The sequence below is a fragment of the Triturus cristatus genome, chromosome 3_1 (genome assembly GCF_964204655.1).
Source record: "Triturus cristatus chromosome 3_1, aTriCri1.1, whole genome shotgun sequence".
Taxonomy (NCBI): Eukaryota; Metazoa; Chordata; class Amphibia; order Caudata; family Salamandridae; genus Triturus; species Triturus cristatus.
Genome location: NC_140583.1, coordinates 586,842,350 through 586,914,438, shown reverse-complemented (window position 1 = coordinate 586,914,438; position 72,089 = coordinate 586,842,350).

The following is a 72,089-nucleotide window of genomic DNA, read 5'->3' as shown; positions in this document are numbered from 1 at the left end:
CCTCAAGGATGTCCTGTGGCTTCTGGTAGTGCACCACATCCAGTTTAAGCCCCTATGCATCATTCATAGGGCAATAAACAGTAGAGGTCCTCCACATCTCTGGTCACTAGTCTCTCTGTATGAGCCCAGCAGGTCTCTGAGATCAGCTTCTACCAACTACTCAAGGTTCTTAGGATTTGGAGATTGCGCTGGCATGGTCGATCCACTTGGTTTCTGGCATCCAAGCTTTGGAACTCCCGCCCCCTCAAAATTTGGAGGAAGAACTCCCACAAATCTTTAAAGACCTGGCTATTAAGGGAGCAACCTCACCCCTGGGCTGTTCTACGGTGGCTGAGAAAGAGCTGGGAGTCCCACAGGTAGCCATGCATTCTAAAAATACTGCAGAAAAGAATAGCGTAGAATAGAATAGAATAGAATAGAAAAGAATAGAATGAATAGAATAGAATAGAATTACAACTGGGACCGTAGAAAAAGCTAGCAGCACTGCCTAGAGGACTAAGAATGAGGGATTACCGATGGGACCAGAGAAGCAGCATTGTCTAGTGGACTACGAATGAGGAATTACCACTGGGACCAGAGACACAGCTGCAGCTCTGCCAAGAGGATTAGGAATGGACAAGTACCATTGGGAACAGAAACTTGGCTACAGCACTGCCTAGAGGATTTAGAATAGAGGAGTTACCGACGAGACCAGAGAAGCAGATAGCAGCACTGTGTAGAGGACTTGGAATGAGGAATTTCCACTGGGACCAGAAAAGCAGCTAGCAAAACCGTCTAGAGAACTTAGAATGAGGAATTACCAGCAGGTCCAGAGTAGCAGCTAGCAGCACTGTCGGGAGACTTAGAATGAGGAATTATCGATGGGGCCACAGTTGCAGATAACAGCACTGTCTGGAATACTTAGAATGAGGAATTACCAATGGGACCAGAGAAACAACTAGCAACACTGCTTAGAAGACTTAGAATGATGAATTGCCAACAGGACCACCGAAGCAGCTGGCAGCACTGCATAGAGGACTAAGAATGGGGAATTATCACCGGGAACAGGGAGGCACCTGCAGCACTGTCTAGAGGATTTAGAATGAGGAATCACCATTGGGACCAAATGAAGCATCTGCACCACTGTCTATAGGACTACAATGATGAATTACCACTTGGACTATAGAAATAGCTAGCAGCACTGTCTGGAGGAAGGACTAAGAATGAGGAATTACCACTGGGTACAGAAAGGCAGCTACAGCCCTTGCTAGAGGACTGAGAAAGGGGAATTGCCACTGTGACCAGAGACAGAGCCACAGCACGGCCTAGAGGAGCTAGAATTAGGAATTACCAATGGGGCCAGAGTAGCATCCTGGGACCTGTTTTGTGGCATCACTCCTCATAAGACAGGCTAGCTTGAATCCAGTGGCAACCACGTCTGGGCATATCCAGAGCACTTAGGGCGAGAAAGCAAAAGACACACAGACGATGGATGGAATGCAGAGCAAATCAAACATTCTCATGTGGAACAGGGTCAAGACTGATTTGCATATGGCTGGGTTTATACTGGAAATGCATAGGGAACAAAAAAAACAATAGATTGAGGCCTAGATCTCTGCATTTGGGTGAATGTTTGACATTGTTCAACATTCTGTCCATCACATATTCTTTTTTCACTTTTAGAAAGTGAAAATGTTCTTGTTTAGCCATGCTGTGCCTCTGTTTGTCTGTAGAATCTATGTCTAGGTTAGGGTGACAGTTGGGCTCTTGTGCATGCACTCTAGACATTCACAAAGAGAGAGCTGAGCTGTGCCTTGGATATCCTGATGGACCATCACCAGGCTGATGGGCCTTGCTGAGCTAGAGTGGTGGGAGGAGTTGTCACTGACAACTGAATAGGGCTGTACATATTCTCACACCAAGCTGTCTCCGCCCCCCTATAGAGGGTCAGGAGCCAGGTCATTGAAAGGCAGGGTCCTTTGCACTACAAAGGCTTTCCTTTGAAGTTTGCCTACTTCAAAGGCAGAAAGGGGTATACGTTTTGGAACTCTAACACTATCAAATCAGAACACTTTTGGACTAAAGGACATTCTGCGAGAAAGAAGAGCTGGATGCTGTAGGAGGGACTGACACTCTGCCAGTTGCTTTGTTGTGCTGGCCTTTTGCCTGCTGCTTCTGTCCCGGGAGTAAAGGGATTAGGATTTGCTTTCTACATGCTGCTTCCAAGGTTCACAATACTGGAGTGGGAATTGTATATTTATTATTTTTTCAGTTTAATAGTTTTTTTTAGTATTGTTTGCATATCTATTATTGTTATTATGTGTTTATGTATATCATTGTATATTTATATATATATATATATAATTTTATGTCATCTGTAACATATTTTTTGTAAAACGTATTTTTATATATTGTTTACTATTTTATCGATAATTAAATTAGAAAAATGTTCATTTTTTGCAGTTTGCTACATGAATGAATTAATTTTATATGTGTATTATATACTCTAAAAAGCAACATAAGGGAAGAACTTGTACAAACTCATTGGAGGCTGCCATACCACTTTAGCCGGTTAACATTCTGGATTTTTTATAGATACACTCATTGCACTTTATTATATTACACTTGTTTTTATTCATTTTATATGAATAAGATGATGGGGAGATTTTAACACATTTTAGGTAGCACTTGGCACTTATTTCTATGGAACTGAATTTTACATTATTTTTATCCAGTCTATGAGATATCTATCATAATTAGTAATATGTCATACTGGGGGATTGATCCCAGTATTGTTTACATGTTAATATAGTCACTTTATGCCTCTCAGCAAAATAGGCCTTCTTTCGTTTAGGATTTTTTTTTTTTAAATATTGAAGAGCATTTGATATCTGTTGCTTCTTTTATTATGATTACATATATTAATTATGTGTTTAACAACCAAAGTTTTCTATAGGCTAATTTTAACCTAAATTATCCAATAAATTATTTAAGAGGATTTTATAGGGGGTTCTTTTAACTGAGAGAGTTGACATTTCATGTCATATATGTATTTATTACTATAGTATTTCTTTTAAATGTGACCTGGACTGAGATGTATTCCTTCATTGAATTGAGAAATATGTGCTCTTGTTCCATTGCCGTTCACTCATCACGTGATAAAATGTAGCACTTAAAATGGTCTGTTAGCACTATCAGCGCTGTCATGTGATCAAGGTCCGCTTCGGACTGAAACGCGTAATGGCCGTCATCTCAATACAATATTAAAAGCACAATATTTTGGGTCTGTGTCTGCTTTGCCAAATGAAAAAATTCTTTGTGGCAAAGAAGCAGCTATATATATAGAAAGAAGTGTAATGCTTTGAAACGCGTCAGGCGGTAAGAGGCGGCAAGAATCTTGGAATGCATTTGCCGGTTTGGGAGAAATAAAAAGTTTTGGAAACCGTTTGTTTGTGAAGTGCGCCTTTGCCTCTGAGCAACTTTGATGGAAAAAAATATACACGGTGGCTTCGACCGTGAAGGGCTGCACCACCACGCAACTGCAGTGTGGGGTCGGAGGAGCTGAAAACCTTGCAGTTTCTCATCGACACGAACAAACTTCATTAAATAAAACCGGAATGCTGCCCAGGGCCCACTGAGGGCTGAATAATGGCATTTAAAATGATGGGATTTAAAAGGACCCACTGAGGGGACGATGCTTACTATAAGTACCATAATGCACTGCTAACCCACTGATTAAGGGAGTTTTACTATAGACCAATCAGTGAGTACGAGAGAATATTAAAAGAAATGTGTTAACAGCGCTGTAAATCCATCTGCCTCGCCTTTGAGAAAGAAGTGTAATGCTTTGAAACGCGTCAGGCGGTAAGAGGCGGCAAGAATCTTGGAATGCATTTGCCGGTTTGGGAGAAATAAAAAGTTTTGGAAACCGTTTGTTTGTGAAGTGCGCCTTTGCCTCTGAGCAACTTTTATGGAAAAAATATACACGGTGGCTTCGACCGTGAAGGGCTGCACCACCACGCAACTGCAGTGTGGGGTCGGAGGAGCTGAAAACCTTGCAGTTTCTCATCGACACGAACAAACTTCATTAAATAAAACCGGAATGCTGCCCAGGGCCCACTGAGGGCTGAATAATGGCATTTAAAATGATGGGATTTAAAAGGACCCACTGAGGGGACGATGCTTACTATAAGTACCATAATGCACTGCTAACCCACTGATTAAGGGAGTTCTACTATAGACCAATCAGTGAGTACGAGAGAACATTAAAAGAAATGTGTTAACAGCGCTGTAACTCCATCTGCCTCGCCTTTGAGAAAGAAGTGTAATGCTTTGAAACGCGTCAGGCGGTAAGAGGCGGCAAGAATCTTGGAATGCATTTGCCGGTTTGGGAGAAATAAAAAGTTTTGGAAACCGTTTGTTTGTGAAGTGCGCCTTTGCCTCTGAGCAACTTTGATGGAAAAAAAAAAAAATATATATATATATATATATATTCACTGAAAACACCAGAGGTTTCACACACGTTATAGTTAGCTGGTCATTTTACTCGTAAAAAACCAATGAAATTCCCCATTTATAGTTAGTTCAGTTAACTATAACTCGCGCGCCCGCAATCCACTGCTGATGACGTCACATATTACATCACTCATGACATGGTCAGTGACATCACTCATGACATCACTGATGACATCTCAAATGACATTACTGATGACATCACTGATGACGTCATCCATTGAGTATGTGTTTTTGAAAAATTCAATATGTTTAATATATATAGGAAAAGGCCTGTTTAAGAATGAGTGGGTGTACAAGTGTGTAAATGGATGATTTTCTGTGGGGCATAACATGATTCTTTAAGTTAGTCATTAAATGTATCTTACTGCTGACTAGTGACTAAACTGTGTAAATGTGTGTATGTGTCTGTATGTTGGTGTATAAGTGGCTGCATGGTTTTGAGAACAGCTATATGAGTCTCTATATGGGTAATTGATTGGTTGTCTGAGTATCTGTATGGGTTCATGAGTGTTTGTGTGGGTAGTGTGTGTGTCACTCTATGCATAGATGTGTGAGTGGGTGATTCTATGGGTTCATGGTTTTAAGACTGCATCTGTGATGGACTGTATGGTTGAGTGAGTGTTTGTTTGGGTGTGTTATGGATTGAATGTATATCTCAGTAGTACATTTGTAACTTACTACATATGTGAAAGGCAGTATATGTGCTTGTAAGAGTATATAAGTGAGTAGATATCAGAGTGTGTGATTGTGAAAGTGACTGTATGGATGAGAGTGTGCTTGTATCAATGATTCTATAAGAGTGTAAGAATGTGATACTAATTTTATGAGTAAGTGAACTTGAGTGTGTTTCACTGCATAGGTGAGAAAATGGGAGTGTGATTATTTGCATGACTGAGTAGGTGTAACAGTAGGTCTATGGATACTTGTTAGTGTGTGAGTTTCTATATAAGTGTTTAAATGTATATTATAGTTTTGTACGGAGTGACTGTAAGTATGAGTGACTGTACAGGTGAGCAAGTGGAGGTATATGAAGACCAAAGAGTTAATAAGTGGGTATGTAATGATTGCTATTGCAGTATATATGGTTTTGAGAATGGAACTCTCAAATTTTTAGTTAGTGTATTAATGGTTATATTAGGGTGTGTGAAGATGTGGTAATTTTTCACATGGATGACGTCATCAGTGATGTCATCAGTGATGTCATTTGAGATGTCATCAGTGATGTCATGAGTGATGTCACTGACCATGTCATGAGTGATGTAATATGTGACGTCATCAGCAGTGGATTGCGGGCGCGCGAGTTATAGTTAGCTGAACTAACTATAACGGGGGAATTTCATTGGTTTTTTATGAGTAAAATGACCAGCTAACTATAACGTGTGTGAAACCTCTGGTTTTTTCAGTGAATTTGCAAGGTTTTTTAAATGCTAAATCCTAACTATAACGTGTGTGAAACCTATGTTTTTTCAGTGAATTTGCAAGGTTTTTTAAATGCTAATTCCTAACTATAACGTGTGTGAAACCTATGGTTTTTTCATTGAATTACAAAGGTTTTTTGAATGCTAATTTTTGTATTTTTTAATTATATTTTTTAAATATTTATTTTTCAAAAATTTCCCTATGTATACATTTATATATTATCTGTATCCTTTAATTTGGTGTGGCTCATTTTTTTTTTTAACTTTCAATTAGGATAAAGTTGAACAGCATAGTTTATATCTTCTATTAAGTTATGTCCACTTTTTTTCTTTTTATATAAATTCTTAGGGTGCGCACTCAGAGCGCGCACCTAGTACGATTGCGTACGTTTTTCATGAATTCCAGCGTACGTTATTTACGTACGCATACATACGTTTTAGTGCGCGCTCGGAGCGCGCACCCAGTACGCATGCGTACGTACGCATGTGTGCGTGCGTCGTACGTGATCCACGCGGTACACTTCCGTATACGCGTAGAGTACGCGTGTTGACGTTCGCACATATGCGCGTGCTGTGTATGCGCGTTACGTACGCGCATAGTACGTAAGCGCATGCGCGCATACGCGTTCGCGCATGCGTAATTTCACCGTGCGCGCTCGGAGCTTGCTCAGTGCGCGCACCTCGGGTTATGTTAATAATAAAACAACACTTTTAATTGGTTTTCATTACTTTCAGTTTCAGATTGTTTCAATACCACACCCAATCCCCTCCTGGCAAGTCATGTGATGAAGAAACATCACTTTTCATTGGTTCAAAGTACTTTTAGTTACAGATTCTTCCAAAATCACACCCACCCCCCTCATTGTTAGTTCTGATTCCCTAGGAGAAGGAGCTAATCTGTTTTTGAGATACAATGGCAGAGCAGCAGCCATCTTCTGAGAGTGAACAGGACACTCTTGAGAGACAGAGGCAGAGGAAGCAGAAAGACTCCTTCATATGGCAGTTTTTCACTTTTCCAGAGGGACAAAAAATGGTGAATGCACCAAAGGTCACCTGCAAACTGTGTCAGCGCGTCTTGTCACGTGGGAATGCTAACAAGAAGTACTCTTTTAGAATTCATACTATGATGAGGCACGTTGAGGCAATGCATCCAGTGACTTTTCGTCGAACTTCTGGAGCAAACCCTCCACCTGCTCAGCCGACGACATCTGCAGCAGCTCAGCCGAGCACATCTTCGGCAGCTCAGGCGAGCACGTCTTCTGCAATGGTGCCTTCACCTTCTAACACACCTCTGGATATTCGTCCTTGTTTTGGGAGGATGAGTACACGGTGCATGGATTGTGGTACTCTTATTACTATGGGTGAGAACAGTATTGATCTCATTCAGAGGAAATTTGAGGAGCACCCTTGCACTAGGCCATAGTTTTCTTTTTTTTTTTTTGGTTTTTCTCTTCCTCTGTCCCTACATTAACTCAAGGGCTCTTTTTAGAGCCACCTAAAATCAAAACACAAACACTTGTTTTTTAGAATCTATTTCTCTTTTTTTTTTTTTTAGGGTGCGCGCACTCAGCGTGCACCCAATGTTTTTTTTTTTAAAAAAAACAATTTTTTTTCACCTTTAGTAAACCTTCAGGGACTCCCTGACAAAGAGAGGGGAGTGGCAAAGTAATTAAAAAAGAGATGGTGTACATTTCACAGATGAAGGGAAGAGAATCTTCCTATTAAACTTTAAACTCTGCATCAGTATTTATGTATAGGTACCCAAAAAAGATAATAGCTAATTTTAGTGCTGCATTAGAATATTGCCTGTATTTACAAGGAGAGGAAAAGACACACAAAGAGGCTTATCCTCTCCTTGTAAATATGGAAAAGCACCCTGCACCACTAGTTCGTCAAGAAAATTGACGTAGTGGTGGCGCAGGTGGCTTGTAAATGTGCCCCAGAGATGTTAAGGAAATTAAGGGTAAAACAGACAAACAGAGAGTGACAGATACAGACACAGAGAGCAAACAACTGAGAAGGAGTAAGGCAGTTAAAAAGACTAAGACATATGCATACAGAAAAAGAAACATGGATGAAAAATTAGTGATGGAGGTAGTAAAGGTAGGGGAGTAGTAGAGAAGGAGTGAGGGAGTTACAAAAGAGTAGTAAAGCAGGAAGAGAGAGTGAGAAGAGAAATGAGAAAAGTAGAGTAAGGAGAGGTGAAGAAAAGTAAGCATGAAACGAAACCAGTGACACATACAGATATGTTAAACTTACCTGACCATCAAAATAAATTATTTAGAATTAAATGTTTTTATTTAATTGCAAAGATAACTGAATTACATCTTCTACATTTTCTTTCTAGTTCTGAAAAAAACAAAAAAAGTATTAATATTCAACAATACACTTTATTAAACAGTACATGTTTTTTCATATTTAGCAAAACAATGTTTTGCCCTTTTTTGCTGTTTTCAGAAGGTTTTGATTTTCACTGAAAATAGTGAAATCAATTGTATTCATCATTTAACAGCGGGCAAAAAAAAAAACAATCTGAAAGTTTGTTTTAAAAAGCCCCAAATGTATCCTCACTAAAACATACCTTAATAGAAATGTCAAAAATACCTTTTAAGAACAATAACAATTTTCAAGAAATTATGTCTGTAAACCTTGTTACAAAAGAACATTTTCCAAAATAATATCTGTCAAAGAAGTCCACAAATGTTTGTTTTACCTTTCCTTGAGGCCAAATGGTAAGTTTAAAATCTCTTTTGAGCGAAATATCCAATTTTAAGCCTTTTAAATTTTAATAATGCTTTCTTCCGATGATGATGTTAGTATTTAAAATTTGGGTTTCAGAAAAATTAGGTAAGAATTGGGTAAATCATAAGGCAAACGTTGCTTGAAAATCAATTGAGAATCATTACACAGTGTCCATCCTTTTTCACATTTAAGATAAACTGTGTAATGACCAGAAGTTATAGAAGGACCATCATGAAAAATTATTGCAACTGCTACAAAAGTTTTTCCAGATATAGATATTTGGTTGCCAACAAACTTCTTTAGTAAAGTTTCCAATTTTGTTCCATCAGCTCTACAACGTTGTACCATTAAAATTACATGCTGTCCATATTTCTTTAAAAATAACGTTGACAACATTTCAGATTTACATTTAGAACATTCCATGTTGTGATTAGCATCTTTAACTAATTTACTAAAAGTCACTGTTTTACTCTCTGGTAATGGTAAATATATGAACCTTTCAGAATCAACATTAGTATTGCTTGTGTTCATACAGTTATCACAACAATGTTCCCATTTATAAGAGACACCAAATAAATGTTCTACTTCTACCCCCTCATCTTCTAGTACCATCAGGATATACATCAAGAATTCCTGTGCATCTTGCTGGACATTTTGTGTAAACTGTGTACGTCCAGAACATACATCTAAAAGATTTCTAACATCAGAAGCACTTTCTATGTTTGTTTTATCATTACTCAGCTTCTCATAAAGGAGACTCAGCAAAGAACAGAATCTTTTTTCATGATTTAGTATTATCTGCTCTTGCAAAAAATCAAGATAAAATACAACATTCAGCACTACATTTGCGTAGCAGTTGACACCAGAGCTATTTTCAAAATGACAACCAACAACCTCTTCCACACTGTCCTTTTTCTTTTTGCTTGCAGTCACATCACTATCTTTTTGTTTTCTCTTCTGTACATCCTCATTACAGATATTCTCAAATCTCCTTTTCTGACAAACAACATGTTTTTCAAACACAGGATACTGACCTAAATGAGGAGCATAGCTTCTTCTTAATCTATTATACTCCTTTACACAGTTTGCATCAGCACTAACTTTTGAGTCATCAAAGTCTATCATGAATAACCCAGATATTTTTTTCACACGTGACAAAGCAACATATGTCATACCTTCTTTAAACACAGTAGATCCAATATTTACAAAAGCACTATCAACAGTTAATCCTTGAGATTTGTGAATAGTTACAGCATATGCTAGAGAAAACGGAAACTGCTTCCTACGTACATATAAGTCTTTCACAAGCAAGAAACGAACTGAACAACGACAAATGTCTTTAACCTCTTGTATCTGATCAAATTTTATTTTTAAACATTCAATTCCAACTGGTAATTAACAAAACCCACAACTCTTCCCATAGCTCCATTCACTAAACCTTTCTCTACATCCAAATTACGTCTTAAAATTACTCTACAGTTCATACACACATAAAGATTCTTTTCCAAACCAGCTGTTTTTTAAATGTTTTTCTCCAGAGAATCCAATGTAGTACCCAATTTGCCTGTCAATATAATAGTTATTCGTTCATGTTCTATTTTATCCACAGCTTCCAGTTTTATGATCTCTTCATTTTCCAATTTTAAAAGTTATTGATTGAATACAGAGCATTCATGTAGTGTTGGCATTAAGCAGATTACAGTATTTTTTTCCGCAATTTTCTTGTATATTTTCTCTGGAACTATTTCTTCTGTTAGAAACAAATTACATAGCAATCGACTCTGTAATGCTTTTCTGCCATGTTCTGTGAGTAGTCCAATTCTTATATCTTTCAGAATACTTCCATAGTCCTCATCATTGGCTTGCCTCATATTGGTAATGAGTTCCTTATACTCAAAATATGTCCAAATATTTACATTGCCTATACTGTGGAGAAGTGTGGCTCAGGGGTTAGAGGCAGCAGACCCGGAAGCTGAGATCGGTCCTGGACCAGGGTTCAATTCCCCGCCTCGGCGGGTCTTGGGCTAAAAATTCCACGGACTCGATAATTCTTGCCCCGGTGCCTCCTCGACTCACGGGTTCACACTCTGCGACTCTGGGCAATAGCTTGCTTAATCTCCACAATGGCCCCTCGTGGCGGGATGCCTGACTTTCACCTTGTGGATACCCTGCTATCTCACAGGGGAATACCAGGACGGGTTCCCTAAGCAAGCGCCGGGAAACCCACTGCGGGTAGCTGTGCGCTATATAAGCTCAACTACATTTACATTTACATTTATACTTCCTAACGACTTTTTCGTGTCTTCATGTGTAAGAGTATGGAATACCGGTTGTCCTTTAACTGGAGTAAGTTGCAAAAGATCTCCAAAAACTATGACGTGTTTTCCTCCAAATAACACGTCAAAGTCTGTCTTCAGAATTTGCTGCATTCTTAAATGCACAAAGGCAAGCATTAAGTTTAATACCATGCTAACTTCATCAATAATGAGTACTTTCATTTTCTTCAATACTCTTGAAACTTCCAAGCATGCTTCTCCTGCTAGTTTGTGGTACTGTATTTTGTTCTCGTGCTCTACTGGTAACATTAGCAAACAATGTAAGGTAACTCCTTTGATGTTATACGCTGCTAACCCAGTTGGAGCAGTAACAACACAAGACAAAATGGATTCCAGAGTATTAAATACTGGTTGTCCTTTAACTGGAGTGAGCTGCAGTAGATCCCCAAAAACTATAACATGTTTTCCTCCAAATAACACGTCATAGTCTGTCTTTAGAAGTTGCTGCATTCTTAAATGCACAAAGGCAAGCATTAAATTTGATACCATGCTTACCTCATCAATAATGAGAACTTTCATTTTCTTCAACACTCTTGAAACTTCAAAACATGCTTCTCCTGTTAGCTTGTGGTATTCTATTTTGTTCTCATGCTCTACTAGTAACATTAGCAAACAATGTAAGGTAATTCCTTTTATGTTATATGCTGCTAACTCAGTTGGAGCAGTAACAACACAAGACAAAGTTGAATCCGTTTTTTTCTGTAAGTAGCTTCAATTACTTTAATTAAGAAACTTTTTCCAGTTCCTGCTTGTCCACTTACATACATTCTCATTGGTTCAAAAGATGTGCATGAGCACTCTTTATTTTCATGTAGTAATCCGTGATCAATTTTTTGTCTGACTTCTTCATGAATTTGTTTTTGTTCTTCATTGAGTTGCTCCTCCAAATATGTTAAGTCTACTAAATCTTCCTGAGCTTGATTCATAGCTGTTTCCACTTCGTTCATAGCTATTGCTGCTTCATTTTCGATGATCGGTTGTCCTAGAGGATCTTGACTGAATGTCCCAGAACTTTGACTGTCTTGAGAACTGTCTCTAGCTACTTCAGCTGCAGTTGTTGCTTCTTGTTCAATTTCTTCATTTAACATTTGAACATAAGTTGTGAAAGTACTGCATTCTATGCTGTCTTTGCTAGCATTGAAGGAATCTTCATAGCTCTGAAATTCTCCAAGTAGTTCGTCCTCTGAACGCCATGGTTTAAACAGCTGCAAAAGTGCCAAGTAGTAAAATTCCTTTTTATCAGGAGTGTCGCAACTCAGCTTCCGGTGATTTATCAAACTTCCTTTTGTTTGCTTCACCAAACATCCTTCCTCACCACTGACTTTATATTTTCCATTGTTGATATCTTCTGTGGCATTCCGTTTAAAAATAAAGTTCTGCAGCACTTCATAGAGACACAGGTTCTCAAGGTGATGACTTCTTTGTGGATAATATGTGTCCAACATGTTTGTTCTTAAAATGTCTGTACTTTCTGGTTCGAACTCTGCTAAATATTCAATTTCTCGAATAGATTTCAGTACCCGATTTCGCATTCCTGCAAGACCTAAACTTGCCCAAATTATTCTTCTGGATTTTGAGTACAGACTTGCAGATGATATTCGTAGGCATTCGTAGGATCCAATTTCTCGATGCGATAACATCTTTAAACTGAAACTGTATAGCTTTTTACTGGCAGTCTTCTCGTGAGAAATCTCTTCCCACATTTCCTTCAATTCCGTTTTCTCAGATTTAGTGATGTAAGATGTGACATAGCGAGCAACAGCAATAGAATTGTCAGCCACATACTGTATATCCATGTTAGCATTCCACATGGATAAAATGACTGGGTTGTAGTCATTTATATATTTTGACTCTTCTTTTCTTCTTAGATTGTAGGTATTTTTAGGTGATTTTCTTGTAATAGTATGTCGCACAGCTGACATAAAACTGTTTACTCTTCCTTTTGAAAGAACAGGTCGTGGAAATCCAAATCGACATTTTGTGTAGAATTTATCTTTACTCTTGTACTTTCGTCGACAGTATTTTCCACACCGATGACTTTGGAAACGTAAAACTTGCTCTTTTAAATTTTTCTCTTCTGTGCTTTTAGGTATAGCACATGTTGCATATCCTTCGATGAAACTTAAAACTGCATCATCAGAATCTGATCCAAATTTTGGGGCATCCTTGATCCACAACAGCATACGAATATGGGGAGCACCTCTGGCTTGGTACTCTTTTAACCAAAAGAAATCCACAACTTCTCCAAGAGGTGGATTTTTTTTATTGCAGATGAAGGACATCATAGCCTCAAATCTATGACTGAAATATCTGCAAACATTAACCGGATCCAATGAGCACAATTCTCTTGCTGTCTTGTATTGGATGTTTTCAATATTTGAATTTGCCTCTCGAAGAAAATCCAGAAGATCATCCCAAGCGTATTCAGCACAGCTTTGGGTAAGGAACCATGTAGGAGTTCCTAAATTCCGTAACATACACTTCAATTCTCCATGGCGTCGGTACCAATATTCATTAGTCCCACGCTGACAAGCCATCAAATTGATCAATTGAGATTCCAAATGATCATCTCGCTGTTGCACTTTGTTCATAAAATCCTTTGCAGTCACATTACGTAGATGTACTCCAGTTTTCAAAATGTGATTTACTACATAAGATAGTGCTGACAAGTCACTTTCAAATAAAAGATGGAACAAATAAGGAATACTTTGACGAAATCTAGGATCTTCTGCATATAATTTTGTAGTCCGATACTCAGAAGCAGGAATCTGTACTGAACGTTCATCATATCGTCCTCCTTCTCCTGTAGGAAACAGCTGTGTAAAACAACGAGCTTCCAAGCTCTCTTCCCATACACTCACGGGAGTTCCTTGTGCTTTTTTCATCTGAAACAGATCAATAGCGTTTCCCATAACTTCTTTAGAATGAAGAGGATGTATGCTGAAATGTTCATAAATGTCTTCTTCTTTTGACTTATCCACTTTTTCAAGTTGCCCAGTTGGTATTCCTGTGTCTTCTAGTATTTCTTCTTCATCTTCATCTATATAAATGGCTTCATACCATTTATTTATTTTTTTCAAATACGAATTTGCTCTTTGTACTTTTCGTACATCCACCAGCTCCTGTCAAATTTTCCTATTCTTTGTAGGTACACCATTAACCAGAATAACTAATGGTTCAGTTTCCAAAGTATCTGCATCAATTGTTTCCATATTTTTTTTCAAATCCAATGGCAAATAGACAACTCTTCCTTTTAAACCTCTTTGTAAATCCGAAGGAGGTAATTTACCAGTTTTTGGCTCCATACGCACTATGGTCTGAAATGGATGGACACATTGAATGAGTATAGACTCATGCGTATTTAAATCAGAAAGTTCTGGAGGAATATCAACCAATTCTAAATTATTATTACAGCTCTAGCTGGCATTCTATTTTCTTCTAACTTGTTATAACAGTATTTACAAATACGCTGATCTTCACCCAAATCAAAACAATTTTCCAGAAATATATATGTTGCAAAATCTTTCCACTTATAATTATCTTCATTTTCACTTTTTTTATAGAGATCAACATTCCTTGTTTGAATTTTATAATGGCTTCTCCGGCAACAAATACAAGTAATATTTGGTCTTTCATTAGAGATAATAGTACATTTTGTCATTTCATCTTCAAAATTTTTACTAACAGTGAGTTCTACATTCTCTTCCACATTTTCATCAATCACTGTGTCATTTTCTACATTTTCTTGCTCTGGACCAAAGTAACAAAACTGAATTTCATCAGTAACCTTCACTACATCTGATACAGATCCACGGAACAGAGCATTATTCAACTCATTTAACTTTAGTGCTGGACTTTTAGCAAAATACAATGTTCTCACAAACTTTCTCATTTCAGTATAATGAACAGCCAGCATCCTAAAATGGTGAAAAACACTTTGACACACTTTCCTAGATAGACAAGCCAGAGAATGTCCTTGCAAACCAGTATTCTCTCTCACTCTGCATGGATCTAGTCTTTGAAGCACCTTAATCTTCTGTTTAACACTCTTTTTACTATATTCTCTTAGAAAGTCACGTAATTTATCAATAGATTCCTGACGCACAGTACAAATACTACTACAATTCCAAGTGTACACTGACGCTTTAGGACGTCTCCCCATAACCTCATCAGCCATCACTTGTTCCTCATTTCTTGGAACCATTTTCTCCTTTTCGATTACACACCCATCCTTAACTTCATATGCTCTACCATTGGTGTCAACTGCATGCAACAAACTATTACTTTGAAGATAACTCTCTTCATTAAAAAATGGTTCAGTACTTGAACTATGCTACCATTCTCCTAAGAACACTTTACAAAAGTTTTTTTTTTTACTTCTCTTTTCCTTTTGCTTTGTGACTTCATTGCATTGACTAATTTATCTAATCTACGCATCCTGTTCAAAATTAAAATGAATAGTTTTTTTATTTCTAATGCCTTGGTAACAATACTTTCAATTAATTTCTTTTTCTTATAAAATTTAGTTTTTTTCTTATATTTTTTCACATCCTTCAGCAAATTTAACATCACTCTTCTCTGAAACATTTTTCGACGAATGTTTTTAAAATCTATTTTCCGTGTTAAGTCACTCTTCCTAACGTCTGAGTCTATATTAGCATTTTGTTTTTGCTGTCGACTCTGTTGTAGTTTTGTACTTGAAACACTGTTTGAATTTATTTTTCGATCATTTTTTTTTTGGGAAGATATTTTTAAAAAATTCTTTAGTTTGCTTACCAGAAGACTTTTTCTGTTTTCCAACACACGCTTCGCCTCCTATTTTTTTTTTTACCAGTCGTCTTCAAATATAGTTGTTGTTTCTTTCCTTTTCTTTTTCTTGACTTTATAGGCATCTTTATATTTTTTCACTGTTGCTCAGCAATACCTGCAAAAAACTAAAAAAAAATACCTTTATGTAATTTTAATTCATTTCAATTTTTTTTTTCAACTTTTCAAATCCTATCACATGAGCTGATCCTTTCCTACGAGTCCAAGTCTTACAAAATAGGAGAAACATGACTTAAATCTCTGACAATAATTCCTGTGTGCACACAGACTCATGGTGTGATTCTAGGCAGAAAACGATATTTGATTGGCAATTTGAAAGCACATGTACTTCTGTTGAGGAGCAAATGATAATTTCTGTGACAGCCTGACACATTTTTCTTACATTTTAGAGAAGTAGAAAAGAGCACATGTCCTTACAGCTATTTGACACCATGACCATGTGTTACAGGGTGAGTGATTAGACTACAGCAAAGGAAATCAGCCTTGATGACATTGAATGTGTTTGCTATGTGTTTGCATTTGCCTCACATTTTTGAGATACTGATTTCTGCTGAGTGCTAATCAATACATTTGAAGAAAACAAGGTGGCCCTTTCCTGAATATGCAAGTTTTAATGAGCCTTGGTGACATTGAATCTGTTTGCGTTACACACTACTATCTAAAACACCACACACAGCTGACTATTATACATGGGAGTGTACGAGAAGCTGCTGCGTGTGTGCAAAGAGTGTGTTTCTGGAAACTGTGTATTGTCAGCTGCAAGAGAGATCTGCATGGAGACTTCCACAACTGCATGAAGAGTGCAGACATGTGTATAAGACTACATGTGTGGTAAGGGCTAATTAGACTTTTCAACATGTAGGAACCACCCCAGCCATTGCAAGAATTGATGAAAAATCTACCATGCTATTTTCAAATGTGTTTGCATTTGTCTCACATTTTTGAGATACGGATTTCTGCTGAGTGCTAACCAACACATTTGAAGAAAACAAGCTGGCCCTTTCCTGAATGTGCAACTTTTACAGAACACAAATTGGAACGCTGACAGCAATTCCTGTGTGCACACAGAGTCATGGTGTGATTCTAGGCAGAAAGCGATATTTCCTTTGGCAATTTGAAAACACATATCGTACTGTGGTAGGGCAAGTGATAATTACTGTGACAGCCTGACACATTTTTCTTATAGTTTACACAGACAGAAAGGAGCACATGTTCTAACAGCTCCTTGAGACCATGACCATGTGTTACAGGGTGAGTGATTAGACTAGAGCAAAGGAAATGAGCCTTGGTGACATTGAATCTGTTTGTGTTACACACTACTATCTAAAACACCACACACAGCTGACTATTATGCATGGGAGTGTACGAGAAGCTGCTGCGTGTGTGCAAAGAGTGTGTTTCTGGGAACTGTGTATTGTCAGCTGCAAGAGAGATCTGCATGGAGACTTCCACAACTGCATGAAGAGTGCAGACATGTGTATAAGACTACATGTGTGGTAAGGGTTAATTAGACTTTTCAACATGTAGGAACCACCTCAGCCATTGCAAGAATTGATGAAAAATCTACCATGCTATTTTCACATGTGTTATTGCATTTGCCTCACATTTTTGAGATACTGATTTCTGCTGAGTGCTAATCAACACATTTGAAGAAAACAAGCTGGCCCTTTCCTTTATATGCAAGTTTTGCAGAACAACAGCAACACAAATTGGAACGCTGACAACAATTCCTGTGTGCACACAGAGTCATGGTGTGATTCTAGGCAGAAAGCGATATTTCCTTTGGCAATTTGAAAGCACATTTAGTACTGTGGTAGAGCAAGTGATAATTACTGTGACAGCCTGACACATTTTTCTTATAGTTTACACAGACAAAAAGGAGCACATGTCCTCACAGCTCCTTGAGACCATGACCATGTGTTACAGGGTGAGTGATTAGACTAGAGCAAAGGAAATGAGCCTTGGTGACATTGAATCTGTTTGTGTTACACACTACTATCTAAAACACCACACACAGCTGACTATTATACATGGGAGTGTACGAGAAGCTGCTGCGTGTGTGCAAAGAGTGTGTTTCTGGAAACTGTGTATTGTCAGCTGCAAGAGAGATCTGCATGGAGACTTCCACAACTGCATGAAGAGTGCAGATATGTGTATAAGGCTACATGTGTGGTTAGGGTTAATTAGACTTTTCAACATGTAGGAACCACCTCAGCCATTGCAAGAATTGATGAAAAATCTACCATGCTATTTTCAAATGTGTTTGCATTTGCCTCACATTTTTGAGATACTGATTTCTGCTGAGTGCTAATCAACACATTTGAAGAAAACAAGCTGGCCCTTTCCTGAATATGCAAGTTTTACAGAACAACAGCAACCCAAATTGGAACGCTGACAACAATTCCTGTGTGCACACAGAGTCATGGTGTGATTCTAGGCAGAAAGCGATATTTCCTTTGGCAATTTGAATGCACATTTAGTACTGTGGTAGAGCAAGTGATAATTACTATGACAGCCTGACACATTTTTCTTATAGTTTACACAGACAGAAAGGAGCACATGTTCTAACAGCTCCTTGAGACCATGACCATGTGTTACAGGGTGAGTGATTAGACTAGAGCAAAGGAAATGAGCCTTGGTGACATTGAATCTGTTTGCGTTACACACTACTATCTAAAACACCACACACAGCTGACTATTATACATGGGAGTGTACGAGAAGCTGCTGCGTGTGTGCAAAGAGTGTGTTTCTGGAAACTGTGTATTGTCAGCTGCAAGAGAGATCTGCATGGAGACTTCCACAACTGCATGAAGAGTGCAGACATGTGTATAAGACTACATGTGTGGTAAGGGCTAATTAGACTTTTCAACATGTAGGAACCACCCCAGCCATTGCAAGAATTGATGAAAAATCTACCATGCTATTTTCAAATGTGTTTGCATTTGTCTCACATTTTTGAGATACTGATTTCTGCTGAGTGCTAACCAACACATTTGAAGAAAACAAGCTGGCCCTTTCCTGAATGTGCAACTTTTACAGAACAACAGCAACACAAATTGGAACGCTGACAACAATTCCTGTGTGCACACAGAGTCATGGTGTGATTCTAGGCAGAAAGCGATATTTCCTTTGGCAATTTGAAAGCACATTTAGTACTGTGGTAGAGCAAGTGATTACTGTGACAGCCTGACACATTTTTCTTATAGTTTACACAGACAAAAAGGAGCACATGTCCTAACAGCTCCTTGAGGCCATGACCATGTGTTACAAAAAACAAGCTGCCCCTTTCCTGCGAGTGCAAGGGTAATAGAGCAAGACCAACACAAATCAAATCTCTGATAACATTTCCTGTGTGCTCACTGTCTCATGGTGTGATTCTATGTAGAAAATAGTATTCCTGGGTGATACCAGTACACGTTAACTTATAGTGAAGACATACTCCATAATATATAACATGTTCAAGCCGCTTAAATATCTTCCTTAACATAAAATGAAAAACACAACTTTTAAAGTAGTAGGAAAATGTACCATACTATTTTCAAATGTGTTTGCATTTGCTTCTCATTTGTGAGTAACTGATTTCTGCTGAATGCTAACCATCACACTTTAAGTTAACAAACTACCCCTTTTCTGCGAGTGCAAGGCTAACAGAACAAAAGCAACACAAATTAAATCTCTAACAACAAATCCTGTGTGCAGACAAACTCATGATGTGATTCTAGGCACAAAAAAGTATTCCTCAGTGATAGCAGTACACCTTAACTTACAGTGAAGACATACTCCATAATATCTTACAAGTTCAAAACAGTTAAATATCTCCTAAACCACAAAATGTAAAACTCAACTTTAAAAGAAAAATGACATTTCTATTATTTATATCAAAATACACCACATACTTCCCCTCTCAAACTCATAACTCACCTTTAAAATTATTTAGTTGAGAAATAAATGTGGCACTCAAACAGCAGATTATCAGAGCCAGAATCTCAGAGCTGTACACCTCTCTCCTCTCAGCAGAACCAGGAAATGGCAATGTTTCCCTCTCTTTTTTCACACATATACATGTTCATTTCAAATCACAGTCCTTCCCACATTTTTTCAAATGGAATCACACATTTCTATTGGTTGCAACTTTCAACCCCTTTTCCAAATCATCCCTTCCCCCAACATGACTTCTGCCTGCTACCATAGCAACAGGTCATGGAACACTGGTGTGAGCAGAGAGGTCAGTAGTTCACCACACAATGTTTCAAATCCAAAGAGCAAGAGTGCTTGACTTTTCAAACCTAACAGCAAATCCAAAGTAATGTTCTGTGGGAACACATTTTTCTGAACCAATACAAAACATGCTTCTAAAAATTTACACATACAGCCTAGTTTTAACTGTAAAATGATTTGAAACAGCCAATGAGTTCTTTTTATTAAAAAAAAATATGTATGCCTCCATTTTACAACTGTCTTTCATTTCATATTGCCATTCTACTGAAAGACACCTCCTGAGTGCATCCACATCTCCTTGAAAGATGTTCACAGTGTGGATTGTAGGTCACAGCTATGTCTTCTGGAGTGAAAAGTATGCAGAAAAAAGAGGTATGGTGAGAGATCTTGCTTTGCCAAATGTAGACATTAAATGGATTGGTCAGAGAGGGTTAAAGTGGCACCAATTAATGCCTTTGGTGAAAACCTTTCTACATCTCCCACAGCCTAACCTTATTATTGTGCACCGTGGTGGAAATGACCTAGGCACTTTAACTGGGGTAGGTCTGGAAATGCTTGTTAAGGACACCTTTGTGCAATTGATGTCACTTTGTCCACAAACTACCTTTGTATATTCTAACATATGCCAAAGGCAAAAGTGGAACTGGTCCAACCAACATTGTCCGCAGTTTGACAAAGCAAGAAAGCACGTCAATAAGTCTGTTTCTGCTTTCCTCAGAGACTATGGTATGGGTTCTACATACCACAACAACTTGCGTTACAACATGCAAGACATTTATAGAGGAGACGGTGTACATTTCAATGAGGAAGGGAACAGAGTCTTCCTCTTGAACTTTAGACTCTGCATCGGTACTTACTTGTAGGTACCAAAAAACACTCAATAAACACAAGGGCTCTTTTTAGAGCCACCTAATATCTAAACACTTAAACTTGATTTTTAATTCTATTTTTTTTAATGTTTTTTTTCGGGTGCGCGCTGGGTGCGCGCACCTCGCGATGTTTTAAAAAAAAATTAAAATCTATTTTTTTTGCCCTTCGTGGTCCTACTGTGACCCCCTTACAATGGCTAGGGGGTCAAGAACTCCCTACCCTGCCCCCTATTCATGGTCTCCACCTTTCCTTTTCAGTGCGACAGACAAAATGGAGGCCGACACTTCCTGATTTCGACCGATTCGAATGTTTACTGACATCTAACAACCAATCAGAATTACGCTCGCGCACGGCAAGGTGCGCGCACAGGGCTTGCTCAGTGCACGCACGGTACGCGCGTATAGATATTGATATGCTTTTAAATGCTATTTTCTCAGGAAATACTGAACAGATTTACACCAGGCCTGCAAAAGGCACTTCCTTGACCTTATGGCTACCTCTCTGCCTATTTTCAACTAATTCTGTTCAGCCGTTCGGGCTGTAGCTGTGTCTAAAGGTCCTATGGGAAAATGCATGGGGAAAACGCGTTTTGGGACCCCCCCTTTTTCTCGGCCCCCGCTTGACGAATCACCCCGAGACTTTCAGGGTAGGAGCTGAACGGAGCGCCCCATTAGTTTTGAAAATTTCGCGAGGATTCGTCAACCGGCGCCAAAGTTATTCTAAATAGAATTTTGAGATTCCTATGGAAACACGGTCCTAACTATAACTATCTACTGGCGACCGCCAGTAGATAATATATATATATATATATATATATATATATATATATATATATATATATATATATATATATATATATATATATGTTCCAAAAACGAAGTACCACTCGCGCTCTCGGGCGGCATATGCAAGGAAAAAGCGGACTCAGATCCAAAAGTTAAGGGGGTTTATTACATCATAGACCCGCCGTGACGCGTTTCGCCACTTTCGTGGCTTGTTCACACAACGCTGTACATGCAAATGACACCATTACATACTGTTCGAAAATCATGGAAAATGAAAGAGGCTATCGCTGTGGATGTTAAAACAAGGAAGCAACAAGAGCGCCATCTTAACATGTACTTTACGTTATAGCATTCTTATGTGATTTCCTCCTCACGTAAAAAGTGGTGCGCTAGGGAAAGTCCCATTAAACAGAAATAGTAAATGAAAAATATTCAAATTTAACAGCACCATTTTGAACATTTAACGAAAATAATCGTTATGTGTCGTTATTTTAGAATTTGGCCCCTACGATGATTGTGGACAGCAATTAATACACTAATAAAGCAGTCATGTAAGTCACAATGAATATCATCGTATCGTAAAATACATACAGGCGATTGTTCATTTGTCAAATAAAGTTTTTGTTCTAAGTCGGAGGAAAAAATGTCTGGTTGCCGGGTTACAACGTTAACATTGTTTGTCTAATGCGAGTTAAGAATCATGTTATAGACGATACTCGCTTCCTTGGTATATTGTAAGCCTCCAATTATCAAAGTGTTAATTCCCCTTGTTAGTGGGTAAAATCGAGTCTATACACATTATATGAACAGGTAGCTCAATTCTTTATCTCCTGTTTTCTCATGATGGACTTCTAATCCTACAATAATACCCTGATTAGTGGGTAAATATGATTTATGTTATTCTCGATTATTAATTAATTAATGCAAGGTGTCATGTGTTACCCTTATTTCACCTTCCTGTGTTTAAACTATAAAATCATATTGATTTATCTTACACAAAGGAGCGTCGGATGATCTGATGAGGAAAGGGGGGGAGGGGGGGGGAAAAAGGAAGGAAAAAAGGGGGGCGGGGGGAAAAAGGGAGGGGGGGGAAAGAGGGGGGGGAAGGGGGGGGGGGGTGGCAGAAGATTTGTAGATCTCAAAACTGGGTCAGCCAAAACACCCTTTCTCTTCTCTTCCTGTTAAGAAGATAACACATAAAAAAGAGAAAGAGAATATATAAGAATATACATCTTATAGCAGTCATTAATATAACATATTCATTCATTATACAGATGTATTGCCATTTCTTCATCAAGATTATGGCCATTAGGAAACAGAGTGCACATACTTATAATGTGCTTTGATTCACGCTGTCTCAATCTTAACACCCTGTTTCCTCCTCTCATTTTGGGTGTGATTTGTTCAATGGCATAATATGTAAGTTTAGAACAATCAGAGAAATGGTGACTTGAGAAATGACGGGCAATGGGATATTGTTTATCCTTATTTGTGATAGCCCGCATATGTTCTAGCACACGTTTTTTTGCCATATGAACGGTGCTGCCAACATACCGAAGTTTACACGGACACTCCAAAACATAGATCACAAAATTACTCGTACACGTCAAAAACTGTGAGATACTGATCATGGTGTTAGTACTGGTGTTCATGTATTCTTTGACCATTTTGCTGTTCCTGCAGGCTTTACAATGGCCACATGGAAAAAAGCCCGGTAGATCAATACCTCTCACTTCAGGGTTGAAATTGAGATCACTATGTACAAGAGTGTCCCTGAAACTGCGTCCCTTCCTGTATGTGATCATAGGTTGTGTTGGTAAATTACTACCTATAATGGTGTCATTCCTCAGGATTTCCAGTGACGTTGTACGATCTTGCGGACTTCGGTAGAATGACCATTAAATGTCATGATCAATCTAGTTTTGTCTTCTTCTTCCTGGGTAGCAATTTCTGGGGTCAACAGAGTGCTGGATCTCTCGACTGACTTTATTCTCTCTGCAGCTTTTCTGAGAACCCATGATGGATATCCTCTTGCTTTAAACCTCTCCATCATTACTCTTTCTTCTTTCTGATAGTCTGATAATAAGCTACAGTTTCTTTTTGCTCTGAGTAGTTCTCCATATGGAATGCTCCACTTTAAATTATCGGGGTGACTACTCAGAGCATGGAGCAAAGTATTGCCGGCAGTACTCTTGCGATATAAAATTGTATGTACTTTGTTGTTTTTCACCTGCACACATGTATCTAGGTACTCGACTTTCTCTTTACTGATGGTACTAGTTAGTGTGATGTTTTTGTTGTTCTGGTTTAGTTTATCAATGAACATTACAGCCTCTCTCTCTTCACCTTGCCACACTACAAAAATGTCATCGATATATCTAAGCCACATAATGACTTTGGTGTGGAATTCTTGTAGATCTGGTCTCACTAGGATCTCTTCCTCCCATGCCCCCATGAACAAATTCGCGAAACTAGGCGCGAAACATGTGCCCATCGCGGTACCGTGTTCCTGTTTATAAATCATATCATTAAACAGAAAATAATTGTTCATGAGACAAAATCTGATCATGTTCAGGATCATACCTGTGTGTTCTAGTAGGTCAATGCTTCTGCGTTTCAAAAATCCTGCGCAGGATTGGATCCCTTGCTCGTGGTCTATTATGGTGTATAATGAATTAACGTCTAAAGTTATTAGAACGTAATTCTCTTGCCACACTAGTTTTGAGATTTTGTTGAGAAAGTCTTTTGTGTCTCTTACGTAAGATGGAAGTGTAAAAACAAATTCACGTAAGAAATGATCTGCGTATCTTGAGATGTTTTCAAGGGAACTGCCTTTGGATGAGATAATCGGTCTGCCTGGGGGATTGTCCCTATTTTTATGTATCTTTGGTAGCAGATACATTACCGGTAAAATGGGACAGTCTTTTTTTAGGAAACAAAATTCCTCCCACTCTAGCAGGCCTTTATCTTTCCATTCCTTAAGTAATTCCCACCCTTTGTTGATGCTGTCATTGTATTCCACCCGTGTCACATTGATATATGTCTTACCATCCTTAAGTTGTCTTAATGCCTCATTAATGTACATGTCTTTGGGCAAAATCACAATATTGCCCCCTTTGTCGGCAGGTCTTATTATAATGCTCTCGTCACAAGCTAGGTCTTTGATAGCTTCTTTCTGGGTTGCAGTAAGATTGTATTTAAACTTTTTCATTTTCTTTGCCCAATTGTTTTTCCTGAACTTTAACATGTCGGCACTCACTAACTCCTGAAAGGTATCAATGTTATCATGTCCCATTTTAGGGATAAAAGTGGATTGGGGTTTAAAATTACTACATGCCGCTTTGTCATGTTGTATTTCCAATTCATTCAAGATGAGTAGGGAGTCTTGGCTCATGCCTGATTCATCTGAATTGTTTTGGAGCTCATGCAGGATTATCATTGTATCTATGTCACCAATTGTCAATGGCTCTTCCTGCGTGTTGTGTGTTATATGATGGGTTTCTCTACTTACTGTTGGTTTTAATTTGTGCCATTTTTTTAATTTCATTTTTCTGCAGAATTTGAAAACATCAATTTTACTTTCGGTATAGTTCATTGGTACTGAAGGACAGAAGGATAGTCCTAGACACAAGGTTCTTTTAACTTTTTGGCTGATGGTTTTGGTACTTAAGTTTACGATAGTTTGATTTACCATTGTATCGTCCATCATTAGTTCTTTTTGGAGCGAGTTTGTCTTCTTCCCATGTACTCCGTAGTTTTCTCTCCTCTTCCTTCTTTGTCCGGTCCTTTTCCTCCTCTTCCTCTGGTACCCCTTCCTCTTCCTCTGCCCCTTCCTCTCGGTTGCGGTGAATCTTCCATCCGATTGTCTTTCGTCACCGACCTTGTTGTCTGCCGGTTCTGTTTCATCAACCGGTATTCGTCTAAAAAAGTGGGTTTTGGGTAGGTTATTCTTTCAGTACTTGAAGTTGAACTTTCTGATGTTCTTATCATGGATTCATCCGTGTTGGTATCACTGAGGTCTATAGCTTCCTCCACTTGTGAATCATGTTGTATATTGATGTTCGTTTCTGCTGTATTTCTATTATCATACAGATGATCATACTTTTTACTGTATGTCAAGACTCTGCCAGCCTCGTAGTCTCCACAGTCTCTATGTAATTTGCGCTGTTTTCTCTTTTTAATGTCATCTTCCATAGTTCTTAGACGTTTTTTCATTTCTTCTAAGAATTTGACAATTAAATCTTGGTCTTCATGTACATCCAATTTCTTCTATCTCTTGTTTAATTTTTTCTCTGTCCGACCATGCGTATTTCACTAGTATTTCTAGCATATTCTTTGAACTGCAGGCTGAATTCATGGACCATTCCTCCAGCATTTTGGGGTCTGGAGAGTCATATGACGGGGTTATATAGATTCTTAACCCTCTAGGTATCATAGATTTCTCAATGTAATCCTGGAGTGATGTCGCCTCCCACCACTTAGAGATTTCTTGTTTATGGAGTTTTTCCAATCTTTTCAGTGTGTTATGGATTGTATTTTCGCTTGCTGCTTTTGCCTGTACATTTTTGGCCACACCAGGTGCCCTCGCAAAAAGTGCTTGTGCTGCCTCTCTGCGTTCCCTTTCCTCATCCATCCGACTTCGGAAAGTGCAAGATATTTAAATTAAAATGTTCGTGGTTTTTGGAAATATGTCCGCACAACTAAGCATATGCTCGCCCCCTTGTTAATACAAGGTTCCCCCAGGCCAAGGGAAAATATCTATCTTTAGATATAGATATTTCGTGCCACAGAAATCGTCACTTATCACTCCAGAGTTAACACAATTCTGATCATAAATTATGACTTCTGAAAAACTCCTCAATGCTCTATGGTTCATAAACCCCGCGAAAATATAAAACTGAACACGTATCTCTCTTACCTGCACGGTGTACCCCGGTCCTCGTGGGATAGCGTGAGGTCTCTCTAGTTCAGCGGCGCGGCTTGTGACGTTTTTCTTGTGATCACCGGATCCATTGGTCGATCAAAAGGACACTCAAATTCAATTAAAGCCGAGATCCTCCTTAGGAGGCTTTAATTGGCTTTAATATATATATATATATATATATATATATATATATATATATATATATATATATATATATATATATATCGTGCAAACTCCGCTCTCATTCTTCTGCCACCTGTGTTAGTGACGGAGCACGGACCACGTTTTTAGTGCAAATGGAAGTCTTTATTAAACTCCTCCATCACCAGCTATCATGATGCGTTTCGAGCCCCAAGGCCCTTGATCACATGATGCGCTCTCAGGTAACACGTAAGTTTAAATACATTTTTTTCTGTTTTTTCTTAAAGTGACAGTGCAATGGGTAGTTTTATATAGTTGACATAGTAGACAGACTTTTGGCATTTTAAAGTGCCAGTTGTGTGTAAACATCATGTAATTAGCAGCATATATTTGTATAAATACATAAATATTTGCAATTGATTACACATTAAGGTTAAAACAGTTCTAAATGTTTAAAAACATTATTGGAAAAAACATATGTTTAACGGCTTGCGAGACCCCAGCAGTAGTGCTAAGTCAGACTCTACCATATTATACAATTTATTTTAAAGTTCCAGGTGTCGGTGTGCCTTTTCCGGGGTTATGCATCAAACAAATCATGCAATGCCCGACTAACCTGTCAGCATATTTTGGGATGTGTTTGTTTTGCCATACCGGAGCTAGCAATTTGCAAATACCTTTTGTACTAATGTGAGCTGGGCCATGAGCCATAGTGACCACTGGCAAAACATAGGCATTGGGTAACAACCATCGCTGTTGTTCAGACAGATCAGTCCAACAGTCATTCTCATTCAATAGGCCTGTTTGCTCTTCCCAGAGAGCCTTTTCCTCTCTAGTCGCCTCTGCCTGTATTTCCTTCACATTCTCAATAGTGTCCTCGTGCATCCCTTTCTCCAGTACCCAGTTTGAGGGGCCAGCTACATACATACGAGCAGAGACATCTTTAGCTGTCATCTTTGCAGTCTGGTCAGCAAATGCATTACCCCTTCCTATGTCATCAGTTACTTTCTTGTGGTCGCTACATTTGATCACAGCTATCTTTGAAGGAAGAGTCAATGCTTCTAACAGCCTGCTGACCAGATGACCATGCTGTATCTTAGTACCGTGAGAAGTAAAAAATCCCCTCTCAGCCCATAGTCACCCAAAATTATGGGCCACGCCAAAGGCGTACTGGCTGTCAGAGTAGATGTTGACGGCCATCCCTGTACTTAGTTCACAAGCTCTGATCAGTGCTACTAACTCAGCAGCCTGGGATGATTGGTAAGGTATCCTCTCACTCTCCACTACTGTCTGTAACGTTGTGATGGCGTAGGCAGCAGTTGTGCTACCATCAGGGAGTTTGAAGCATGAACCATCCACATACAGGGAACCATCAGGGTCAGTTAGGGGTGTATCAGTCAAATCCACACGGCCTTTAGTCTCTTCCTCAGTCCGGAGGACACAATCGTGTGGATCAGAATTAGTGTCATCATTAACATAGGGTAGCAATGTGGCTGGATTGAGCGTAGTGCAGTGGCAGATGGTGATATAACTGGCTAAAAGAGTCAATTCATATCTGGACAAACGTGCACTAGTAAGGTGTTGGGTTTTTGTCCCATTTAATAAAGTGTCAACTGCGTGAGGGACTATAACTGTAAGTGCAGTATCAAGGACCAGACCAGCAGATTGGCGAATGGATATGGCAGCAGCAGCTGCTGCCCTCAAGCAACTGGGTAGTGCACGGGCCACGGGATCTGAGACTGCAGAAAAATATGCACAGGAGCGTTGTCTGTCACCAAAACGCTGTGTTAGCACTGACAATGCACAACCAACATACTCGTGTACAAAAAGAGTGAAGGGCTTCTGATAACTAGGGGTGCCTAGCACCGGGGCCGAACACAAAGCTGTTTTCAGTTCTTCAAATGCATGCTGGCACTCATTTGTCCAAGGGAGTGGGTGAGGAACATCTTTAAGTGTGAGGGTCAATAAAGGTTTAATGAGTAAAGAAAAATTGGGTATCCACTGGCGGCAGTAGGAGGTGATACCAATGAAAGCACGGACCTCCTTCTGCGTCTTTGGTGGGGACATTTTACTGATTATTTGTATTCGTTCAGGGGTGAGGCGGCATCCCTCCTTCGACAGGAGATGACCTAAGTAGGTCACCTCATGTCGACAATATTGGAGTTTGGATAAAGAAACTTTGTGATTGAACTGGGCCAGATGTAGGAGCAATTTCATTGTAGCTGTTTTACACAACGCCTCAGTGTCTACTGCTATAAGCAAATCATTAACGTACTGGAGTAGTGCTGTACCTTGGGTTAGGGTCAGGGAATCAAGTTGGCCCTTGAGGGCCTGACTATAAATTGAAGCGCTCTCTGTATATCCTTGTGGAGCTCTGCAGAACCGGAAACTCCGTCCTGCCAATGAGAATCCAAAAAGGTCCCTCCTCTGTTCATCAACGGGTATACGAAAGAAGGCGTTTTTTAAGTCAATGACAGAGAAAAAACATGCAGACGGGGGAACCATAGTCAGTAGGGTGGTGATATCTGGGACCACAGGAAACTGGGGAACTACTATTTTGTTTATCTCTCACAAATCAATGACAATACGATAAACAGGGGGCTTGGAAGGATCGGTGCATTTTAGGACAGGCAAAATTGGGCTATTGCACACATTTCCTCATGTCTCTTCAACTACACCCTTGTCAACAAGAAATGATCTGGAGTAATTCCCTTTCCCCTTCTTTGGGTATTTTGTATTGGGGAAGTCGGGGAGGGCGAATATTTTCCTTCAGGGTTATAGAAAAGGGGGGTATGGACAAAAGGCCTACATCAGTATCACCTTGGGCCCAAAGATCAGGAGGGACATTCTGAAGTTCCTGGGGAATTGGATCTGAGGAGGCTACATATACTGGGTGTGTGGTGGGGGGACCCATAGTGATGTAAACCCCATCAGGAGAACAGTATATTGTTGCATGTAATCTTTTTAATAGGTAACACGTAAGTTTAAATACATTTTTTTCAGTTTTTTCTTAAAGTGACAGTGCAATGGGTAGTTTTATATAGTTGACATAGTAGACAGACTTTTGGCATTTTAAAGTGCCAGTTGTGTGTAAACATCATGTAATTAGCAGCATATATTTGTATAAATACATAAATATTAGCAATTGATTACACATTAAGGTTAAAACAGTTCTAAATGTTTAAAACCATTATTGTAAAAAACATATGTTTAACGGCTTGCTAGACCCCAGCAGTGGTGCTAAGTCAGACTCTACCATATTATACAATTTATTTTAAAGTTGATCGGCAGGGAACACAATTTGTGGACATCCTGAATTTAATCCCTTTGGTATCAGTCACAAGTTTGTCACTCTAGTTCCTGCTGCTTATTTATTTAGATGTGTTGCATGCCTCCATTGTTGCTGTATGCCACTATTATGTCTGCAGAATCTACCTGTGTTTCCCCTTTGGGGTCTTGACTGGCATTCAGGTCTAAATACCTGAAATTGCCACCTTCGTTCAGTTGTGTCTATGCTATACTGCCATATAGCTATTTTATCACAATGTACAGTCATGTTAACTAGAAATTGAAGACAAAAACCTGCAAATAAAATCTTTCCCATTGCATGTAGTGCAAATACAAAAAATTCTTAAATTACTAAAAGTGTAAAGTGCCAATGTGCTGTTATCTTAAAATGAACACCCTTTCTAAAAACCGTGAATAAATGTGTTAGTGAGTTGGTTTGTTTAGGAGTTGGGCGGTTTTCATCTTTGATTCTATTGACCTTATTTAATTTAAGTCGATGTGATATGACAGGTTTTCTTGGCTAAATTCAGTGCAATTAATTCGCTAGAGGCATGTGTAGAGCTCCTCGGTCGCATTCAGGCCACGTGGGGCCTTCGTGTCTAAATCCAAGATGTACCGGGTTTCTAAGCATCTTAGTGCCTTTTCTCTGTTTCCTCCTCTCTTGTTGGGTGGGATGGCATCTATTAGAAAATACATGAGACTCTGGGTTTCCATTGTGTTTTTCCTCGAAGTGTCTCGCCACCGGGCAAGATTGATCATGATTTTTAAGGGCTCTAATGTGCTGGAGTACACTTTTGTGGCCCTGTAGAATAGTACTACCCACATATTGTAGGCCACAGGGGCACTCCAGCACATAGACAACAAACTCACTTTTACAAGTTAAAGTTTTGGTGATTGGTTTGCTCACTTCACTGAAAGGTGTCTGATAGGTAGTTTTGCTTACCCCAAATTGGCATGCTTTGCATGTTTTGCATTTGTGGAAACCCTTTCTCTGGGTTATCGGATTGTATGTTGTCCGTGGTTTGAACGGGGTTATTTCCTTAGTTGGTATGGCCTGCCCACTAGAGTGAGTTGTATTCTTGCTCTCTTCTGCTAAATCCAATAGATTGTTAAGTATTGGTTCATCAGAAGGCGTGAGATCAAAAGGTGGTGAGATGTTTAGAGGTTCGGCTCCTTGTTCTAATGGTTCCCTATTTGTTTTATCCATTTGGCGGAAATGCTTCTTCAATTGCAGTTTTTTCTCGCTTTTATAGATATTAACTCTAGTTTCTGCATAGCTGAAGCTAGTTTGAGGGCAATAGGAGAGTCCGAGGCTTAGAAGCTGTTTTTCTGCTTCATTGAGTTTGATGTCAGTCAAATTTATAATTGTCTGGCTGTTTGTATGCTCTGTACTGCTTATCGCCTCCATTTCATTTTTGGTTTTTGTGTTGTTTTTCTTGCCTCTCCACTGTTTTTCTTTCCTCCTCTTTCTTCGTTTGATTGTTCTTCCCGAGGCGTTCTGTTTGTTTGATTTCTGGGGCGCAGTGTTTGTCTTCTTTCCCAGACTAAAAAATCCACCCCCTCTGAGAGTGAAATTTTATTTGGTATCTGTCTTAGTGACTGACTACGTGCCTCTGACTCAGGTTCACTCTCAAGAGCAGAGGTAAGATTTGAGTTGGAGGTGGTTCCGGCTTCTGCTCCAGCCCTTGTTGTACCTGCCACTATGGGCTGTATGGTGTTATATTTGGATGCCTTTAACGAGTCATACTTTTTGGCGAAGGTAAAGATGCGCCCTGTTTCATAATCAGTTCTATCTCTATGAAACTTGAAGGCTTTCCGTTCTCTTATTTTATGTTCTTTGCGTTTTAGCCGTTTAACCATCAGCTCTTTCAACTTGGTTATTTCCTCTTTTTGTTGCCCCATGGTCTCTAACTCCTCATTAATCTGGTCAATTTGTTCCTGTAATTCCTGGCGATCTTTTTCAGCATATTTGACTAAAATTACCATGAGCCTGCGTGCTGAATCCAGATTTGTTTCAGCCCATTCACGCATCATATCCTTGTCTGGGTTCTCATAGCTGGGTGCCGTTAGTTTCCTCAGACCCCTTGGCACCCTGCCAACATCCAAATATCTCTGGAGGGATTTACCCTCCCACCATTTGCTTTGTTCTGGTTTGCTGAGTTTTTCTAATGTTTTTATTTTATCCCTTATGTTGGTATTGTGTGCTCCCTCTGTGGCATTGTGGGATATGTAGTTTGAATTGGATGTGTTCACATCGCTAGACATGTTCTCCGCCGCCTCCTCCCTTTCTCTGAGCGCATCTGATGATATATATATATGTGAACTTCACCAAGACTCCCACAGCTGCTGGCTGATAGACGGGACACGGACGCCAGTTAAGTGCTATATTTTAAAATATAGATTATAATTGATATTGTTTTATATTATATGTGTGTATAGAAATTATACACACATTCATATATATGTGTGTGTTGGTTTTTAATGTTTTATCCAATGTGTTTTTACCTTGTGGTTTTACCTTCTGTTTTCAATGAAATGACAAGCAAGGTGTAAATGGCCTACTAATGAGTACAAAATGACAATATAAGTGCCTATAAACAGTAATTATGCATTTTAGGGAATGTTTATATTATATTGTATTGATGCTTTGTCATCTCTTAACAATTATATTATCATATTATTATATTAATATTTTAAAATTCCTTTTTATCTTGGAAATGAAAATAATGTTTACTTTTTACCAAATATTTGTAATTTTCCAAATGGAATTGTTTTTGTAATTGTACTCACTTTCCCATAGATAGATATATTTATTTATGATTTTGCACATTCTGCATATTATTACTCAATGCGTTACTCATAGACAATCAGAGAAGGCCATATTGACACCAAACACCAACGTAAGTTCATAAAAACAAACAAATAAAACACAACGGGTAACAACATCACAGACACTCAGAGGTATAACACTGATGTGAGAGACGTAGTGGATAAAATACAAGCTCTAATATGGGCATTTTTGTTTTGGTATTTCACCATAACCAAATCCAACGCAACATCTGCACAGACATAACAACAAACACAACATGGATGAGTCTTTGCCAACTGTTTCAGAGTTGACATTGGCACAAGAAGCTTTGCATAGATAGCCACACTAGTATGACATAAATATCACAATGTATGTAATATAAATACTAGGCGAGACCAAGGATTTTGTATGGAAACATAAAAAACAAGTCTGACAAATAATCAAATGTTATTTTAATCGCACTTGCACTTTAGTCACTCTTTTTAGCACATTTTAATTCTTCATGTACACATAAGGAACACGCAACAGACTTTGCACATCAGGGTGGACATGGAAGTACAAATTTGTTTGTATGAGAAACATTAGAGACTGTATTATAATGACAAACAACGCACTATTTGCAAGTAATAAGTAAATGTTGTGACAAATATTTCAAACAGTTTCTCTAATATGTGATTTTCACAATTATATCCGTGCCCCTCGAACAGGTTATGCATTGTTAATCATTATGTGCAATAAGTATTGACGTACTACTCAAGTGTTTCTGCTATGTTTATTAATGATGTGTTACCACGTGATGTTTCACATACTGCACAGTCACTTTAAAAATGTCGAAAAAGCTTACCTCTGTGTCATGTGATCAAGGCTCACCCCGAGCAAAAACGCGTTAGGACTGAGCAAGGCAATAAAAGTTATTTATGAACTATACCGTGGTCCGTTTCCGTATATGCGACCAAGCTGAGGAGTGATGGAGTACAAGGATATCTATATACATATATATATATATATATATATATATATATATATATATATATATATATATATATTATCCACTGGCGGTCGCCAGTAGATAGTTATAGTTAGTCTATTTTGAATAACTTTGGCGCCGGTTGACGAATCCTCGCAAAATTTTCAAAACTAATGGGGCGCTCCGTTCAGCTCCTACCCTGAAAGTCTCGGGGTGATTCGTCAAGCGGGGGCTGAGAAAAAAGAGGGGTCCCAAAACGCGTTTTCCCCATGCATTTTTCCATAGGACCTTTAGTCGAAGGTACAGCCCAAACGGCTGAACAGAATTACTTTAAATTTGGCAGAGAGGTAGTACTCAGGTCAGGGAAGTGCCTTTTGCAGGTCTGGTGTCAATCTGTTCAGTAGTTACTGAGAAAATAGCATTTAAAAGCATATAAATATCTATAAGCGCGCACCGTGCGCGCACCGTGCAAGCACCCTAACGTGCGCGAGAGTAATTCTGATTGGTGGTTACATGTTAGTCAACATTCGAATCGGTCGAAATCAGGAAGTGTTGGTCGCCATTTTGTTTGTTTTCAGTGCGAGAGTGAAAAAGGAAGGTGGCGAACGTGAAAAGGGGGCAGGGTAGAGAGTTTCTGACCCCCTAGCCTTTGTCAGGGGGTCACTGAAGGACCCCGAAGGCAGAACATTTAAAAAAAAAAATAATAATAATTAAATCGCGGGGTGCACGCACTGTGAAAAAAAAATAATAATAATTTAATACGTAGTTTATTGTAAAATAAATATATTAAAAAAATAATAATACATAAATAAATTAGCATTTAAAAAAACCGTACAAATTCACTGAAAAAACCATAGGTTTCACACACGTTATAGTTAGGAATTAGCATTTAAAAAACCTTGCAAATTCACTTAAAAAACCATAGGTTTCACACATGTTATAGTTAGGTGGATATTTCACTCGTAAAAAACCAATGAAATTCCCCCGTTATAGTTAGTTCAGATAACTATAACTCGCGCGACCGCCACTCTATCACAAGGATGATGTCATCAGTGATGTCATGAGTGATGCCACTGACCATGTCATGAGTGATGTAATATGTGACGTCATGAGCAGTGGATTGCAGGCGTATGAGTTATAGTTATCTGAACTAACTATAACGGGGGAATTTCATTGGTTTTTTACGAGTGAAATATCCACCTAACTATAACATGTGTGTATATATATATATATATATATATATATATATATATATATATATATATATATATATATATATATATATATATATATATATATATATATATATATATATATATATATATATATGAACTTCACCAAGACTGCTGGCTGATAGACAGGACACAGACGCCAATTAAGTGCTATATTTTAAAATATAGATTGTAATTAATATTGTTTTACTTGTTTTGTATTATATTTGTGTATAGCAATATACACACATTCATATATATGTGTGTGTTTGTTTAAATAATGTTGTATTTATTTATATATTTAAATATCACTTAAACATATTTAATTTACATCATCCTAATGTTATACGTTTAAATATTGAATATTGACTGTTTTTTACCATATATATTAAAATACGATATTATTGTATACTTTTTTCGATATTAGTGTAAAACAATATTTTTTCAATATTTTTGTACTTACCATTATCTGCACAGAAAAACTATATTTTTGTGATTGATATTTTTGTCATGATTTTTCTGTATCACAATATCTTTGGTTTCCAGATTGTGTCAATGATCCAGTTATTCTGAGATTACTTTAAGAGCTTCATAGAATCCCGTATACGTTTCTAATCTTTTGAAAGCCTGATGCTTGAACATTTAAGTACATGTTAGTCAGAAAGTTAGACAATAATGTAATGTATAACACTATCCTGAAGGATCTATATTGTAGGAAAGCGATGCTTCCAGAGTCCCTTTATGGAGAATGCAGAATGCATCCAGAACTGAAGGCTAGTGTAACAAGATAACTTGAATGCACAGAATGAAACGGTGACATTGATTACATAGTTTACAAATGTATGTACGTAGGTTCCATGAAGGTTTTACATACATTGTTTTGCTGTGGGCGATAAAATGAAAGTGCTATTCATTTTAAATGACGTTGCATATGTATAATTTTTCATAAGAAGCCTATGAATTTGTTATTGCGCCGTGGTCAGTGTTGCATCAATCTGTATTAAACCAGATAAAAAAAAACGCGATAATGGTTTTACTGAATGTGCCTAATAATGTGTTTTAATCACATAATATTGCATATAATTTGCCTGTCCTTGCCCCGTGGTTTAGTTAACCCTGACACGCAGATCAGTGGACCGTTGCACATAATTCCAATGGATCCGATTGTTTGGGGTGAAATTGCACACACACCAGAAAAATCTATTTAAACAGGGCAAAGTAGCCCATTTCCTGACTTGGCCCATAGCATATTAAATATGTTCCCACTGCAATCTAGGGGCACATTTCCCTCCATCCTTTACAGTCCGAGGAACACGCTTGCCTTACCCTAGTTTGAAAAATATTTTGATCTTTCAACAAGTTTTTCTTAATGGTAGTTGACTATTTCCACAGATCTGCTATCAAGCATAATCCCAGCCTTTCAGCAGCAGTTCATTATGGCAGGTCTTTTAAAGCCTTTTCCAGATTATTATTTATGTTTTCACTGCTCCCCAGTGCCATTTTCGAGCAGGGGCGAACACCTAATGCAGCTCTGACCCCCACCACTCCGCCCCCATCTCAGCCTCCCGTCCTCTTCCCCCTCCGGCCCCTTTGGTTGTTTGTGGACTGTCATTATGAATCTGCTTGCAGCACGGTTACATGGCACCATTTGGAGAAACATTGCGTTAATAACCAGAGGTCAAGGGCAAAGGATATAAACGCAGCAAATTGCAAGGCTGAATAGACATATAGCTTTTCCTAAAAGGGACATGGGCTGCTACTTTATTTACTGAGCTCCGGTGTGCTTGAAAAAACAAATTGCTAGGAACATGGAAGAATTGTGTACCTTAATTTCACACAGTTTAGGAATGCAGCACTGGATTCCTCTATGGAAAATATTTTATTATCTGTGTTGTTGGACGAGTTTTTAATACCCATAAGTGCTATTGTGCTAATGCCCAAGTCATGTACATGTTCACAAATAAATCAGTAAAAGTATGCAAAATTATGCAAAGACATAACATGTAAAATAGCCTTCATGTGAAAGGTGAAATCTTTGTCAGATGTCAATGCCGAATTCTGATTGGCCGATGGATATGTATGTCACTGTAGTGAAGAGCATGCTAGGTAGGTGTATCCATCCTGCCAAGTTCCTACTTCACACCATGGAAACTCCTCATAATACAAAATTCGGGTGATTTCGTGGACATTTTTTTTTCTAGTTAGTATGTATTGGAAAAATCAATGCTATGAGATACAAAAATCATTGTGTCTGGAAATGATATTTTCTGAAAGAATGTGGCGCTCGCTTTCTTCTGTGAAATGCAGTTTCCTCTTGAGAGATGGCCTGCCATTTTCGGAAGGGAATTCAACCGGATTTGCTGCCCCACTTACTCCCCAGGGCGTTGGTGGCGTTTGAGAGTGTGTGCATTTTGGAGGGGGAATTTTATTAAGAAAATCGGAGTCTAGCCAGTTAAAAGTTCACTGATAGTCACCAAAAAAACGTCGTTAGTCTGAGTGAGAGCAGCAGGGTTCTTCATTTCAGAACACAAGGCTGTCTGAACTGTTCTACCTCGTGAAGTAACTATTGAATTTAACAAATATAACACCAAACAAGACCGTTCCGTTTCTTTTGTGTCTAAAATGTACACCAGGATGCAAGAATATTCTCAGGACAAGAGTTTCGCATCAAACCTTAGCCTCATATCTGTATAGGGACCCTGAATAGGGCTTCGGCCTTAACTGTTTGGTATCTTCCTCTGTGACATTGTAGTGGAAGTGCACACAGTGTAAGATGTGTGGGAGAAGTAGAGCTAATGAATCCTGCCAGGTTGAGAATGTTCAGAGGTTTTTCTCTTGCTCCGGACATGCAAGGTGGGACTGAACACAGGACAGCCTGATGGCAAGTGCTGCATGTTCCCTTCTCCATATGTGCAAAAACCCTGTATTAAAAGGAAAAAGCTAAGAAATTCTGGTTCATCATTCAAGGGTCCTTCCAATCTGAAGTAGGATAAAAATACCTACTTTCCTGCTCTTAGATGCATGTGGCAATGGAGTTCGTAAAAGGATTGATCTTCAATTGCACTACTGCAGAGGTGTCCTGGAGAGTTCACCTTCTATCAGCAAAACCTTGGGTTTGCCACCTGTAGGATGCCACTTCTGGTTTTCATATAGAAAGGGTCCCTAGCACACTACAGGCACATAGAGTGCACCCTGCACCCCAAGTAGTTGTTTGTCAAAGGGATTATTTTTCATGTTTCATTGATTGTTTTACAGTTCTTCCCTCCCGGCTTCTCTTTCATGTTTTTTTTCTGAAGTCCAGTGGATGAGCTCCTCTGAGGATATCTGGGCACATTTCTCAGGAATCCGTTTATTAGACTGTGTTTTTCTCTGCTGCATTCTTATTTTACATGGGTGGTATGGGTGCTCCTCATGCATTTGTTTTCTTATGTTGGGAAATGCTCGATGTCAGCTCTGCTTCGAGTACAGCTGCTCGGTAGGGTAAGCGCAACATACTAAAAAACGTAGTCAGCAAAAAAATGCACAAAAATCAAAAATATAATGAAGCTAAATAAATATCATAGTGAAAATAGTAGAAGAGAAAAAGAAATATACAGCAACTTGGCAACATATTAAGGGACAGATTTCGATGTCGGGCAGAATTGCTTCCGCCCGACACTGACTCGGTCCTGGGACCGGCCGACACCCGGTCACGGTCCCGACCGCCTAATTAGGATGCGACTGAACACTGTTCTGAAACATTCCTACATTCCCCTATGAGAGCATGCATTATGGCTGTAGACCAGCCATAATACGTACTCCCATAGGGAAATGGCAGGTGCTGTTCATCCCTGCACCCCGTGGCAGGTACCCAGCGGTGCCTGCTACTGCTGCGGGGATCAACAGAGGAGCATCACCCCAACAGGCCACGCACCAAAGGGGACCTGCTGGGGGCCCCCATACACGATTTCCAAAATGGTTTCCATGTCAGACAGGCTGGCATGGAAACCAATGCCGGAAACTGTGCATCGTAATCCCAAGGGTGGAAAGGCCCACCCTTTGGGATTATGAGCTAGTTCCAACTGGCGGACGGGCTTCTTGACCCCATCGGAAGCCAGTCGGAATCAACAGACGGTTTCAATTCCGACCGGCTCCATCTTTATCAGCCGATCGGAATTGAAACCGACGATAGCGGTTGGAAAGCCTCCGACTTTCCGACCGCCATCATAATAGGCCCCTTAATGTTTTGATCTAAACTGAGAAAGAGAATTGAAGGTGAAAATTCAGAAAAGAAAAAGTGGGGAAAGTAGAGAGCACCAAAGCAAGGAAGGGGGAAATTTAACACTGAAAGCAAAAGTGAGGCGTTTAGGAAAGGTTTGACATTACATGGCAATATGGTGACGTGGGCAGAAAGGTAAAGGAAGCAACAAATTGAGCGAAATTAATTAAAGATGTGGGAATAATAATATAGTGAGGACGATTTTGCACAATAAAAGATGGTGGAGTCATTTGAGACGACTTGAACAGGTGGAATTAGAAGGAAAGATAAACAACAAAAACATGTTAGAGTGAGAAACAATCCAAAGGGACTAGCGGGAGCAGCTGTGGAAAGAACAAGAGACTGATTAGTGTAAAGGTGTCTCTCCCAAAGAAATCAAACTTCTAGTGTCTGAATACTCCCCTCACTGTGTCTGACTAAAGAGGGAGAGTTCCAGCTAGTAACATATGTGGTGAATTTGATGAGTTTTAAGAATAAAGTCACTGAAGTCAAAAGAAGAAACCCTTATTTTTTACATATGTACTATTTCATATTATCTATCTATCTCTCTATCTATCTAGCTATCTATTTTTCTATATGAATTCTTTTACTTTCACATATTTTCTCATATATGCCATATTTCAATATTTCAAAATACATTTTGACTTAGAAATATAAATCGGAATGCTGCAATTGGCTTAGTTGTTTTCTGGTCAATATTTAATAGGAAACTGTGCAAAAGGTGTGGCCTAGATTAGTAATAACTAGAGCTGGCAAGCATTGGCAGCTTTTAAGAAAATGTCTGCTGACCTTGTGCGAAACCATCAAGCTGAGCCCCCTCTCTTCCTCTTTCCATTTATCATGCAGTGGAAGGAGCCATGCAAAGGATTTGCTGTTACAAAATGATTTATGTTGCAAACTGTCTGCCAGTTTCTGAGACAGACTAATTAACTTTTTTTTCTAATCCGGAAATAAAATGTCTTGTGGAACAGTCAAAATGTGGGATGTTTCCTTCTATGGCAAGCGCTAAGATTTTATACCTTTGTCATTCCACTCTCAAAAACACATCCCTAAACTTGTCAAAGATCACTAATTGAAAATATTTACTAATTGTGTCTCAACGCCTTGCACCTAACAAAGAGGAATAGCAGATCTAAACAAACCCTATGTTGGTACTTGCTTTTCCCTGAGTCTCGAGGCAGTTGGGCATGTATGAGGGCCAGTCAGGTGTTTTTCAATTTGGCCACCTGGCCCGAGATCCAGATAATAAAATAGTAATAATCCCTACAAATAAGATAGAAGCGTTGATTTTCCAATTAAAATAATTTGGCAAACACTTTACGTTTTCATAAATTTCAGTGGGCCAACTGAATATGAAAAATAATAGGTGCAATGTAAAGATGTATGGAGTCAAAGGACTCCTTCCTTAGTTAGCAGTAATGCAAGCGTGAAAAGGATACAAGCTGCCTTGGCACACACATTCTCACTCTTAAATGTCTCTAGGTCTCAAGCGAAACTGAGACTCAAATCTGAATAGTGATGGGCGTGTTTGTAAATTCTTAAAGCGCTATCGCAAATTTACGAACAGAAAAATGCAAGTTATGTTGTCATCAAGAGATTGGTGATAATGGAAACTCTGTGACAGAAGACTTCCTTCAATATAAATTGACATTTTACCACGTTATTAGTCTATACCTTCCGGAGAGTTACAATTCCGAGTAGTGAGAATTCACTTTTGAAATACCAAGGTACATAGCTACCTTCCCACAGAATATATCTTGCAAAATGTCACCCCCATACGAAAACAGCTCGTGCTGTGGTTTATTGAGCCACTAGGGCCAGGTGAATAGTGTATTGGTCCATTTTTCGCAGGTGGTAATGATTGCACCGTCTTGTATTGTCCTACTCACATCTCCTTTGCTTCTATTCCTTTCGCAATCTTGTTAAATCATCCATTCATCATTGTGGCCCAGCACATCACTGAGTGATCGCATGCACAGGCATACTTGTCGAGATGCTTAAGCTATTGCCAAATACATTAAGAAAAACATTTGTGATACAGAGAAATAAGTGACTTAGAAGGTGCACTCATTGTGCTTCTCTGCTTCAAGGCGCTACCAGAGGCCGATGTGCACGTGAGGTAATGGAAGTTAGCAGGGCTTCTCCAGAATTGCCCTCTGTGCCAATTGGATGGTGCGAGACATTGCTTTCCGATCATATTCATTGCATTCCCAGCCAAACTGCACTCAATTGGTTAATAATTTGGTGACTTGCATAGGGGGTAAGGTGCATACTGTAAGTCTAATCGCCCTTGTGTGTCTTGCCACATACTGTAAATCAGGGGTTGTGTGCAGCTTTTCTTGGGTTACAAGAGTAGCCTTTTAACTGCATTTAAAACATTTTAATTGTGGTTATTTCTTAATGAGATGGACAGAGCACCCTAAGTTAGACAGCTGGCGACCAAGAACCGTGTTCTCCTTTAGAGGCCAAGAAGCCTTATGCACAACTGTCCAAGAGAGTATTTAACACTTTAATTTCTGTTATGTAATCAGTATTTGTATGTTCCATTTCTGCCATTTGTATTTCGTTGAAGCACTGGCAGCAGCATTGGACTGGTGTCTGGCAATGGTTTATATTTTAGATTCAGGAAGGGTGATGCTCTGCCCTCTATGCAAGGCCACTGGACATATGCGGGAGGGAAGGACGAAATTATGCCGGACCTAAAAAAGCAAATTATGCAGTCGTGGCTGGTGAAGGGAAGCGCAGAGGGGGGACACTGGTGGGGAAGTGACAGATGACGGAATAGGGAAAATAAAATAAATACGTAACACCACTTACCTTGCGTTTGCCGCATAGATGAGTGGTTTTATTTTCCTTATTCCATTGTCTGCCTCTTCCCCTTGCGCCACCCTGCCCACCTCGCTTGCCTGCACTGGCCGCCACTGAAAGTATGTAGCGTAATGTGGCGCATTTTGTGATAGTATCATTTTAAGTCTTTTGCCATTTTTTACACAATACTCTAGGGGCAAATGTTTAACCCCATTAGTATTTGTTTAGCGCACACATACATGAATAAGCAACTGAAAGGTGACCATTCAACCTTTGCCAAGGGCCATCCACAGTGCTGCAACAAGTGTCACTACATTTTTAGTAACTTTTGATTTGTTTGAGAGAGGAACATTTATTGTTGTTAAAATCTGCAGATGATACAGCTCATAATAGATTATGTGGCAAATGAAGGAAATCCATAATCATGCAGAAAACACCACAGCCGCAGAAGGGTATAATTCCAGTGGCCATGGCTAATTGCAGTTGTGCATTAAACATCATACATTGAATTCCATGCTAGCTTCCTATCACACGCAACAGAAGTCTTTAAAGGCAGTAGAGATGGAGTCTCACATTCCTTGCCTGGAGAAGACACAAATATCAGGAATTACTGCACTATTGAAAATTATTTCATGGGGATGCTATGTCTATCTACTGTTGACGATATTTCTCTTCTCTTTTATTTTATTTGTACCTACGGCGTTGATTCATGCACACAAACATGTACCCCACATGATGTAGCAGGTTTATCAAGCCTTTAGTCTGATGCAAAATCATGCAAACTGGTAAGTCTGGAGAAAGTATGTAGGGGCATATTAGCAAGACCGGTGATAAAATTATTGCCGTTTTAGCGGCAGGAAACTGCCGCTAAAACGGCGATAATGGGCTTGCTAATATGCGTTATAGAATTCCAATAGAAGCCCAGGTTAGATGTGCAGGACATCTAACCTGGGCTTCTATTGGAATTCTATAATGCATATTAGCAAGGCCATTATCGCCGTTTTAGCGGCAGTTTCGATAATTTTATCGCCGGTCTTGCTAATATGCCCCTTACTTCCAAATGCAAAACTATTTTTGCCCTGGCAAGTTTCTTTAAAATCACTCAAATAGGGGCATATTTACTAGGACAGCGATAAATAAAGGAAAAGCGCGCTTAGCGCTTGTTTATTTATCGCCGTCTATCGCAGGAATTTATCGCCCTGGTAACACGTTATTAACAAGGCGTTACTCCATGGCGATAATATTCCAGGGAAATGGGCCAACATCGCTGGAAAACCAGCGATGTTGCACCCAAAACGGAGATAGACTTGGTGATACGACCCTGTGGTCGTATCACCATAATCTACCTCCCATGTTAGCTATGCCTTAGTCAGTAATTTAACAGACGTTAAATTCCTGCGTTAAGGCATAGTTAACGGGATTTAAAATATCGCTACCCCTCGTTGATGATATCACGAAGCTGGGGTAGCGATATTTTCCCATGGTGTTTTGTCAGGCACGCCTCCTTTCCATCTCATTTGAGATGCAAAGCGAGGCGTGAACAAAATGGGAGCTGAAACAATGAAACACGCGCTAGTGTGTCCTTGCAAATAAAATTATCGCCGCTTTTCGGCTGAAAACAGCCGCAAAAGCGGCAATAATTATGTCACCAGCCCTTGATGATATGCCCCATAATGTTTTGCCTGTTATTGCGTTACTATGTGGAAAGTGGACGTCCCATTAATAGTACCTGGGGCTTCCCATGCTTCAACCATTGATTATTGACACAAAGCCCAATCTACTGAAATTGGTAGTCAGGCTTTTGCACCCAAAAATGATGCCTTCTTGAGGCAGGCAGTAGTTAACAAGGACAAATATTATTGTTTCTTCTAACTTTTCACAAATTTTATGTGTCCTGCCCTGTACATTACAACACACATGCAACGTGTGAAATGTTTAAGCATAAACTAAATATTTGGTACCGAATGGGCATCCTTCTGGTACAAAACTAAGCAGCCTGTTTTCGCCCCAGTGATGGGGAATGAACATAGCGCTTCTTCTAGCGCAGCCCAGCGCATCAACTTTGGTTGCCACCATAACTTGGTCTATGTTTTTTAACAAATCTTCCCGTTTCGCTGCAATGACACACTACATTGAAATGTATGTGAGAACCCACCCATGACATATAGCACTTTTTCGAGCCACAGTCGCGTTTCTTTACCTGGCACGTTTTATCAGCCTTCTTAGCCCTATGATTTGTAATTTCCCATGAATGCAGGAGTTTTCTTTGATCACTTCCACTTGCAAACGTTTTAATTACAAATGCCTTTAAACGCTGCCACAAACTACAGGTCAAATGCAGGTACACAGAAAAAACAATCTATATAATTTGTCAACAGGGTAGACCATCCGTGCCCATCAGATGGACACTAGATATGCGTGATGGAAAACATTCGATCCTGTTTAGTCTCCAACTTTACCATTGGTATCTGGTATCTGATCTACCCTACTTGTCAGTCCAAATCGAAAAAATGGGTGAGAACATCGATTACTGGACCAGCTTCAGAAGGAAGGTGGCTTAAATTCAGTGGACAGAGGAATCTAAAAAGAGATGTATGATCCATCTGTTAAAATAAAAAGATCGGGGGGGGCGTGGCTTGGCGCCCGAAGGAGATGGCGGCGTTCGGCTAGGAGCTCCGTTCACACCAGGGTTTACTGGCGGTTCGCGCCTCAGTTTCCACTAACGAAGGGCACCCTCTCCTGTCGGAACATGCCAAGATCATTTTTAATCCTTTTCTGGCGCTAAGGCACAGTTATTTTGGGTTTTACAACCCATTTTATTTTCGGTCGCGGCTTGTTAGCGGCCGCGGCCGCCATCTTGTTTATTCTCGCCCGTGATTGCCTCAGCAGTGCGCTTTGCCGCGCATGGATCCCCTGGACGCCTCATGCTTAACTACTGACCCCAGCACCTCCTGAAGCACAGTTGTGGACTTTCTGCACTCTAAGGTGATTTTCTTTTTTCTCCTCAACATGATTATTTCCGCTGCCTTTTTCTGCTGACTGGAATTTTCAACTTTCCTCATATACGGCGGCCATCTTATGCTTCCAGCCTCCAACACCTTTGACTCCAACTTTGTGGCCTGGCATTTTCCTTACCTTATTAATTTGCTCCCTGCTCCTTTTTCAGTTGGGCAATAAGATATTCTTCCTTCTTTTTTGGCTGCGCGCTCCATCGGCGTGCTGATGGCGCACTGTTCTAGTCAGACTCAAAAACGTAGTTACATTAAGAACTCCAAACTATTCACGGCACTAGCCCACTTGGAAGCCTCTCAGTCTCTACCTTCAACTGAAATGACATCGACTGCGGACATCACCTCACAGCCTTCGGCAAAAGTGAACTCTAAGAGGTTAAAGAAAGACCCACCTTCGCCTCCTAAGTCCTCCTCGCCCATCTCAATGGAGCTAATCCTCGAAGAGATACGAGCCCTACGCCCTTACATGGAGGAGACGAATGCTAAGCTGCAGATTCTCACTGATAACTGGGCCTCGATGGACGAAAGAGTATCGCTGGTGGAGCGTGACGTCTCCTCTCTTCAGGAATCCGCGTCCAAGGTTTCCCACATGCAAACGCAGATTTCATTTCTTCAGAAGCAGGTGGAGGACCTCGAAAATCGTAACAGGCGCAACAATCTTCGCCTTTACGGCCTGGTGGAGGGATGTGAGGGGAATGATCCCATCAGCTTTTTCAAATCCTTTCTCCCGAAGCTTCTCCACCTACCTGATGACACCTCACTGAATATCCAGCGTGCCCACAGACTTGGTCGAGCTTCCTCCTCTCCTTCCGCATCAACGAAGCCTAGAGGTGTAATAATGTACTTTCTAGAGTACACAGACTTGTTGAAAGTCCTCTTAGCCGCTAAAGCATCTCCTCGCCTCACTTGGTCAGGCTCCACCTTGTTCTTTGCACAAGATTATGCCAGGACCACTGCAAACCGTCGCAAGGCTTTCCTGGACATGAGACCTGACCTACGCTCCATTGGTGCCAGATATGGGCTTTTTCATCCTTGCCTTTTTAAGGTCACTTATAATAACAAGACTACGACATATGAGGATCCTGCCCGTCTTCGAAGCTTCCTGAACTCCTGCGGTCAGCCCGACATGGAGATAGCCGGTCCTTCTTCCCACCCACCATGACTTATTTTTGCAGCTGCAGCTTGATTCTCTAATTTGTCCTGCTTTAATGTTTTCATTTTCTTTCGCAGGTTCTTCAGACTGTATGACCTTTCGTCAAGTTTATGCCTTTCATTTTATCGTCTGACAGTGTTAATCGGGCTTCTCAGTTGGTCATATGTTTGTTCTTTATCAACGTGTATTCGAGTTTCTAACTATGTTCTCTTTCTCCCTTCACAGATCACTGTTTTGCGTTCCGTTTTGTTATCCCTGGTTGGACGTCTCTCTCACCCCGAATGCCCTGCCTCTCCCAGTTGGCCCTACCTCCCTCCCCTCATCTCCATGTGTGTTTCCGCTTATTCCCAGTTCCTGATTGTATTTTTCCCGTGCTACCCCTCGTAAGTACTCTTCATTCCTTATTTATCATGTTTTTCTTTGTTTTATATTTTCTTATTGTACCTTCTCCCTCGTTGTTTTCAGATTTACTGGTGTCATTGCATTTTTCATGCTTCTCCCTTATCTTTCTTTCTTCATTTTTTCTTCTCCCCATTGTGTATTGGCTCTCTTGCTTGTATTCATCTCCCTTTACCTATTCTTTTTCCCCTTGGCCCTTACCTACCATTATCTTTGAGTATTGTTGTATCTTCTTCACTTTCTTTCTGCTTTCTTGGTTCTCTCCTATTTTTATGGCTTCACTGGTTCCTTTCTCACTTTTTCTTCTACCCTTGTCTTTTCGCGTCAGTTCTCATCTCACTCTTTTTTCCTCTTATGCTCTTGTCCGCTGTGAGGCATTTCCTTGCTGTCCTACTCTCCAATTGGTCCATTTTTTGATTAGTCTTTAATGTCAGTTCGAATTGTTTCCTGGAATGTTAGAGGTCTGCATTCTCCTATCAAGAGACAAAAAATCCTCTCTCATTTAGCCAAATTAAATGCAGACATTGCCTTTCTACAAGAAACCCATCTATCTGATGCTGAAGCTGCTAAACTTAAGAGAGGTTGGGTGGGGGCTGTATTTTCATCTCCGGGTGATGGTAAGAGAAACGGTGTGGTTGTACTAGTCCGCAAGTCTCTTACCCATTTGCTCTTGGCTTCTGAATCAGATCCTGATGGTAGATGGTTGAATGTCAAACTCTCCTCAAAAGGCGTCCCTCTCTCCCTCCTTAACATTTACGCTCCTACTGGAGGTGATCAGGTCTTCTGGCACGCATTGGCCTCCCGCATCACTGAGTATATTGATGATAATTTTATTTTAGCAGGTGATTGTAACCTACCCTTTGATCCTTTTTTAGGCAGGAACTCCAAGGCACCTTTTATCCCCAACAAGTCCCACAAGCTTTTTACTCAAGCGATATCCCAGCATAAACTCATTGACTCCTGGCGTCTCTGCAACCCCACCTCTAAAGAATTCACCTTCTACTCCCCGACTCATCATTCCCAGTCCCGTATTGACTATATTTTCCTCTCCCATCATATGTCCCAATCCCTCACCCATGCTGACATAGGCCCCATCTTATTTTCTGACCACGCCCCTGTTTTGATAAACATTGACATTCTACCCAAATCCACTGGACCAAAGAGATGGCGCTTTAACAACACTTTACTCCTTGACCCCAAATTCTCCGCCTCCTTTGTAGACTTTACCACAGAATTTTTCAACATTAACGACACTCCCACTATGCCTAACCACGTTGTCTGGGATGCCTATAAAGCAGCAGCCAGAGGTTTTATTATCAGCTTTGTGGCTACTAAACGCAAGAACGCTCGTAAACGTACTAATGACCTCCTTTGTACGATTAAAAAATTAGAACATTCCTTCTATACATCCCATTCGCAAGAAAGTTTGACTGCTCTCATTGCTGCTAAGATGCAATTTAACAAACAATCCACTGAGGATGCTTCATTGTATTTGTTAAAATCCAGTTCAAAATTCTATGGGGGTAAAAACAAGGCGGGGAAGGTCTTAGCCAATTATTTAAAAGTCAAGCAAAACAAACTGAATATTGAATCTATTTACGATGTTAATTCTGTTTTAAAGCATACGGATGTTGATATTTTAGAGCAATTCTCCCTGTTTTATTCCAAACTCTACTCTTCTGAGACTCACCCTAATCCTCATTCTCTTGCTACTTTCTTCGCCACCATCAAACCACCCTCCAATTTCCCTGTTGATCTATCCGCCCTTGAATCACCAATCTCTAGTGATGAACTACTTTCAGCACTTCAATCACTCAAGAAAGATAAGGCCCCTGGCCCAGACGGATTCACAGTTGAGTTTTATTTGCATTTTTCCAAATTGTTGTTGCCCAGACTACATTCCCTTATTGATTCCTTCATATTGAATGGCTCTTCCTCAGGTACATTTTCTGATGCCCACATCTGCGTCATACCCAAAGAAGGCAAAGATACCCAACATTGTAAGAATTACAGACCAATTTCTTTGGTTAACATTGATTATAAACTGTATGCCAAATCTCTCGCCATTAGATTAGACCCTTACCTTCCCGAATTGCTAGGCCCTGAACAATCTGGTTTCGTTAAGGGCCGCTTCATCACTGATAACACCAGACTTTTGTTTAATGTCCTTTCCAAATCTCCACAGTTCCAAGACTCACTTGCAGCCATTGCTCTAGATGCAGAGAAAGCGTTCGATAGGGTGGAGTGGACTTTCCTTTTCTCCGCCCTCAAATGGTTTGGATTTGGCCCACACTTCATCTCCTTTATCTCCTTTCTGTACTCCAGCCCTAGAGCGGCGGTTTGCGCCAACGGTCTAGTCTCCTCTTTTTTCAATCTAGGTAGAGGCGTTCGTCAGGGCTGCCCTCTTTCCCCTTTTCTTTTTAATTTGGCCCTAGAACCTTTTCTTTCAAAGCTTCGTCAAAACCCCAACTTACATGGTTTCCAAATTTCCCAAACTAATATTAAACTTGCTGCCTACGCAGACGATATTCTACTATTCATGTCTAACCCTGCATCTTCCATTCCCGCATTCCTAGCTGAAGTCCATGACTATTCTCAGATTTCAGGTTATAAGCTAAACAATGACAAGTGTGAGATTCTACCCCTTACCAAGTTCACCTTTAAGCCGGACTTTATGGCGTCCAATTTTACCTGGAGCTCCTCACACATCAAATATCTAGGTTTACACATTACTTCCTCCCTCCCTGACACTGTTTCATTATGTCTCAATAAATGCACCCAAAAACTGTCCGACCTTACCTCTAGATGGCACCCATTATACCTCTCCTGGTGGGGCCGTCTTGATACGATTAAAATGATGCTCTCCCCGTTAGTCCTTTATACCATTTCTAACATCCCAATTCCTATCCCTGCTAAGTTCTTTAAGAAAATCAACACTATTCTCTCTTCCTTTCTTTGGTCCGGCAAAAAAGCACGTATGTCCCTGTCCAGATTGCAACTCCCCAAGTCTGAAGGTGGAGTTAACTTTCCAAATTTTCCTGCTTACCACAAGGCATTCCTCTTGCGGCAAGCTTCCCAATGGCTGCAAGACCCTGCTGAGCCGTCCCCCTTATGGGTTGTCATTGAGCGACTTTCCTTATCCCCTTTCACTTTTGCTGAATACCTCTCATTCTCCCGCAAGCCTTACTTCTCCTCCATTCCTATCCACAAGTTCACAGCCAAGCTGCTTCTCTCCACTTCCCCAAACCCCCCTTCCTCTGTAGCAGAGTTTCTCAATTCCACCATCTGGCACAACAATAGTATAACCATCAATCGCAAACCCTTTTATTGGAAAACCTGGAGACAGAGGGGTTTAATCTGGGTATCTCAACTCTTCTCTAATTCTGATTTCTTATCCTTCTCCGTTCTCAGTCAACACTTCCATCTCCCCCGTTCTTCTGCCTGCAAATATCTTGCGCTTAAAAATGCAGTCATGTCCACTTATGCTCTTCTCTCTAACCACCCCACGCATCCTCGCCCTCCCAACCCTACCTCACACCTTCATTCCTTCCTGCGCACTCACCCTACAGCCTCCTCATTATACCACTCATTCCATACGATTCTCACACCCAGACCAAAATCCAAAGTTGAGGAACAGTGGGAATCTGATTTTGCCATCTCTTGGCCCACCTCCCTGTGGGATAAACTATGGACCAAACTTCGCAAGACATCTAGGGCTGCCTCCCTCACACAAACGCTTTTCTTCATTTACAACAGACTCCTCTTCTCTCCCCAGATATTGAATAAAAGATTTTCTTCCACACCTGATCTCTGTTGGTCCTGTTCTGCTCCCAACGCCACTCTTTTTCACTTGCTTTTTTCTTGCACTTTCACGAAAAATTTCTGGACACTAGTTTGGGCCCAAATCAATGCCATATTCCACACTACATTCCCCTTTTCTTTTGTCAATATTTTTTTAGGAAGCCTTTCTCCTTGCTGGGATGACATTCATCTTAATACGCAAATTGTTGATTTGTTGTTAGCTGTTGCGTTCCAACAAATCACCGTCAACTGGAAAAACTTTACGAATATCTCTTTTAAAGCATGGTGGTACAATGTGTGTTATAATCACAGGCTAGACACTGTCTTTGTGTACCCCCTTAGTTTAGTTGCTAAACGACATGATTTATGGCTTCCTGTAACCTTGTATCTAGATATCTGTGCTAAACGCTCTTCCCATGTATCACCTATTCAGCAAGAAGTCTCTAAGCCTCCCTGAGTGATATTGTTTTTCATTTGTATTATTCTTTTTATATAAGCTACTTTAATTTTCATTATTACCAGTGCTGCTTTTTGATATTTAGCCTCAAACCCTTGTTATCCTCTGATTAATTGTATATTTTCACTACCATGTATTACCTTTCTTCTCCAATTGAAGACATGTTTGTATTTTTTCTCATGTATTGACACCTTTACTTATCCAATAAAAATCTTTTGAACTTAAAATTAAAATAAAAAGATCGGCTGGGCTGGGTCTGGTGACCTAATGTTATAGTGCGTCCACTGTAGGAGCCTGTGTTCGACCTCATGGTCACATGTTCAAATACAAGAGGGTCCACTCAGCCTTTCATCCTTCTGAGGTCGATAAAATGAGTACAGCGCAAAGATACCCCTGGGCGAACGTGCACTTTACAAATACTTATGTTATGTTAGGTTTATGCATGCACCTGTGCTGGTATTACACCTAATCAGGCATAAAGTGCATTCATTTAAGTTCATAATTTGCCACCATACTGCATCACAGTAGGAATTTTGCAGGTCTTTCCTGTGCAGATTCTGCCTTTAGTTCTCTATATTCTTATCCAGATGTAACTGCACATGTAAAAACTAGTTCGCACACACATACCCTAAATTTCGAAACTGAAACAAGTACACCACAGAGGTATTACTCACGCTGATATCCTGGCTCGTTTTTTAAAGTAAATATCATAAAGCCACTGGGTGATATTTTAACACTCACAATTAATTAACTTATTTATTATGAATTATTTGCTCTAATATATATTCAAGTCAAACAGTTCTAAAGCAGAAAGGACGTCTCTTGCAGGCCAAGAATTATTTCGAGTTTCAGATGCTGTGTTGTTTTTTCTCCCTCTGGGATATAATAGAAACTAATCGTCAAAATCTAAACATTCCAAGTCAAGCCTCTTTGTTAAGCCGTTGTGTTCGTTCCGTGTGCTAGTGTTACAGCGCAGAGACCGCGTGTATTTACATATGCAGGGCACCCTGCTGCTAAGAATTCTCTGCTCGCCAGACAGGGCAATTAATCATTCGCCAATCCTCCTGCCGAGCACTCAATGGCTCCGACAGCTCGCCCAGCCAATCAGAGAGCGCAGGTGTGACTCAAACCTGCAGGAAAGCCGACACTCTGACCCAGCGCCTGCCTGCCTGCTTCAGTCGGAATCTCGTAACAACATTAGCAGTGCCCTTCTGCCACGAGGGGGATTTAGAAAATACATTCTGCATTCTCTAGGAGCATTTCAGAGTCGCACAACAACATAAAATCTGACAGCGGAATCTGCTACTCTGCCCATTTCCCTGTACTCTATGCCAGACTCGCAGAGCCATTTGAACACGTAAAGCATATTTACTCTCGCAAATGGCTCGATTTACGGGTGCGCAGTATTTATAGATGGTGACCTTGCACGTGTCCATTTTACACATGCACCATAATACCTCCAGATGGAGGTTTTTTTTATGCAGGGTAGATTTCTCTCCAAGGGTGGGGAGTGGGAACTCCATGGTGTCATTTGCCAGGTAAATGCAGGGAGTGTAAGATTCCAATGTGATCCTGTCCACCCTGCCCTTGAAAAAGAACAGGCCTTTTCCTCCTTTCCTTTCAAAGTGGGATGGGGAAAGGAACACCCTCAAAATTAGCAGCAATGTAGAATATTTGCCATTTAACACTATGTCAGCACACCACGTGGTCTCCTGAGACTTCATCAACAATAAAAGCCAAGGTGAGCTAGAAACCTTTATGCAGATTAGGGTTTCAGCTTGAGTATATGGAGCCTCTTCACAGCCTTGATCCACCTCTGTTTTACCCCCTCTGCAGAACATAAAAGCAGTTCCCTGGGGATTTTGATGCTGTTGGTTTTACGGTCACTAAATCACTTTTTATAAACCCCATTTTGCACCTTAGAAATGTATTTCTGTATCGTGAAACAGGTTTATAAATGATTACCTATTCATTGCTTGGAAATGGTTGTTTTGAGCATTGCTTTCAATTTGCAAATTGGTAACATATGTATGAATGGTTTGTGAACGTGATTCTGGTCGCAAACCATTGGTAAACTGCCAAGTCCCAAGTTGAGGTAGTAACTGATTTGCAATGGGGACTATGCTCTCTTTCAACCCCTTCTCCTTAAGGAATCATGGTGGTAACGTAAGGGGGAGTAAGCAGAGATCTGGGGGGTCGCGGCCAACTCTCATTGAAGTCTCTCAAAATGGAAAGCAATTTTTTTAAAGCAGCTTCAATTGCTTTAAGGAAATCAGGCTGCTTATATAAATCCATCTTGAAATGCAGTGAAAGGCATGGATGTCTGCTGTCCTTTGCAGGCCATACTCCCTGCCATTGCAGCCAATCACAACGGGCCGCAAATTGTACCTGACTAATGAGAAATAATTTTGCAGGTCATTCTGGCTGCGATTACATTTCAGTCAGTCAGAAAACTTTATTTCGGCTATCAGCTATAAAAGTTCATACATCACAATATTTTAAAATAATAAATATAATAAAAAGATACAACGTTAAAAGTGTGGATAAGAAGGCATTAAAGCGTACACTTAGACCAGAACAACAAATTTATCAGGGTCCCCCGCCGATCCCCTTACAGCGACTCTTTTTAGAGAGCAGTCGTTTGTGGGACGGGCCGTGGTTCACTCCCTCATTAACATCTCGTTGGAATCGAGCACGGTACCCGCTAGCTGGAAGCGGGCAGTGGTTTCTCCCATCTTGAAGAAGCCGTCCCTGGATCCAGATAAACCGGAAAATTATAGGCCCATCTCCTTACTTCCGTGGCCGACTAAAGTGTTGGAGGCCCATGTCAACAAAGTTCTTTCTGCCCACCTTATCCATGCTAACATCTTGGATCCCACCCAGAATGGGTTCCGTGCTGGTCACAGCATGGAGACCGCCCTCCTCTCCATGGCTGAACATCTTCGCACGGTGATGGATGCGGGACAGACAGCAGCGCTCGTCTTATTGGACTTGAGCGCCGCGTTTGACACTGTTTCGCATCCTATCCTGTTGCATCGCCTGGAGGAGATTGGGCTGGGTGGACCTGCCCTCCAGTGGTTCCGGTCTTTTCTAGACGATCGGTTTTTTAGCGTTGCCGTTCCACCGTTCCAGTCCCAATTCCATCCTTTGAAACAGGGGGTGCCGCAAGGATCCTCGCTGAGTCCCACGTTGTTTAATCTCTACGTGAGACCGCTGGCTGAGGTCGTCAAGCAATGGGGCATGACCATGGTCTCATATGCTGACGACACTCAGCTAGCGGTCACGATCAGCGGGGATGCCGACCGGGATGCCCCCAGGTTTCAGAGTGGACTTAGGGCGGTGGCGAGCTGGATGAGGAACAACTGTCTCCAGCTCAACGCGAAGAAAACAGAGATCATGATCGTGGGTAGGAGATCGGAGCTATGGGGGGACAGGTGGTGGCCTATGGAGCTGGGGCCGGCCCCCCTTCCGGTCACGGAATTAAAGAACTTAGGAGTATGGATGGATCCCTCCCTCAGCTACGTTGGCCACACGAAGAAAATCGCGGCCTGTTGCTTTGGTATCTTACGGTCGCTACGCCCCGTTTTGAAGTTCTTTGACCATCGCACCAGGGAGCTAATTGTCCAGGCGACAGTGTTATCGCGCCTGGACTATGCCAGCTCTCTTCTGGTAGGGTCCAATGTGGCTGAGGTCACCCGCCTCCAACGTGTCCAGAACTCTGCGGCGAGAGCTATTGTTGGCCTACCCCGTTCTTGTTCTGCCTCCAGCACGTTGAGATCACTGCACTGGCTGCCTATCCGGGCCAGAATTCAGTTTAAAGTGCTGTGTATGGCGTTCAAGATTTTGAGGGGGGTAGGCCCTTCTATTCTTGCGGATCTTCTGTCCTGGTACGTGCCGACTCGGCCCCTGAGATCCTTGGGTCAGGCACTCACTGTGATTCCCAGATACAGGCTGTGTCGGGCTGGCGGCCGCTCTTTCCGGGTCAGAGCAGCCGAGCTCTGGAACTCCCTTCCCGTAGAGTAGCGCCTGCTAGATGATCTTTTAGTTTTCCGTAAAGCCTTAAAAACCTTTTTGTTTTAATACATTTTCTTTCCTCTTCTCTGTTGTGTTTTCTGTGGTGTTGCATTTTTACCTGCCGTGCGCCTGGACGCCCCTTTGCTGGGGCAGCAGTGCGCATTACAAATGTATGTAACATAACATAACATAACATGTTTAAGAGGAAATGGTACAAAGATATACCTTATCATAATATTAAGCGTCTTCTAATTAACCACATTAAAGATAAAAATTTTGCTATCGCTGTGACAAATAAAGGGGATGGGTCATACTTCAACAGCCTAAACAAATCTCTATAATTCCTAGCCCCCAAGTTTTTAGCGAGCTGGATGATCCATTTTCTACGGGGGACTGTGTAGGCTGTACAAAAGAATATGACGTGGACCTCTGTCTCTTCGTCAACACCGCACCCAGGACAAGACTGTCTACTAGAACCAGCCCACTTGTTTGTTCTGCAAAAGAGAGGGAGTGATCCGTGTCTAAATTGCAAGTATAGTTTCTTGGCGGTTAGCGGGTGAATCAATTCTAATGCGGGCTCAAAACTATATCCGCTTTTCACCTCGAGAAATGCCGAGGTCAGATTGGTTCGATTCTCTGACCGTAGGACCTGCATCAAATTATGTTCCTCCAAGGCTTTAGCCAAAATCTTTTTTGGGATGATGGAGCATGACTCCTCAGGTGTGTGCCAAAGATCTTCTCTCCCATTACATTTCAAGAAGTTACCTATTGTTTCATAGGTTGGTTTCCAAACTAAAATGCTGGTGACAAAAAGTCAGTGCTCAAATTGTGACCTCTTTTTGCAGCCAGGTTGGTAGTATACTCAGGCCAAAGTTTTTAAACATACAATAACATGACATAACACATCCTAATATGCATGTTTTAGAACACACATTCACCCCTGTGGATGTCTTTTCGTGCTTTTTACCCAACTCAATGGTAGTGAATGAATCCACTCAGAAGGATGTACAACTTTGTACACAACTTTGTACACCCGGCGGGATTCAAACCAGTGGCCATGGAAACAAATAGAGAGCTGTGGAGTGGATGCATTAGTCAACTGAGCAAAGGGATTTAATCTGTGGGGATGGAAATGTGTCTGTCCATTTCACAAAACCAATGGCATTTCACATTGTGTAATTGTGCAAAATATATGGAATAAGACATGCAGAAATAGCTGCTCATTGTCTCAAAAAGGAATTGCAAGAAGTACGCCTGGAAGTCTGCAACACACACATATGTTCAAGTATATTTCTGAGAAATTGGTGTTGTACTAAAAATTGTACATCTGCACCTACAGCAAAGTCATCAGCAAATGTGTGCAGGTTTACAATTTACTTTGTAAAGCAGGTCCTAAATATAGCAGAAAAGTAAACACATGGCTAGCTTTGTCTTGGCCTTTTGTGTACTTGTTCTTTCTTACAAATGACTGCTTCAGGATTCTTTGGGTTCGCTTGTGCCCTCAGTACTTTGCTGGGTGTATGCTTAGCCCATACACCACTGTCCTTCTTATGCAAACATCTTTATACATGGTCCTCCTCTGTAATCGCCTGCTTGTTTAAAGCACTGGCTGTTACACGAGAAAAAGATAAAGGTCAAAGCTTCTAACACTTGTGACGGCTGATGTAAAGGGGCGAGGGGGCGTGGCCCTACTAGCAGGAGGATACAAAAGAGAGAGAATGAACACTGTGAAGCAGCTCCATAAGAACTAAGGGGCATATTATCAAGAAACTGCGTTAAATTTATCGCCGCTTTAGCTGCAGAAAACTGCCGCTAAAGCGGCCATAATGGGCTCGATAATATGCTGCAGAGAATTCCAATGGAAGCCCATGTTCTGGTGTCAACATGGGCTTCTATTGGAATTCTCTGTGGCATATTATCAAGCCCATTATCGCCACTTTAGCGGCAGTTTTCTGCCACTAAAGCGGTGATAATTTTAACGCCGTGCTTGATAATATGCCCCTTACGGCTTAATGTTCCCGTATAAAGCAATTTCGTTTTGGGGCGTGGCAACCGGCAAGCATGGCGGACACGAGATAGAGGAGCTCCGTGCCGAGTCCTGACACTGCGGCAATTATCCTGACAACAGTAGACCATCCGCGCTTCGTTAATGGCGCCCTGGAAACCGGGAGATCCGAGGTGTGCTGCGATCCCGAAAACGTGCAGTTCTGTGTCCGAGTCTGCCCTGAATGGCCTGATGACGCCTGGAGCCGAGGCCTGAGCGGGGAGAGTGATGCAAAATGGCATTGGCGTGGAGTTTGTGCTGAAAGAGGCCGGAGATGTGGAACCACTATCTGCGGTGATCAGCGAATCTGCCCGCTCTCGTAACCGGCGCTTGGAGGGTCAGGAGACCAGCGCTGCACTGCAGCATTGAGATCCTAGGTACGGATAGCCTGGCGCAGATCAAGATGGCGGGCAGAGCCGATTTGATGACTCGGGAGCAGAGGCGGTCGGTATGGGAGATGTGAACGGGACTAAAATACTCCCCCCCCCGGTAATACTTACTGCGACTGGGACTGCCATGAGACAGTGGGATGCCCTTGAGCACCTGACTTGCGTGAGGAGGACAACGGAAAGCCACTAAGAGTGCTGCTTGCTGCGTCACGCTCGGCCATACACGCCGTTCCAGAACAACCGACAAGGGTTACAGTGGCACTCTGAGCTGAGCGGCTCGATCCCAGTGAACCAGGACCAGATATACGAGACTGCTGCGAGGCTGGTGCACTGCGGGGGTTAATTAGAGGTGGAGCAGTGATTTCCCCCGACATGATTTCATCAACACAGCTAAGAGACTCATAGCGGCTAGTGCAGCAACGACATACCGGCACGCAGTCCTGCTGTGGGTGCGTCTGTGCGTGTGGTGTGCTGCTGGGCAGCAAAAAAGGATGGGTTTGTGAGGACCTGATGATACTCCTATGCTGCATACTGTGAGTTGTGGAACAGTTTGCCAAAATTGTTGGGCAACAGAAAGGGGTGCAGAGGAGCAAACACATTAGAACTGCCCCCGTGGATGTAATTGCTACGCATACCAAGCGGATGGTGACCACCCGACGCAGGTGTGGAACAACACATATTTTACACCTTAATGGGCGCCGCTCCCATCACATCTGATGTGACTACCAGGAAAGGAGCGTACTGGGAACATACTGAAAGGGATATCGGAACAATATTACAGTTCTTGTATTGTCTACGCTAAGAGCCATTACAGTATTGGAATAGTGGTGAGGGGCCAAGAGTGTTGCAGAGTGGACCTTCGTGGGTACCTGCGGTTCGGGGTTGAACTGCAGTGGTGAGTTGAGCAACAAAGTGAAGCAGACGCAATGTAGTCCTCGGATTGAAAGGCTTGGCACACGCAAAGAGGCAGATTGGGAGCACTGCGGGGATGCCCGCTTGTGTCCAGCGGGTGGTGTTACGGTGTACATATGACAGTGCTGCCTACCCCGGGTCCTTTTCACCATGGGGCATCTCAAGGCCAAGCAACCAGATCCCCCACCCTCTGATGGTCCACACGGCACTATACAGGACACCCAGATGCATTGCCCTGACCTGAATGTGATTCCACCTAGAAATGACAAAAAACTGGATTTGATTTTAAAGGAAATACGAGACTCCCGTAACGCCATTGAAGCTCAAATCGGTACACTGACTACCAGTTTCAATTTGCTGAAAGCGGATCACACGAAGCTGTCGGACAAGGTAAAATCTAATAAAATAGCCCTGGATGGCCTAATACCCCAGCAAACAACGCACACCTCCCAGATAGAACAACTACGGCGTCAATTGAAGGGACTACAGGACAGGGTGGATGATGCGGAAGGGAGGTCTAGGTGCAATAATGTCCGCGTACTGGGAATACCGGAGAGGAGCGAGGGATCCAATCTCACCAAATTAGTCGAACAATGGCTGCGGAAGCGAGTGGCAATGTTGGGCCTCACAGAACACTATAGCGTAGAACGAGCTCACAGAGTTCGCCTAGGCCCCCTTCCCCTGGGGTGCCGCCTACGCAGCTCATAGCGCCGATACTGAACTATAAAGACCGGGATACGATACGGTGTGCTGCCAGAGAGAATGCTCCAATAACATTTGAAAACAAAACAATTTCTCTCTACCCGGATTCCACCCTGGCGGTCCAGAAAGCGAGAGCTACGTTCCATGACATCAAAAAGAAACTCCAGATCCAGAACTTGAAATCTGCACTGTTGTTTCCAGCTCGGCTAAAAGTTATTTATGATCCGAAAACCCTGTTCTTTGACAGTCCAGAAAAGGCGGCGGATTGGGTAAAAATGACTTTCTCACCACCTGCATCACAGCACTCTACTCAACGCAGCCGACGGCAGCAGCCCTAGACACAACATGTTCGATGTGACAGGACGGATAAGAGGCGTCAAACCGGACCTGGTCGTGGAGTGAACCCCTCACAGGAGCAGATCTCAGACAGTCAAAGAGACGCTATGCTGACGACGGTGGCACTGGGGGCACATGATGCGCAATCAGTCGCAGAAACTGTGGACTCTTCTGAAGATGCTACTGCCCACTCCGACTCAGAGAATAGCAGGGTGCTGTTCCCCCTGGTTACCCCGCAGACTGTTAATGACTATTTGGGTTGAATGCAGTGCTCTTCGTTTTCCATAATGCCGAATTTGTCATATGAGTATGAATCTTTGTTTGTTTTGTCAGTGGATGGTCTTGTTGTTTGCAGTAATGTTACTAAGATAGAGCTTTGGCTGGAGCTCTACAGAAGCCAAACATTGAGTATAATGTGCAGTACGATATGAGGTGGGTGGTGGCCACACCCCCTAAGGTGAACGCACCTGGTTATAGAAATTACAGAGTTCCAGTTGAGCTTATATTCATGGTTTGGTCCTCTAATGTTGTATGGGGGAACCTAGTATTGGGAAGTTTAATGGGGTATACAAACTCAGTTACATTCAGTACATTTTGTGGTCGGTACACAGGGACCTCTTTTCCTGACAGATGGTTCTATAGGGAATCCAATGGCAAAGCCCAATAAGTATAAGTACACATCCTGGAATGTAAGGGGCCTGGGCTCCATCCATAAGAGGCATAGAATTATGGTGCAGTTAAATCGTAGGAAGGCACATATAGTACTTCTCCAAGGAATCCATTTAATGCATGCAGAAGCCTCTAAGCTCCAAAAGAAATGGAGGTCAATTATTTTACACGTCCTACTCTGCATTCGCCTGTGGGGCTATGATCTGGTTCAGAAATGGAACCCCCATTACACTGTTAGAACAACGGACAGATTCAAATGGGAGAGATGTGCTTCTGCATGGTCTGTTGGATGGGGAACACATAGTATTAGGGAGCATTTATGCCCCAAACACTGAACAGGACAAGTTTCTTGAGACCCTCAGTAATGCATTGGTGGGTTGGGTGGGGTAGCAATGGGTTTTCGGAGGGGACTTTAACAAGGTGCTGGACATTGACCTGGACAGATCACACCCTTCCATCCAGGGCACAGGATGCAGGAAACAGGCAGAGGCACTTCAGACATAGGAGGGGGGCTGGGGTATGGGAGACATATGGCGCAAGATGCACCCTGCTTATAAAGAATATTCTTTCATTTCGGCACCACAGGGGCTGCATACCCTAATAGATAGGATATTTTGTTCGTTGCATCTACTGGTAAATGTTGCAGATACCACGTACTTAGGCAAAACCTACTCGGATCACAACCCACTGAAAGTCATACTGTCATGGGGAAGGTTCCGACCCCAATACCAACCTGGAGATTGCACCCCTCACTACTGGAAGATCCGGTGTTTCACTGTGCCCTCTCTACGGCTATAGTTAATTACTTCACTGAAAATACAGATACAGCTAGCACACGCCAAATTGAATGGGACGCTTTTAAAACTGTGATACAGGGGTGGCAATTAGCACAAAAGTAGGGGCGCGCACTGTCTTACTTGACAAACTCAAGGAAGTGAAAATAGGTTGGGTGTACTAGAGCAGGATGCGGTATCAAATGACACGTGCAGGGATGCGCTGGAAGAGATGCACATAACACACACAGAACGTTGTATCTTGGATTACCGCTTATACACACAGAAACAACATGCGAATGCAGATAGGGCAGGCCCACTGTTTGCTAGGATTAATAAAGATACACCATCAGTGTCTCTTATTCTTGAAAAAAATACCCCAGAAGGCGATGTTGTGTGCACCCAATTGGAAATAAACACTGCCTTTCGACGATATTATGAACAGCTGTATGTGCCCTTGGAGGAGGCTGAGGATGATGAATATGAGTCATTCTTTGAGGGACTACAACTTCCACAGATATTTAGTGACCACACGTCAGATATGAAAAGGCCTATAACTATTATGGAAATAAAAGCAACAATCAAAGATCTTCTCCGTAATAAATCGCCGGGCAATGATGGATTGCCCATAGAATTCGATGCCACTTATTCTGAATTATTGGTTCCCCGCATACAGGGATTGTGTCGGGCAGCATTCGATGGCGGCTCACTTCCACTCACCACATTACAAGCGACAGTGATATCGCTCCCGAAACTGGGCAGGGACAGTAAAAACATGGCAGGTTACCGACCCCTCTCACTTCTTAACACAGATTATAAGATTCTGAGTAAGTTACTGGCAAACAGAATTCTGCAGTTCATTCCTCGACTGATACACACTGATCAGTGTGGATTTGCACCAGGTAGATGTACAGCCTCAATATTAGGAGACTTCACTAGGTGATGTCTCTTACATCCACAGCTGCCCATCCACGGGGCTGCATTTCCCTGGACCTACATCAAGCATTTGACTCCCTGAAATGGAATTATATGTTGAGTACACTACCCAAGTTTGGAATTCCGGAGGAGTTCATACACTGGGTGCGATTGCTGTATACGGACCCCACTACGCTTGCGCGTACGGGGGTCCACATCTCACAACAATACCAGATAGCGCGGGGTACTAGGCAGGGTTGCCCACTCTCACCATTACTATTTATTTTAGTGCTGGAGCCGCTCTTACTTAAGCTCCGTACCATGGCAGGACATAGAGGGATACGAATAAACGGGGAGGTGCATATCATCTCGGCGTATGCGGACGACCTCATATTATACTTCAACAATTTGGATGAAGAATATGACCAAAAATTCGCTTTGGACACTGGACGTTTCAAACTGCGACCGTTACTTTGAGATATTTGGGCGCCCAGATATATCGAGATGAGGAAGATTTATTAGACAGGAATCTGACTCGAGCTATTATGACGCTTAGAAAGAAAATAAGGTTCTGGACTTCTTCACCCATATCAGTACCGGGACACGCAGCCATTGCCAAAATGGTGATGCTCCCTAGGCTGTTATATTGCTTCATCAATCTGACTATCATTATTCCACTACAGATGTTTAAGCTACTGGACACTCTTCTTATTGAATTAATATGGGGGTGGGAACGTATACGCATAGGCCTTCCTAAATTACAGCTGGCTACGAAACAAGGGGGACTGGGAGTCCCAGACCGGCGAGCTTACTGCTATGCAGGCCAACTGCAGTGGTTAGCGTACTGGATTGCAGGCCGCAACCTACGAGAAATCACTATGACTTACCAGGCATGGGAACGAAGTGACCTACACGCACAGCTTCTACCAGGCAGCAGAATTCCTTCAACGGCGCCACCACTCTTGGGCACTGCCATGTTGTATTGGAAGAAGGCAACACGATACACAAAGACACTAGCGCCTTACGCTCTCAATATACCCTTACTAATAATCAATAACCTCATATTTTTTACTAGAAAAATAGCCAAATGGCGGTCTACCTTCTCCAAGCTACTATCCATATGCAGTCATAAAAATATCCCCTACGGAACCAGGATAACTACATCACCCGCACCAAACCTCAGAGCCACCCTAAACATAACATCCTACAAAAATGGCACCATTCTTATTAAAGCAGCTAACAAGGACCTAGAACTATTCGATAAATACTTTCCCACCCTAAAAAACCACACCATCTCCCCATCCAATCCCTCACAAGACCTTCCTCTACCCCCCACCACCTCTCCTATAGATCTGAGTTCCCCGCGCCTACCCAGATCAGACAAAAGAGGCCACAACAAATCACCTCCCTTAAACCTCTCATCACCTACACCCCCCAACGGAATCATTCCCAGAACCAACAACACCCATCCCGTCCTGTCCAATTCTCGCCCCACTACATCCCCACACTCCGCCACCTCTCCTATCCCCATCTCCAACACCCTCTGCCACAACCCTCTACAGACCGATGATGCCACATTCCACGACACAACTCCCTTATTGAATCAGATTTTAGCCCCCAGCCAGCACATGTCCTTCGCATTATCCACCACCCCGCTCCCGCTCCCTGCCACACACTCCCACCACACTACCCACACAGACATCAAACCCATCAGCAATACCACTCACAGCCCTCCCGTCCACCAATCATGCATCCTCCTCCCTCTCACACCTCTGAAGAAGTCCCTCTCTTAACCCAGTCCTACCGAACATCCAGTGAACTTCAGAACGTTATACTGGATATCAAAAGCATTCTTCTCCTTGCTGAAAACTCCCTCTCCAAACTCACCCACCTTCAACACTCTCCTGCGCCTTTCAACAATGCATTAAAAACTATCCCCCTACCCCTGTCAAATCGACTCATACGCACGCGCAAACTCTCTAACTATCTAACGGAAATGGAAATCCACACCCTTCTACTACTATATGAAAACCCAACGAGCCCCATCAGTCCCGTAGATGATTCTTTCTACCCAACAGAGCAGGAAATCCAAACCCTCCTTCTCTATTCACCCAGTCCCTATAAACCCAAACAGAACGTCCCTTCCAAAACTTAGAGGAATAAACCTAAACAACCTCTAATCCGTACCCACCAATCATGAATATCACGAGCAATCTTCAAAGAGTTCTTCTAATCTGATCTCCTGCCTTCTCCTAAACTGCCGCCCAGCATCAAAACATGCCTCGGACATCGCTGACCTCATTCTTAACATGAAATCAGACATAATCATCCTCACAGAAACTTGGCTCAATGAAGCGTCCTCCCCATTCCTAGACCTTTTAGTCCCACCCAACTACAACATTATCAGACTAGACAGACCTCACAAAAAGGGCTGAGGTCTAGCCGGCATTCATCGATCCAACATTTCCATTTCGAAGTTTCACTCTGAACCCATGGACTCCTGCGAATACCTTGGGATATCTGTAAAATCCTCAGATTACCACTCCCACAAGCTACATATCCTCTACCATCCCCCAGGCAAGAACGCAGTATTTACAGATCATCTTATGGAAATCATTACAACAAACTCTACCCCTCTCTCCAACGACATATTCCTCGGCGTCTTCAATCTCCATTGGGAAAACCCCCTTGACAAACAGGTCCACGCCCTCAAAACCTTCCTTGCTGACCATTCACTGATCCAAGCTATCTCAAAGCCCACTCATGCTAAAGGTGCTACTCTTGACTGGCTCATCTCTAAACAAAACACAATTGAATCAATCCAGATCTTCCCTTGTGACTGGACAGACCATCACATCATCACCTTTAGCATTTCCTCCTCTACCAGGAAAACCTTCCCGCTACAAAACAAAAATAAACAATGGGTAAGAAACACAAAAAACCTCGACTGGAACACCCTAGCCTCTCACTGTGAAAAAGCTCTCATCCCACCCAACAACATATCCAACGCCAGTGACCTCAACGACCACTACAACTCCACGATGACCAAGATCTTTGACCAAGCTGCCCCACCTAAGCTCAAACGAATCCCAGACAAAGATAAAAACCCTTGGTTTAACGGAGCCCTTAATGAGGAAAGACGTAAATTGAGATCATCAGAACGGAAATGGCGACAGCATCCCTCCCCTCTCCATCTCAAACTACTTCGGCAAGCTAGAAACTCCTACAACAAAAGTATTCTTCAATCCAAAAAAGACTTCTTTGGATCAGAACTAGACAATGCCAAGAACAGACCAAAGAAACTCTTCGACATTCTAAAACAACAATCTAAAAAACTGGCTAAATCCTCTCATCCTTTTTCACAACAAAAACAAACTCCCTCCAACTTGAGCTTAACATGGCCGCAGCGAATGCAACCACCCCAAAGCACCCTGATCAATCCGAGTTACCTTTCCCTAAAAATAACTCGCACTGGTCCACCTTCAAACTCTACGACCCAATTGCCATCACCAAAACATTAGTATCCACCAAACTCAACAACCACTTCAATGACCCAGCCCCTTCAAATTGCCTTCCACACATCTACCGAGCCATCTCCCCTCTCTGGACCAAAATCATCAACGCCTCGCTAGCGCAAGGGCACATACCGGACTGCCTAAAAACAGGCCAGGTAACCCCTATACTAAAGAAACCGACTGCGAACTCATCCGACCCCAACAACTTCCGACCTTTAACTAACATTCCTATGCTAGCCAAGGTCCTGGAAAAATGCGTTCAACAACAACTGAACCAACACATCATGGACTTCAACCTTTTGAACACCCACCAATCGGGTTTCAGGCCCGGTCACAGCACAGAAACAGCTATTCTACATATAGTGGACGACGCTCTCCTTGCCCTTGACCGCAACGAAACTTATCTACTAGTCCTGCTCGACCTCTTCTCAGCCTTCGACACGGTCAATCACGAAAAAATTCTAAAAAGACTGGAAAATAGGATGGGTTTATCTGGTTCAGTCCTTCAATGGTTTAAATCCTTTCTGGAAAACAGAACACAATCTTTCATGGTGAACAAAAATCTTTCTCGCCCATCACCAAACCCCCTGGGTGTTCCACAAGGCTCTACTCTATCCCCCACCCTATTCAACCTATATGTCGAACCGCTAACCGAACTTCTACAGCAGGCAAACATAGCCTACCACATGTATGCGGACGACACTATGCTGTACATCAAGATCTCCTCCATTGAAGATATGACATCGATGAACATAGCACTTGAGAAGACCGTCCACTGGCTAACAACCAACTTTCTCAAGCTAAACTCACAAAAAACTGAATATCTGCTAATCTCCCCCCCTAATAACTCACAGGAGACAAAGGAATGGCTCAACTTGATCACTGCACTAAACTGCACGCCAACTCTAGTGGACTCCACCAAATCACTTGGAATCACTCTAGACAGGAACCTTAACATGCAAACACACATCAACTTGCTTGCTAAAAATGCACGTTTTCACCTCAGCTATCTAAGGAAAATGAAACCTTTCATCGATAACCAGGACCTCAAAACCGCAATTCAATCCCTAGTCATCTCAAAGCTGGAGTACGGTTGCACCACCCTCGCGGGTCTGCCCAAAATCTCAACCGCCCCATTAAAAGCCTGTCTCAACGCCGCAGCAAGACTGCTAACAGGATCCAGGAAATTTGACCACATATCGCCAGACCTGAAAGCGCTTTACTGGCTTCCGTTCGAAGCCCGAATCCACCTAAAAATGGCATGCATCACCCACAAAGCGCTTCACCACAATACGCCCCAGTACCTATCCCAAAAACTGACCTTATCCGGAGGAATCAGACATTCAAGGAGTGCTGATAATTTACTCCTGAAACCCTCACGCTTTAGAAAGAAAAAAACTTCAGACAGAGCATTTTCCGGAGCAGCACCAAGAATATGGAACTCGCTTCCTCCCTACATCAGAAAAATCCCCTCTACTCCTCTGTTCAAAAAAGAAGCAAAATCTTTCTCTATGTGTAAATTCCTCCCGTAAAATATCTCTCGGACCTCTCCAGATATACACCTGTTGTCCCCCGATAGACTCCCTCGCTGTTCCCCACCCGTTTGTTCAAAATTTGATTTTATGTATGCTATTCTTCTATTTCAAATTGTTTTCATTTTGTATGATGTTTACATTGTAAAGCGCTCTGATACCCCTCCCCGGGTCTGGTCCGCGCTATAGAAAACTCTAAAAATAAATAAATAAATAAATTACTGGGACTCCCTCTACGATCGGGGACGGTAACTCTTAGACATATAGCGGCATTGGCGGAGACGAGGGTGACCACATTAGGCATGTTCTTGATGAATGGCACCCTAATGAATCATGATACATTTGTGAGAGCAATGGGAGTGCCGAATAGATTATTTCTGCTCCATGCAAACATCTCTCATTATGTCCAAACTGTATGGGCCCTGGAAGGAGAGGAACCATCAACACACGCAATGACACACATGCAATATTTGATGGGCAATGGTAGTCACCTGACAAAATGGTTATACCGGGGTATTCGTACACACACTTTAGTATCACTTCAGACAGCCCTTGACAAGTGGGACACGGATATTGGCCGTGCGCTCACGGATAGGGAGTGGGAGTCACTATTGGAACACCCGCGAAAGGTATCCAGGAATCCAAAATGTAAGTTTATACAGCTTATGATTGTTCACCAGGCGTATTTGACTCCGCACAAACTAAGCTTAATGTTTCCAGATGTGATAGATAACTGCCCCCGATGCCATTCCTTAAATGCCGGCTTGCTGCATATGTTATGGGACTGCCTGAGACTGAACCATTACTGGTCATCAGTACAAGAAATAGTGAATAGTGTAGCCCCGCTATGGAACACTAGGACATTGGAGTATTGCCTATTGGGATTAGGACCAAAGGGAAAGAAGGGAAGCCCTGCCCGCAAATTTGCTAATCTGGCATTGATATTAGCTAAAAGAAACATAACTATGAGATGGAAGGCTGCCAGATCGCCCTCAGTCTTAGACTGGTATAACAAGATGATCAGATGGGGTAGAGCAGAGCGAGCCGAGCTTGAACAGGAGGCGCAAAGGGGGTTGTGAAAGATACTCATTTAATTAGAATGGAACGCAATGTTGGAAGAATTTATGGCTATAGATCTGCAGACATAGAAATGGGACACATATATATGATATAGACTTGTGCATAGCACTAGACTAGACAGAGTACAGCCTGGGATAGTATAAGCTCTGTGTATAATGTTCAGGACGAGGAATATAAATGTGTCATTGTGAATAAATGTTTTATATTGTGCGGCTGCCCACTGGGCATGGATAAAAATGTGTGACTAGGTCCGGGGAGGTGTGGTGAGAGGGTGGGAGAATTTATTGTTTGCTTTTCTTTTCATTTGCAATGCAATATATGAGCCAAGAACCACTGGTTATGAGACTTGTAAAGTTGTGAAAATCAATAAAAGTATGGTATAAAAAAAAGAAAGCAATTTCGTTTTTTTGGCCAGGCGCAGACTATTGCTCGTCCTCGAGGCCCAAGTAAGTAGAGTGATGGAAATTAGAGGTGGGTGTGGCTACACAGTGCGGCAGAGGCTAGACATGTATGCTATGGCCCAGGGCGGGGTAGGCAGAGCACTATTCGCTTACTGTGTAAGGGGCAGTGCAGTGGGTGGCACAATTGAACCACTCCCTCGCATCCTGTGCACTGTTTATGCTTCCTAATTTGATAATGGAATCTGGGGGCGTGAGCTGAAGAAGAGATCGGCTGCGCAGCACCAATATTCTGGGGTAAACAGTGCACTGTAGGTGTGCTGTTGTCCATGCGTTGGCTGTATAACACAGAGAGGTGGCAGTGACACCTGTTTTGGCTCTGCTTCCTGCCTCCCGACAATGAGAGACAGGAAAATTCAGGAGGTGCTTGTGTCAAGGTGAGGTGGTAAGCATTAGGCTGCAGTCTCCTTGCGTAGCGTGGAGATGGCTAGCGTTAGGCTGGTGCAGCTTGTACTCGTTTAAGGATCCACGTTAACATTAGTGCCGGTCCCTTTGCCTTTCTTCCTTCTTGTTGGCCTCCTTTGACCCCCTTCAAGCAGAGGGCCGCTGCCTGATAAGGTGTTCGTCTGCCAGCCGCACCGCTTGATATGGCACTCTTTCTACTTATCTCGTTTATCCAGCTGCTTTATTGCAATGCCAAGGTGCACTCTTGCAAAGCCACATTTTTGGGTCAGCTCCCTAGCCGGCCACCACTGCCTAATCCTCTTGTTCGCTTAAAAATGATTCAATGCAGTGACTTGTTACTCTTTATTTATGAATCCCAGAACAAGAATTATTTGGAAAACCATAGATGAACTTCTTTAGATTTATTCTATACCACAGTTAAAATCAATAAGTTAGTGTGTAGGGTACAGGGAAATCGAAATACTCAACATCCCTTCAGATCACCAGAAGTGTGTAATACATATAATGTTTATTGACTCCTATAACAGCCAATGAATACATGTTAAACCTTTCATCCTTCAAATGAGAAGCAGCACAACAATATGTGATGGCGGATATCCCTGTGATCTTCCATTCTCAGATATGTTACACATGACATTTCATGATCATACACCATACATCAATTTATCCAGCTTTGGCACATCACCAGCATTTTAAACTGTATTTCATAGCTTAAAATTGGGTTATGATTAATCCACATTTTTTTAGTCATTCCAGGCGCAATACAAGCAGATAAATGAGCCTTAGGAATCTCTTGCCTGACTGGCTGAGGCTCGTTCCTAACCATCTTTCAATTCTTTTCCCAATGCACTAAAAACCTCATCATTCCACTTGTAATTTTGCAGTGCTCCTATTAGTATCCCTTCCCAATTTTGTCTGGTCTGGCACCAAGAGTAGTCCATGCTGCACCTACAAGTTACATAAATAAATACATCAATTAATATCTACACCATCAATGCGGTGTGTTCTAATATGTTATTCTTGGACTCCAAGATTTTTGATATTTACTCTTGACAGCCTCAAGATGACCATATTGTTCTAAACACCACTTTTTAGGGAATGCAGCTTCTGGTTCGTTAAAAATAAAAATAAAACTCTAATATGAGACATGATTTAGCATATCACTTTTATAAAAGGAGTGCGATGTATTTGTGAACAGCGAGAGAGGTTAAAACAGAAACATGTCTTTTGGATAACTGTTTCATGATTTGATTGCTCTCTGATGAAGGGAAACCTCGAAAAGCAATTCTATTTTGTTGATGTATTTGTAAAATGTCTTCTGGGGATTTCACAATCCCATAAACATGTGTTGTGGGCTGTTGCTAGTCTTGCGTCAGGAATGTTGTGTGTCCTCACTGACCCCCACCTCGCCCACAAGCCAGAGAAGAGGAATTAGCTTTATTTTAGGTTGACAGGATGTGAATAGTGTCTAAAACTAAAAACCTCAAAAACCAGCAAATACAACAGTTAAGGTAGTAGGTTAACCTTAAATTCCGCCACTCTGCCCTGCCATGTTAACAATGGGACCTCTCGCATTAAGTCACTCAAACAATACCATATTACATTATCTATAATGCCAGTAATATGATAATACTGACGTTTCCCATTTATAGAATGATACTTGGAAATAGATAAAACCTGAAACACAAGCGTGCAATTCCCAAACTGCAATCATAAAGAGTTATCTAAGGAGTAAATGATAACTAGGGATGAGACATCCACAGCATAAGAAGAAACCTCCACATGAAGTCAGCAACGCTTGGAGTAACGGGCTGAGCAGGAAAATAAAATTTTTGAAAATTAGAAATTACATTCAGCACTGCAACAATTTATTAATCATTTTTTACAATATCACTTAATAAAATGCATTCACATTCCAGCTCTTATAGCTGAAAACTGGCCAAATCATATACGAGTTCCAGATTGTGCCAAACCCAGCATTTGTCTAGGAGATGTTTTCCTTTGTGCCACCATTACATACTATACAGGGCGTTTTCATGTCCCATCTATTAGGACAGTAATATTTAAATCATCTTCCACTATCTCATTGGAGGTGCATTTTTTAATCTATCAAAAATTCTTTTTGGTGTCTTCTAAAAAGCTTTTCCATCTTTTTGAATTCTGAGCAAGTATCTCATCTTTGGCCTGTGCGGCTCTGTCGAGATGGAGTGAAAAATATTGGTCAATGTTTTGGCAAACTTTCTTATTCCCTATGTCACTACGGGCCTCATTACGAAAGTCTTTAGTAATGTAGAGGGAGTTGGTAACATTGTTTCCAGCTTCGTCGGGATTTTAAATTCTTGTGTTTCACATGGTTATTATAGCTGCTAGAAGGAGATGAAATTAACATGTAGCACACCCGGGCAAAATATGTGGGAAGCAGCAAGGACACACCGATTTTCTCATGCTAATCCCTGACTACCTGAAATGCTATTATCTCCCCCTCTACAATTATTTTCACCATGGTAACCATAATTCCAGAAAGGGAGCAATGAAGGTTATTCTGGGTAATTCATAGTGAGGCCTACGTCTCCCTTCTTCACTATTAGTTCTATGAGTGTAATGTTAGTCATATATATTATAAGATTACTATCACTATTACAATAATCTTTAGTTTCTTCTCATTATTGTTAAAGCTACTTTTGTACCAGTAGTTTAGAGTGTGTCTAGAAGGGGTTCAAAGGCAGCAGGCGTTCTGTAAATCAGTACAGAATCATCTGGTTCTATAGACCCTTCGGATTTTTGGAGTGTCTTTAGCAGTTGCTGTTAGTGTCTCACTAAGTTTCTTCATATTCACACTTCATGATGTTTCCCCTAAATATGTCCATTTTGAGCTTTCCTCTTTTCCCCCATAAGATTGATCTATGCATGGCATCAGAAGTCTTGCTCTGAAAGCCATCCATTTCACATGTACTTAGTTGTGCCAAATTTTTCAACACTGACCTTGAGGGTAGAAAACCAGAACTATAGTTGAGAGACCCATTTTCAATTTAAAATTGTATTGGTGTCAAACTGTCCTCCAGTCAGATTAGCTGTGTCTTTTGAAAAGATATATTTTGTCAAGGTATAACAGACTTGCTCATCTACATGACTCCAGATTGCACTTGTCTTGTCTTTATCCACGAGGACAACATGCACATTTCTCCAGGTCTCAGGACCTAACATCTCCTTTGTACTTTGTAAAAAAAAATTCTAATATGCAGCCGAGTATGTGTACACACCAGTCCGTAAGACCTTTCAACTATTATTACCAGGTACCGAAGATGTGAAAAGTTTTTCTCTATTGCTCTTTTAATGTACAAATTCATCTTGCACATTCTTATCTATACTGCACATTTTCAATCGAGGACCTAGGTTTGACATTGTTTCTTAACCTCCTTGAAGATTC